This window comes from Gouania willdenowi, unplaced genomic scaffold (genome assembly GCF_900634775.1).
Source record: "Gouania willdenowi unplaced genomic scaffold, fGouWil2.1 scaffold_41_arrow_ctg1, whole genome shotgun sequence".
NCBI classification, from domain to species: Eukaryota; Metazoa; Chordata; class Actinopteri; order Blenniiformes; family Gobiesocidae; genus Gouania; species Gouania willdenowi.
The window spans coordinates 1-62,066 of NW_021145180.1; the positions used below are offsets into that span (position 1 = coordinate 1).

The 62,066-nt window shown below is 38.2% G+C and overlaps 1 protein-coding gene and 1 non-coding gene across 2 annotated transcripts; both read left to right on the forward strand.

The window, feature by feature from the left end:
* Nucleotides 1-123: 123 nt before the first annotated feature.
* On the forward strand, nucleotides 124-29,025 carry LOC114460292 (uncharacterized; the record flags this gene model as incomplete). Its single annotated transcript, XM_028442227.1, has 11 exons — nucleotides 124-2,431; nucleotides 16,006-16,104; nucleotides 17,637-17,838; nucleotides 18,038-19,853; nucleotides 19,931-20,104; nucleotides 20,192-20,344; nucleotides 24,361-24,534; nucleotides 26,940-27,092; nucleotides 28,036-28,082; nucleotides 28,205-28,765; nucleotides 29,010-29,025. Coding segments are annotated over 10 exons (5,656 nt in total), but the record flags the coding sequence as incomplete, so codon positions are not given.
* Nucleotides 29,026-50,521: 21,496 nt separating this feature from the next.
* trnai-aau (transfer RNA isoleucine (anticodon AAU)) lies at nucleotides 50,522-50,595 on the forward strand. Its single transcript has one exon. It is a non-coding gene; the product is annotated as a tRNA-Ile (tRNA).
* Nucleotides 50,596-62,066: the final 11,471 nt, after the last annotated feature.

Sequence of the window (62,066 nt, forward strand, 5' to 3'; positions counted from 1 at the left end):
AAGTCAGGCCACACAACCACCTGTGAGAAAAGGAAAAGGAGGCCAGCTGTCCTCCAGAGCTCCCATTCAGTGGACTTTAGGACACCAAGAAGTTCTTGAACACCTGATAAACATCTTATCCAGCCCACCTGTGCTTGCTTACCCCAACTTTGACCTGCCGTTAGTGTTACACACTGATGCATCAGCTAAAGGCCTCGGTGCAGTCCTATACCAGCGCCAGGACGGGAAGCTGAGGGTTGTTGCCTACGGGTCAAGAACACTGTCTGCTGCAGAGAAAAATTATCACATGCACTCTGGAAAGCTTGAGTTTCTTGCACTAAAGTGGGCAGTGTGTGAGAAATTCCGTGACTACCTCTTCTATGCGCCCCATTTCACTGTCTATACAGACAACAACCCTCTAACCTACGTGATGAGTACAGCAAAGCTGAATGCTGTAGGCCACAGGTGGGTTGGAGAGTTATCTGACTTCCGGTTTGAGATCCGTTATAGGCCAGGAAGAGTAAACATCGATGCAGATACTCTCTCGCGACTGCCACTTGACATGAATGAATATGTAGCTGCCTGTACAGAAGAACTGTCAGAGGAGGCAGTCAAAGCAACATGGGATGGTAGTCGGGTCGCAAAGGAAGAAGATGTGGCTTATGTTGCAACATTGAACTTATCCAAAGAAACAAGACCTCACACACCTGGTTCCCAGTCAACCATCAGTCAGGAAGAGCTCATGAAGGCACAGAGAGAGGATACGACCATCAATGAAGTCATCAAACTGAAGGAAAAGTATAAGAATTTAACAAATCAAGTCAGAAAAGGCTTCAATGGTCCAGTAAAAAGACTCCTCCACGAGTGGGAAAGGCTTCAGCTGGAGAATGGTTTGTTGTGGAGAAGGACACTACAAAGAAAGCAACTGGTGTTGCCCGAAAAGTACAGAACCATTGCCTTAAAACATCTTCACGACGAGATGGGCCACGTGGGAACAGAAAGAGTCGTTAACCTAGCCAGGGACCGATTCTACTGGCCTTACATGAAAAAGGAAATCGAAGCATATGTGACTCGAAAATGCCCATGTATCAAGCAAAAGAAACCTGTGTCACATGTCAGGGCACCGATGGGGTCCATCACCACCACAGCGCCACTGGAGTTAGTGTCCATCGACTACATGCACCTGGAGCGGAGTGTTGGCGGGTTTGAGTACATCTTGGTAGTCGTTGACCACTTTACCCGATTTGCTCAAGCATATGCCACTCGCAACAAGTCAGGAAAGACTGCGGCGGCAAAGCTGTTCGATGACTTCATTCCACGCTTCGGATATCCAAAAAAGCTCCATCACGACCAGGGTCGTGAATTTGAGAACAAATTGTTCAAGACCTTACAACACCTCTCAGGAGTTGGGCACTCCAGAACGACACCCTACCATCCCCAGTGTAACCCGTCTGAGAGGTTTAACAGGACCCTTCTGCAACTACTTCGAACACTGAAAGACAAAGAAAAACACAGATGGTCAGAGCACTTAACACAGATCGTCCATGCCTACAATAGTACGAGGCACGAAGCCACGGGGTTCTCACCTTTTTATCTAATGTACGGTCGCCATCCTTGTCTGCCGGTAGACCTCCTATTTGGACTGGGAACAGAGGAGGAAGTTACATCCCCAAGGGGATACGCAGAAAAGTGGGCAGCAAGAATGAAGGAAGCCTATAAGGTTGCGTCTGAAAACAGTTGCCGGTCAAGTGCCAGAGGAAAACGTTACTACGATCGACATGTAAAAGGAGTGACATTAATGCAAGGTGATCGTGTCTTAGTCCGCAACTTGAGTGAGAGGGGAGGTCCTGGAAAGCTGAGATCGTACTGGGAAGACACTGTGTACACAGTCAAAGAACAACTGAACAGCGGTCCTGTGTACAAAGTGGGCCCAGAAAGGGGAGAGGGAAGAACTCGTATCCTTCACCGCAACTTGTTACACTTAGTAAACGACTTACCTGCTGACTTACCTGCACCAACTGAACCTGCAAAGACAAAAACACTACCTGAACCGGTTCCTTTGTCATCGTCGCTTAATGAGAAACGAAGAAGGGAGAAAGACTTAAATGATCAACATCAGAATGGACTGAGTGGAGACGATGAGTTATCAGACTCAGATGAAGAGGGAGACGCCGGATATTGGCTCAGAATACCTGAAGAAAGGAATCCTGCCTGCGAACCTTCAAGACTTGTGCATGAGCTTGAGACTGACCCAGCCCACTCTCTTCTGCAAAAGACAGTTTACGATGTGACCGAAGACCCAGCGTTCAGCTCACAGCCAGCAGATGAGGGGAGAGAGTTAGATGTGGCAGGGGCACCAGGGCAAGACAGATTCACGTCTACCCACTCACCTAGTAATCAGCCAGGGTTTAGAACAAGTCCAGTAGCCTCTCCAGTTCATCACAGTGCTACAGTTAGAAAATCCACACGCAACAGACAGCCCGCCCTGAGATTGACTTATGAGTCTTTAGGTGAGCCTTCTTACCAGCCACAAGGTAGAGTTGCAGTTGTCAGTGCTAATGAAGTATCACGTATGCCTATGTGGGAAATGCAGCCACAATTCATCCCATATCAGCCTACATACCTCACAATGCCCTACCAATGGTTGCCTTATACATCTTTTGTGCCTTATAATACCACGACAGGAGCATATTGAGGAGTTAAAGGTGCGTAACTCAGTTTAGTTGACGATGCCAGGAGTCATTCTTTTATTTGTTGGGGAGTATGTGACGCCCACTAATGTGTGGTCACATGTAGGGTATTATACATACATTTTTATTTAATTTAATTTAATTTAATTTAATTTATTCATTTATTTTCCCTGTGAAACATTGTTCCAATCTGTAAACAGAAACATGTTGTATGCCTCCCGAACAGTAGGGGCAGTATTAGATGGGCTCAGCTGTTGTACCGCACTTATACAGTGGGGGGCGCCACCTTTCCCCATTGTGTTTGTGACTACCAACTCACTGAAATCCCGTCTCTGTCTCTCTCCTTTTAAACTGTTTAACAGCATTTCAGTGTCGTCTGCGTTCAGAGATGGAAATAAACAGAAAATTATTAACTGTATATATGGTCTCCACTCTGGGACCTGTAACACACATAATCCTCCATCAAACACACATGGTTCCCATGAGAAGAACATCCACTGGATGGATCTAAGAACAGGAAGTGAAGGTTCCTCTGGAAACTGAGTGTTTAGTGAAGCTGAAGGAGTTTAAAAATAGACTTTTAGAGTAACTGCTGCTTTCACATCCAGTCATGATGTCTTTCTAACAAATTCTGATAAAATGAGTCAAACAAGTGCAGAATTCTTTAGTTTGAGATTGTTCCTACATTAATAAGGCTTTTTATTTAAATGTAGTGTTGTATCAACATCTGAGACAGTGAAAGAGTTCCTGTTTTGGTTCTAGAAGGATATGAATTATTCCCAATGAACAGCACTGATTAAAAGGGGGCGGAGTCTCCCTGTATGTGGACTCAGAGTGGAGGTGTGTCCAGGTTAATCACATGTCTAAGTGTGTAAATGAATATAATATAAAGTTGTATATACAGAACACCAGGGTGGTGCATTGACACACTGAAGAACACATTAGCTGACATGTTTCATAACTCTGATGATTCAATAAAATACAAAGTGTTTGGAGTGACTTCATTATTAATATTATGAATCCAAACAGACACATAAAGACTTGTGATGTTATACATCCAATGTACAGCTGTGGCCTGTTCTTAGTCATTCTAAAGCCAAGCAGAGTCACATTAGACACTGACACATCCATCATTAACATTTGGACACATTCAGCTGATTGGAAAGTAGATGGAGGATTATTTAGAAGTGATATCAGTGAACAGCTTCCAGTTACAAACCAGAGCTGGGCTTAGATCTATCAATGTGATCATCCAAACAATGTCTATGATGTCTTTATGTCCACATTAGTGATGCTACATGAGAAAAACTGTCCTTTAAACAAAGAGCAGGAAGCAGAAGCTTTAGAACAAGCCTTGGATTACTGAGGCCTTAGAGACTGTATGCACTAAGATAAATGTCCTGAATAAAAGCTTTATAAACCTAAAGAAGCAGAAGATAAGCATACATGATATAAAAACCAATGAGTAAACATTATGACAACTTTAAAATAATATGATATATATTAGGCAGTGGCTATCCGTACGGTTTGTATCAATATACCGACATTATATCCATACGCAGCGCCCCTCATTGGCTAGTTTAGGTCACGTGACTAAGACTAAACCTAACCCTAAGAATTGTTGTGATATAAGGTTATAACCTAACCCTAAGTACTTCGATAAACGTTCCAGTAGCACCTGGATTTGTCCGTACGGCAACCGTACGAATACAGACTTTCTATATATTAACCTGAAAACTTAAAACAGAATAAGAGTAACATTAAAAAACATGGACTGGTGTAATCATCAAAAAGAACAACAGATTATGTAAATAATTTAATAAAGAGTAATGATGTAGTGAAAGAATAACAGATATTAATCCTAAATATAACAGGTGTTTGGTGAATGTTGGATACGACCTCACTAAGGAGATAGTTGAGCCAAGAAACACAGATTAATTCCAAAAAAAGTCGAGTCAATAAAACTTTATTTTCATTGTTTTTTCATTCTGTAGATTAAAAATAAATAGTTCACATTGTAAAAAAAATACATCATGAAATGTCAACTTATTGTTTTGATATTAACTTTTTATTCATTCAAGATAATATAGAATATATAGTAAAATAAGTCGTGTGTCTTCAATAAATCATTCCAAAGTGGTTTATTTGTAATAAATAACAAACAGTGAAAGTGTTCCATGTATTAGAGTGTTAATAAAAGCAGCTCTAACTACAGACCAGTATCATTGCTTCATCAGCTTTCAAACATTAGAGAAAAAGGCTTTGTTCATAGACTTGATAATCCATCCATTTTCTGACCCACTTCTTCCTTTTTCAGGGTCACGGGGAGACTTGATAAGTTGATTAAAAACACAAGTTGTTGAGCTATCACCAGTTTGGCTTCAGAATGTATCATAGTATGTGATTAAAAAGCTGTAAATGTGTGGTATCAGAGGAACAGCCCTCTTATTAAAAGTGATCAGAATGAGTTTGCTGCGTGGCAGCAGCCTGAACTTGTTGCTAGTTCAGCATGGACATCACAAGCTGAGCTGCAGGAGAAGAAAAGCTACCAAGACCTCCTGAAAACAGCAGTAGGTAGTGATCCAGCATTCTGTCCATCATCCATCAATAAACACACACATTTCATACAATGCAATGCTACAACAAATTTACAAATGTGCATAATTATCTAAAAAAATAAACAGAAAAAACACTTTTACAAATGTTGAAACAGATTTACAAAGGTGATGCATATATTATATAAATGTTATGTAATGTAAATAAAACAATATTTAACAGAAATAAGCTTAATTGTAGTTTTAATCATATTCAATATTTTTTAAACTTGCTTTTATCCCTCCTATGACGTCTATCAAGTATGCAAAATATAAAAGATGGAAGAAATGATAATAATTACTGCTATTGTTCATTGTACTTTTTATTTGAAAAAATAAATGTGAAAAATCACAATAGAAAACAAAACATTTATAAGAATAACTACAGATTGTTAATCACACTTTTTATTTGAAAGATGAAATATTAAAGATCATAAAATATTTGTTCTTTGTGTTTATTTGATTCCTATTAAAGACACTTTGCTAAAAATAACTGTATATTGTAAATATAGGCTTCAAAGTTTCTTCTTGTTGGGTTTTTTCTTTCTTACTATGGACTTTATATTTTGTTAAGCGCACTAACATGACTTTGTTGTTAATGTTTTTATTTACATTTCTAATTAGTGATGAGCCTTGGATTTATTTATTTTTAATAAAAAGATGTAGGTTGGTTAAAAAGATATAAAAACAGTGAAGCTACGCTGTGTAAAAACAATAATAATCTGATATAAAATGTCTCACTGGTACAGACTAACTGCTTGTTACTGCTGTTTTGGCCTTATTGTGTTTATTAATATTTCAGTGACTTGTAGTTCCTAGACTGCTGCTCTATCATCTGCTGACAGTGTAGATGGATTAAACAATACTGTGTGCTAGGGCTGGACGCTCTCCCTACACTACATCTCAGGATTCACTATCTCTACAGCACTTTTTAAAGTTGACTCTTTGTTAATGTTGTTCATTGTCTGTTCTTATTTTTACCTGACCATACATCAAATATGAGTTTATTCTGTTATTGATACTGAGGACAATGTTTGCCTCTAATAGCTCTTTATAATTATTGTGGTGTGTGTCTGGTCCACTTTAAGTGTTGGTCCTGGTCAACTTTTTGATCTTTGAGGCTTTAAAAATTTAGATTTAATGCAATTAAAAAAGGAGTCCAACGCTCCTCAAAGCACATTATTTTTTTTTGTTTTCTGAGAGCAGACATCTTTTCCATGGAAATAAATTCTGTGAGGAGATTTTGCCATTGGTTTATGTTTAAGGATTTTTTGTCTTTCCAATTTAGTAATATTGTTTTTTTGCTATGGCTAGTGCCGCAAGGATTGATTGTGATCGGTTTGCGGGAAGTTGAAGCATTGTCAGGTCTCCTATCAGACAAAGATTTAGAGATAAAGGAATTCTGTAGTCCAAAATGGAGGACAGTTTTTCAGTAATTAGAATCCAAAAGTGTTGCACTGGGGAGCAAAGCCATAAGGCATGTAAATAGGAATCCGCTGTATTCTGGGTGCACTGAGAGCAGATGTCTGTTGGGGAGAAGCCCATTTTATGCATTTTCTGTTGGGTAATGTGGGTTCTGTGGAGGACCTTGTATTGAATTAGCTGAAGATTTGTGTTTTTCGTCATCTTAAAAGTATTACGACAAATTTCTGTCCAGAAATCAATGCTCGGGGTGATTGAGAGTTCGGCCTCCCACTTAGCGATTGGTAAGTAATTACAGTTGGTGATCGAGAGAGCTCTGTATATTTTTGAGAGTTTTTTTGATTTTGTTGAGATTTTTTTCATATATATAGCCAGTTCTGGAGGTTGTAAAGTAGTTAAGTCTAGTGGAGTAGTTTTCTTTATTGTTTCTGTTACTTGTAAGTACTGTAGAAAGTTACATTTATTTATACCGAAAGCTTGGGTTAGATTATTATATGTCCTAAGCTTGTCATTTTCAAAGAGGTCTTGGAGATGAGTGATTCCACTCTCTTCCCATATCTTCAAATAAAGTGGTGTTTTTTTATTTTTAAAGTCGGGGTTGTGCCAGATTGGAGACAGTATACTAGTTTTTAATTGAACATTTGTGATGTCCAGGGATTTCCACCATGCAGTCAGTGTGGAGGCAATTAGTGGGTTTTTAAAGCAGTTGTGATGTTTGAGGGTCGCAGTGATAAAAGGGAGATCAGAGAGTTTAATGTGTTTGCAGTCTAACTGTTCTATTTCTAGCCAGGTGTTGTAGTAATCTTTTGGTTTTAGCCATTCTGTTAAATATAATATTTGGTTTGCTAAGTAATAATGCATGAAATTAGGGGCTTCTAAACCACCCTCGTCTTTGTTTTTTTGAAGGGTTGAAAGGCTTATTTTAGGTTTTTTATTTCTAGCATAGAATTTTGTAGTTGCAGAGTCTAATCTTTGAAACCATTGTTTTGGTGGTTTTAGTGGATCATAGAGAACAGATAGTTTATTTTAGGTAAGATTTTCATTTTAACTGAGGCTATCCTGCCAAGTAGTGAGATGGGGAGATTGTTCCATCTCCGCAGATCTTCTGTGACTTTGTCCAACATCGGATCATGATTTAGTTTAATTAATTCATTTAAGTTTGGTGATATATTTAAGCCTAGATATCTAATTGTATTTGTGGTGGAGGGGTATTGTGGATTTTGGTTTGCAGGATTCCATGAATTTTTTGTCAAAGGGAGGATTGATGATTTTGTCCAGTTAATGGAATAGTCTGATAATTTAGAGAAGCTGTTTATTAGATTAAATACTTCCTCCAAAGAGGATTGTGGTTCTTCCAAATAGAGTAAGATGTCATCCGCGTAAAGATTAATTTTGTGTTCTGAGATGGATGAGTGGATTCCTTTAATAACAGAGTTCTGACGTACAGATGCTGTGAGAGGTTCAACGAATATTGCAAAAAGCAAAGGTGAGAGTGGGCAGCCTTGTCTGGTTCCCCTCTGCAGTGTGAAGCTTTGGGATGTTATTTTGTTTGTGGTTACTGAGGCCTTAGGTTTATTGTACAGGGTGGAGATCCATTGGATGAATGATTCTCCGAAGCCAAATTTGCCAAGGACAGTTAGGAGGAATGACCAGTTTACTCTATCAAATGCTTTTTCTGCATCGAGTGACAAGATTATTTTTTTCTTTTTAGAGTTCTGTGCCATGTTGATCACATTAAACAGTCTTCTCACATTGTCTGTGGAGTGTCTATTTTTAATAAATCCTGTCTGGTCTTGGTGTATAATTGACTGTACTACTTTCTCTAACCTGGATGTGAGTGCTTTGGAAATAATTTTTAAGTCTGTGTTAATAAGTGAGATGGGACGATAGCTTGAGGGTAATATGGGGTTTTTGTCTGGTTTAAGTAATAATTTAATGTTCGCTGTATTCATGTGACCTCCTACATGCCCTTTATTTTTGATCTCTGTTACTACTCTGAAAAATAGTGGAGCCAGCATTGACCAGAAATGTTTAAGGAATTCAGCAGGGAACCCATCTGGACCTGGTGCTTTGCCTGTTGACATGCTGTCTAAAGCATTTTGTAATTCTTGTAAGGTTAATGGTGAGTCTAAGGTGGTTTTCTGATCTATAGTGAGCTGTGGTAGGTTTAGTTTATTAAGAAAGGTTTTAATATCTTCAGGGTCAGGGTTTAAATTTGATGAGTATAAGTTTTGATAATAATCATGAAAGATGTTATTAATGTCCTGAGGTAAGTTTAAAGTTTGACCTGCGTTATCAGAAATTGCTGCTATAAAGGAATTTTCTTTATTATGTTTGAGCTGATTTGCTAAATATTTGCCTGATTTATTATTGTAGTCAAAGTTTTTGTATCGTAATTGTTGCAAAATGAAGTCGGTTTTTTTAGATAAGATGATATTCAGATTAAGTTTTGTATTTTGGAGTTTTTCCCATAAAAGTTCAGAAGGGTTAGCTGCGTATTCTTCCGTAAGTTTTTTGATCTTTTCTTCAAGTGTTTTTTCTGCTATCTGTTCCTGTTTTTTCTTAAAAGAAGAGTATGATATAATCTTCCCTCTAATGACAGCCTTGCCAGTTTCCCAGAGTAAGGACGGTGATATTTCCGGGGAGTCGTTTGTCAATAGAAAGTCCTCCCATTCTTTTCTTATTATTTTTTTAAATTTACTGTCATTAAGTAATGAAGTGTTAAAGCGCCATAGAGAGGATACTTTCTGATTAGAGTCACACTGCAGGGTGAGGGATATTGGGGCATGATCGCTAATAATTATAGGATGTATTTTAGAGGACATCTTATGTACGATGGAATTATTTGAAAGAAAAAAGTCAATTCTGGAGAAGGATTTATGCACGGGGGAGAAGAAGGTATATTCTTTTTTAGTTGGGTTATTCAGTCTCCATACATCTCCTATTCCAAGATCTTCCATGTAATCCATTAATACTTTAGCAGATCGAGATGGTTTTGTATTTGAGCACTTACTAGATCTGTCCAATGATGTGTTGAGCGCCAGATTGAAGTCACCTCCGATGATTAGAGACGAGTCTGCAGAAAGGTCTGAAAGCTCTGAGAAAATTCTATGGAAAAAATCAGGGTCATCATTATTGGGGGCATATAGATTAAGAATTGTGAAACATTTATTATAGATTACTACTTTGATAATAATATATCTACCCTCTGGGTCTATGACGGAGTTGATTATGTTAACGGGTAACCTATTGTTGAGAAGAACCGAGACTCCTCTTTGTCTGGAATTGAAACATGAATTATATATCTTATTAAAATTTGAATGTCAGGGATTTTTCTTCTGATTTAAGTAAGTGAGTTTCTTGAAAGAAGACAATGTCTGCATTTAATCTTGATACATAATCAAATATCTTAATCTTTTTAGCCTGTGAGCGAATGCCACGCACATTCCAAGAAGTTACTGTAAACTGATACATAGAATGAGGTGAGTGTTAGTCCATACAGGTGTGAGCATAAGTGAGAATCTGTGAGCATTTGTGCACTGTGTTGTAAAAAGTTTGGATGCAAGGAAAGAAAGAAGAGGAGACACATTTATCATGCGATAGCACCACGGGGTAAAGGACTGGATTGAATAGATTAGTGAAAAGCACAAATATACAATGACAACAACCAATATCAAAAGAGTAAAAGGAGCAAGGGGTAATTATAGGAGGTATAGGAGGTGGGGGGTGTTGTGGGTGTTGAGTGAGTGTGAAAGAAAAAAAAGAGTGAGGGGTTCGAGACGAGTGAGTTGACATGAGGGTAGAGAGTGTCCTGTGAGAGAGTACGTGCCAAAAAGTGTTTACCAAAATCTAAGCCAATATGTAGCATACATACAAACATACATACACATACGTGTCTATATATACCTATCCATGTTTTTATTTTAGTGTTATTATTATCTTTATGTATTTATTTATTTTAATTATTATTATTGTTATATATATATACATATATTTTTTAAAATTTTTTTTTTTTTTTTATGGAGTTATCATTATTTTATATATATTTTCTCTATTTATATATATATATATATATATATATACATATATATATATACATATATACACATACACATACATATAAACATATATACATAGACATATACATACATATATACATACACATACACACATACATACATATACATGCACATATATACACACATACACATACACACATAAACATATACACATACATATATATATACATATACACACATACACATACATACACACATATCTACATACATATATAAACATATGCATATACACACACACACATACATACACACTTTTTTTTTTTTTTTTTTTTTAAATGTATTTATTGTTTTTATTTGCCCTTTTTTTTTTTAATGTACAGATATATACATACACACACATACAACATATATATTTATTTTAATTTTTTTTTTAAAATAATGCTACCTTAGCTTCACCATAAGTGGAGAATTATCCTTTCAATGTTAACTCACATAACACCTGTGTGTTTTGTTTTTTTTTTTTTTTAAACTTCATTATTATTATTATTTTTTAGATTTGTCTTTTTCAGTAGAGCCAGGGCGTGATGTTTAAGTCCCTAAACAGTTGGCCATCTATGTAAAGCTTGTCTACGACCAGTTTGGAATTTTTGCCTTTCTGTCGGTTTTCTTTAAAGATAGGATACAGGGTTTTTCGACGTTCGTTTATTTCCCGAGGGAATTGATCGTTCATGCCGAATTGCGTACCTTTAAGTTCCCGACCTTTACTTTTAACCTGGATCTTCTGTTGAAAGTGCTCAAATTTGGCAATGATGGGACGTGGACGGTTTCCTCTCCGTGGTCCGAGGCGATGGACACGGTGAAATGTGATGTTTTTCACGGTTTCTGCCGGGATTTTAAGCGCCGACGACATGAAGTCTTTCAGCAGAGCATGTGGGTCATCGTTGGGGGTTTCTGGAATACCTGAGAATATTACGTTGTCTCTCATACTGCGAGATTGGATATCCAGGACTGATTCTTTAAGAAACTTGTTTTCTTTTTTCAGCTCTTTTACCTCGGAGCTCACCGCAGATAAAGCCGAATGGATATCATGATTATCTTTTTGTAAGTCCTGGATTTGTTGATAGGCAAATTCCAGGCTGACTTTCATTTCCTGAACGTCTCGGTGCAGTAAGTCGAGCACATCCAGCCTCTTAATTATGGTCTGTAGGAGTTCCGTGTGGGATTCTACCTCGAGGTCTGATGTATCGGTGGCCGAATCGTTTTTCCGGCGCTTCGCCGACTTACCTGATGTATTGGCTTTTGGTCCGGGCTCCATCACGTACTCAGCGTAATATCTATCTATGAAGTCCTCGAGGTCCTCCACTCTGGCTGGTGAGAGGGCGCGTGGTCGGCTCTCGTTGTTGGCGTTGATTTAACGGTAAAAATCGTTAGTATGTGCACGTAAACAGGATCGGTAAACTAGTCACGGCAGCGAGCCGCCATGTTGAATTTTCTCAGCTTGTCATGTGACTCTCAGAACATCTCGCGTGACTTACCTCTCCCTCTCCGTGACTTCAAAGGCTTTCAAAGGAAGTGTAATTGGCCTTTGGTTTAGGATAGATTAGGAGAGAGGAATGATAAATAGCTGCTACACCACCTCCACGGCCTATGTCTCGTGGCATATGAGTATTTAAATGACTGGGAGGAGTGGCTTCATTTAAACTAACAAATTCATCTTGATACAGCCATGTTTCAGTTAAACAGAATAAATCAAAGTTATTTTCTGAGATAAGGTCATTTACTAGTAGAGATTTGGATCTCAGTGATCTAATATTTAATAGAGCACATCTAATGCTTTTATGTTTTGGTGTTTCTAGATTTGAGATTTTAATTTTTTTCAGATTTTTATAATTGATAGCTCTTTTATTTGATTTTATGTTAAAATCATTGTGAAATATGGGTCGGGGGACAGACACCGTCTCCATAAAATAATATTCATCACCATCACAACAGTTGTCATGGCGATGAACACAGCTATCATAATAGCAATGGGAGGGAAACTGTCCTAAGGCAAGCGCAGAGGGGCGTGGAGGACTCCCCCTCTGTAACATGGTCTCATTCATGAGATGTCATAACAGTGACTGTACCATGTTTTCTGATAGTAGAGATGCTCCCTCCAAAGTAGGATGGATTCCATCTCTTCCTATCAGGTTCGGTTTTCCCCAGAAGGATCTCCAATTATCAATGAAGCCCACCTCGTTTTCTGGACACCACCTCGATTGCCAGCGGTTAAATGATGACATGCGGCTATACATGTCATCACTGGTCAGATTTGGTAAGGGACCAGAGAAAATTACGGAGTCCGACATTGTTTTAGCATAAGGACAAACTGATTCAATGTTCACTTTGGTTGCTTCCGACTGGTGACGTCGGGAGTCATTAGTGCCGACATGGAGGACTATCCTATCAAACTTACGATTACTCTTTGCCAGCAACTTTAGATTTGATTCTATGTCGCCCGCTCTGGCCCCTGGGATGCACCTCACGATGCCCGCTGACTTCGCTAGCTTCACGTTTCTCACTATGGAGTCGCCAATTATCAGAGTTTGTTCCCCGGTGAGTGTGTTGTCCTCACGGAGGGGGGAGAACCTTTTTGAGACGTGAACATGGTGGTGTCCCGAGCGGCTTTTTGACCTTCGACTATGCTTACCACGGACAGTAACCCACTCATTGCTGGCCGGGGGGGAGGCTAAGCTAGAGCTAGCACGGTCCGCACCGGCTAGGTCCTGCTTGCTAGCTTCGGTTTTGGTATCAGGGGTGCGGAACCGTTTCTCCAGATTGTTGATCCTCGCCTCCATATCTAACAGTATGCTACACTTTATGCAACTATCATTGTCCCTAAAGGAGGACGAGGAGTAACTAAACATCTGACACACCAGGCAGGAGAGCGGAGGGGAGGAGAGAGAAGCCATAGGTGCTAAATTTAAGCTAAGCTAAGCTAAGCTAAGGACAAAAGGAAGTTTAAAGGAGATTACACTGCCAATAAGAGGCGAGATTGCTTTTTACTTAACCTTCGTACGTTTAACTGTACGGTAAAAAATTAAAACAAGTGTTTTCAAGGCTAAAATATCAATGACAACAAGTTTGATTAGAGTTAGCAGAACACAGTAGTAGAGCGCTGCAAGCAGCGGTAGAGCGTAAACAGGAAATGATCGATACGTCACCACGTCAGCACAACACTTAATGGCAGTCTCACAGTCCAAACAGGGTAGCATGTTGAGATCATAATTCATATACAACAACTTCCTTACTTACTACTAATAAGTAATAATTCTGAATTTATTGAGGGAAAACTCTTAGTTAATGGCTTACTGGTTGTATATTGAGGCCATGCAGAATAAGGCATTAATAAGTATTTAATAATGACTAATTAAGAGTCAGTATGTTTAGTAACTGTAATGCTAATAAGCAACTATTTAATGGTTAGCAGGTGTTCCCTAAACTAAAGTTTTACCATTTGATTTATTTCAAGATCTTAATTTTATATAAATGACTATAAAATGACAAAACAACAAAAGTGTACAACAATTATTACAACGTTGCTGAAAACTGAACGTAGTGGGCACCATCGCTCCGTAGGGGAGCAAAATTACAACGTTGGGGGCCCCTACGCTCAACAGCACTGGAGAGAACCCTGGAAATGTTATTTTTTTTCCACAAAATATTGTAAACAGAACTTTACAAATACTACTGTAAGGTTTTTTTCTGTCCTTTCTATTCAGATCATTGAATTGAACAGATCTGAGGACAGATTACAACAATAATACTTTTTCTCAGTGTAGTTTATTCTTAGAGTTAGGGTTAGATTAGAGTTAAATTATATGTAATGTATGAGACTTGTGAGTGTTTGATGAATAGTTTGTTGAACTCAGCACTAAACGTTGTCTGTCGCTCCAACATTTACAATCACAGCATTAATCAGTTACTATATTTTGGGGGAGGAGCCACAGATCAGCTCCATCTTTAGACGTTCTCCTGCAGAGAGCACGGCTCTCCAAATCCTCCAATAGTTGACGATAAGACATGTCAGCACATTCCAAGTGTTCTTTTCAGCTTGTCCTGTCAACGCTGTGTTTATAACCTGTTACACCATTTACTCACACCATGTACTATATTATTATATTAATAACTTTTATTAATTAGAGCAAACATAACACATGAGGTTTGACATTGATGAACACTCATAGACTCTGTGTTCTATCTGTAGTTTCACTGTATGAGGCCATTATTGTAACAAAACTATGTGTGTGTGTGTAACACAATCTGTGTGTAGAATTAGGATTTATTAACATAGTTGTCTGTGTGTAATTCATTCTGTGTGTCTGTAATCACATCTGTATGTGTGTGTCATCAAACCAGGACATTCTATTGGCTGTCTCTGTACATGTGACTTTTAGAACACATTTGGAGAATAGCCAACTTTTAACTTGTAACTCCTGTAATACCACTAGAAACCAGCAGTTGTCACTGGTACCAAGTGACTGACCCTCCAATTGGATGCATATATTTATATACCTATGTCATATAACATATAATATCATATAACATATCACTTATTAATAAAATGCGTTTATAACCAAACCACCTCAAACAACGCAGAAGAAGAAGAAGAGGAAACTACCACTAAATAAATCAGAAGAAGAAGAACAGGGGAAATGAACACTGTGTACATGCACCAATACAACTTTATATATCTTGACAAAGAGATCAATAATGCTGATCAGTTACGATGCATCTCTATGGATACTAGATGATGACAGAGATCTTCATTATAACGTCTGTTGTTGACAACATCACGTTCACTTGATAAATCGTTGCCTCGGCTCCTTGCGACAGTGAGACATATAATAATAATAATAATAAAAATATTAATAATATATATTCCATCAAAGACAGAACAGAAAAACACATACAACACCAATTCATGTACTGTTTGTTCTTTGGTTATTTATGTATTTATTTAGTGTAGGAAGAGGACCAGAGATAAACACTGATTTCACACGTCTTTAAAACGTTAAAGAGATGGTTAAACTCACTCATAGTTCACATTGATTCACGTTGTTGTTTGTTCCTACATGTAACACTATTTGAGTAACAGTTGGTGGCAGCGTGGGTAACATTTGGTTCAGTTTGTCTCAGATAGTGTGAACTGTAGCACCTGGAATACAGTGTGTGATGACATTAAATAATCTGGTGTTCCTAGTTATTGAATCACCAATAATGAGTGACTAGGAATGTGTGTGAACCTGTTACACTGACCAGGAGCGTCTGATGGTGAGAGGGTCACTGATGGCTGCTAGGGACCCTCCATCGTCGGAGTCGGCCGGTGTGGAAGCGGTGTTTGTTGATGTCTGTAGGGCTGTACGTGGAACCAGAGTGTTTCTGTACTGCTGCTCTGAGAAGTTTTAGACAGGCTATGGAGGATTTGAACTGATGGGAATTCAGTCCCAGCAGTGGTGGAGACATTTTCCTGGTGGTTGTTTCAGTCGCTCAGTTGGACTGAGTTTGTCTCCATTTTCGTATGAGAGGGCTTCAAAACGATTATGGAGAGTAAGCAGAGGAGGGACAATATAAATGAATAATTTCACAATATTTTCCACCTTTAATGTGACCTATAAACTGTACAATACAATTGAAAAACAAACTGAAACATTTCAGGGAGATGAAGTAAAAATAAAAAAAACCTGAGAGAATGAGGTTGCAAAAGTGTCCACACCCTCTTACACAGACCCTTTTTAAGAAAAATTGAATATCTTGGAAAAGTTGTTTCAAAAAGTTAAACTTTCATAAATTATAGATTCAGGGTTCACAGTTTAAACAATTTCAAGAATTTGTTTATTTTTATTTCCAATGAAGTGCTAAGAGCCCACACATGTCAGCCTAGAGCATCTTGCTAAGCTGCGCAGTGACGCACATGCTGGTTTGGCCATGTCCTTCACCTACCTCCTGACCATCTGACGAAAGCTAATGACCCAAGGGCAGGAGGTTGGAGATGGCCAGGAGGCAAGCCCCGCACACGATGGGTCAACATTATAGTAGGTGATCTCAGACAACACAGACTTGTTGTGGAGGATGTAGATCTGCTGGTACGGGACCGCCAGCTCTGGAAGAGATTGGTTCACATGGACCGCCCTCAGCACATAATATATACAGTATATATATATATATATACAGTATATATATATATATATATATATATATTATGTTTTAAATGTTTGCCCTATTTAGTGTGGTGTGTTAAAAAGCCAGAATGAAAAGTGGCTCATTGAGAGTGGTATGCGCCCCCAATAAAAAAAAAAAATACATTTTGATGGACTATGTTTGTTATTTGAAGTGGTGTTGATGTAAATCTCAGCAAACAGTGGAAGGTGAAAGAGAAAAGGCTTTGTAGGAATGGTCTCCAGTGTGTAGGTGAGTCTTAGACAGTGTGTGATCTTCAGATTTATGAAGGATTGAAGCCAAATAAAGCCTCAGTCCAACAGACTTGTTCTCCTGTTCAGTGGAAACATGCTGAGATGTTCCACACGTGAGCTGAGCTCCAAAGGCTGCTCCACACTCACTGCACTGTGGCTCTGCAGGACATCACCCACTGTTACTGATGTTCACATGATGTTAGCAGAGCTTCCTGTGCTTTCCTCCAGCTGCTCCTCAGCATGTCTGAGTGTCTGTGTCTTCTCCACAGCAGCTTGGAGGGTGTGGATGGTTCCTCTGGAGCTGAGTGTGACTCCATCTTTACGGTGTGTACGTCTACAAAGACACTAAACTTGTGTCAGCTTGTGATCAAACCACTGTACACACACACACACACACACACACACACACACACACACACAGATGATTGGAGCAGACCTTCACTCATCATCACCTTAAATGTGTTTGTGTTCCAGCTGCTGGAGGACAACATCATCAGCTTTGTTAAAGCTGAACTCAAACACATGCAGAAGCTTGTGGATGGAGATGATCCAGAGTGCTCAGAGAGTCAGATGGAGGATGAAGATGAGGAGCAGAGGAGGAGCAGGGAGGCCTTTCTGAACATCACACTGTATTTCCTGAAGAGGATGAAGCAGGAGGAGCTGGCTGAGCGTCTGCAGAGCAGTAAGAGCATGTGAACATCTTCACTGTGAGGAACATCACATGAAGGACACAAAGCTGGCTTTTCTTTTTCAAAGCATGATTCAATCAGTCACATTTAATCTGAGGAACCATCCAGACTGAGAACATCACACACTTTGATCTCCAATGTTCAAACCTGCTCTGACTTCTCCACTCTAACATTAAGTTTGTCTTCATTCAGGAACAAAAGCTCCTCGATACCAACGTGAGCTGAAGTCCAAGCTGAAGAAGAAGTTCCAGTGTGTGTCTGAGGGCGTGGCTAAAGCAGGAAGCCCAACCCTCCTGAAGGATATTTTCACAGAGCTCTACATCACAGAGGGAGGGGGAGCAGAGGTCAACCAGGAACATGAGGTCATACAGATAGAAACAGCATCCAGGAGATCAGACACAGCAGAAAGAGCCATCACACTAGAAGAGCTCTTTAAAGCCCCTCCTGGAAGACCTCAACCAATCAGGACAGTGATGACAAAGGGCGTGGCTGGCATTGGGAAAACACTCTTAACACACAAGTTCACTGTGGACTGGGCTGAAGACAAAGCCCAGCAGGAGGTTCACTTCACATTCCCACTAACCTTCAGAGAGCTGAACGTGCTGAGGGGGAGGAGCTTCAGCTTGGTGGGACTTGTTGATCACTTCTTCTCTGGAAGCAAAGAAGCAGGAATCTGCAGCTTCCAGGACTTCCTGGTTTTGTTTATCTTGGATGGTCTGGATGAGTGTCGGCTCCCTCTGGACTTCCTCAGCACTCAGACCCTGACTGATGTCTCAGAGTCCACCTCAGTGGAGGTTCTGCTGATAAACCTCATCAGAGGAGAACTGCTTCCATCAGCCCGCCTCTGGATAACCACACGGCCTGCAGCAGCCAATCAGATCCCTCCTGAGTGTGTGGACATGGTGACCGAGGTCAGAGGGTTTACTGACTCTCAGAAGGACGAGTACTTCAGGAGGAGGTCCACAGATGAGGAGCAGGTCAGCAGCATCATGTCCCACATCAGGACGTGTCGTAGCCTCCACATCATGTGCCACATCCCACTCTTCTGCCGGATCACTGCTACAGTTCTGGAGGACGTGTTGAAGATCAGAGAGGAGGGAGAGCTGCCCAGGACTCTGACTCAGATCTACAGCCACTATGTGGTCCTTCAGAACAAAGTCAAGACAGTGAAGTTTGATGGAGGAGCTGCCACAGATCCACACTGGAGTCCACAGAGCAGAGAGATGATAGAGTCTCTGGGAAAACTGGCTTTTGAGCAGCTGCAGAAAGGAAAGCTGATCTTCTATGAGAGTGACCTGACAGAGTGTGGCATGGACCTCAGAGCAGCCTCAGTGTTCTCAGGAGTGTTCACACAGGTCTTCAGAGAGGAGAGCAGCCTGTACCAGGAAAAGGTGTTCACCTTCATCCACCTGAGCCTTCAGGAGTTTCTGGCTGCTCTTCATGTCCATCAGACGTTCATCAGCTCTAAAGTCAATCTTCTGGAGAACTCATTGATGTTTAAATTCAAACAAACTCTTAACCTTCTCCGTAGTGGAGGTCAGCCTGACTTAAAACTTCTCCATCAAAGTGCTGTCGACGAGGCCTTACGGAGTCCAAACGGACACTTGGACTTGTTCCTCCGCTTCCTGCTGGGTCTTTCGCTGCCAACCAATCAGAGGCTCCTACAAGGCCTGCTGACACAAACAGGAAGTGACTCACAGACCAATCAGAGAACAGTTGATTACATCAAGGAGAAGCTGAGTGAGGGTTTGTCAACAGAGAGAAGCATCAACCTGTTCCACTGTCTGAATGAAGTGAATGATCACTCTCTGCTGGAGCAGATCCAACAGTCCATGAGATCAGGACGTCTCTCCACAGAGAAACTGTCTCCTGCTCAGTGGTCAGCTCTGGTCTTCATCTTACTGTCATCACAAGAACATCTGGATGTCTTTGACCTGAAGAGATTCTCTCCTTCAGAGGAAGCTTTTCTGAAGCTGCTCCCAGTGGTCAAAGCCTCCAAGAAAGTTAAGTATGTGACTTTCGAAGAACATGTCTTTAATTCTCTCACAGACAAACATCTGTAAGGTTTCTCTGATTCTTCATCAGGTTGAGTTCCTGTGGTCTCTCAGAGAGAAGCTGTGCAGCTCTGTCCTCAGTCCTCAGCTCTCAGTCCTCCAGTGTGAAACATCTGGACCTGAGTAACAATGATCTGCAGGATTCAGGAGTGAAGCTGCTGTGTGAAGGACTGAAGAGTCCTCACTGTAAACTGGACTCTCTCAGGTCAGTGGATCACATGTTCCATCAATATTGTCCTGTTCCTTGTCTCCTCACTTGTTTCCTGAGTTGTGGATGTTTTTCTGAATCCAGTCTGTCAGGTTGTGTCATCACAGAGGTGGGCGGGGCTTCTCTGGCAGCAGCTTTGAGCTCCAACTCCTTCAGTGTGAGAGAGCTGGACCTGAGCTACAACCATCCAGGAGACTCAGCAGTGAAGCTGCTCTCTCAGAGACTGAACACTCTGAGGTGAGACACATCACAGCAGCTCATCACATGTTCACATCAATCCCCATCACATGTGTGACAGAGAGCTGTATCAGAGGAATGTGATGAAGGTGTGAGAGGTGGGACACTAAAGGAGGAGGACTGGGACAGGTTAGAGGGATGAAGGACAGAGTCTGGTGACCAGTGTGAAGCTTAGGTATAATGGTGGTGGCTGTGGACAAAGAGAAGGAGTGAGTGGTAATACAGGTATTTAGAATCAACATGTCTAAAGTTAAGCCGACTATGAGTTTCATCCCACAGTCTAAGACATGCCAGTGCATCGTAGACCGATGTATGTGCAAGAACCACTACTGCAAACCCAAGCGCTGCCCTGGACACGAAAATGCAGCCAGGCTAGCAGAAAGAGTGGGGGCCAGGGAGCCTAGACAACCTTCTCATGGATGAGCAGCCCTCCAGATGCCCCTGAGACCCCAAGCCGAGAGGCAGCAACCTCCCCCCACACACACATCCGAGAAAGCACCAAGGAACCGAAGACCCAACGCACCCCGCCACCGACCCCAACCCCCAACCCCAAGGCCCCCCACCAAGCCAGCCGGCCAAGCTCGCTGGGCCCTCATTTCGAAACGCCAAGCAACCCGCCCCAACCCCGCTACAGATGCCAGCACCCCCCAGTGCGCCCACTCTCCACACCAGCAAGGCAGGCCGCCCAGGGCCAGCACATACCGAGGGCAGCCCCCAAGGCAACCAGGCCACACCCAAAGGGAAGAGGCACCCCCACGCCTTGCCGGGCCGACACTGCTCGAAGAGACCCTCCAAATAGAGCCCCCAGCAACATGCCCCCCAAGACCCACCGCCCCGCCATACCCGATTGCACCATCCTGATGTATTTGTACCCATCCATCAACAGAGGAGCCGGGCCGCCACCCGACAGGCCCAAATATGTGATCCTACCCACCTTCCTGCTATGGTGCCTCTCCATTCCCCAATCGAGAGGAACTTCCCTATCCCCTGTGTGAATGTGTGTGTTTAGTAAATGTATGAGGTGCAATTAAAAGAAAGGGGATGGAGGGGAGCGGTGCTCCCCATCCAACTTTTGTGTATATATGGGTCTGTGGTGCAATAGCTCCGGAGGGTGGAAGTGGTGGTTGCACCCTCTGGGGGGTGGTGTGTTGAGGTGTGATTAACATTGGAGGGATTGGTAGGGCAACTTGAGGTGGGAATGTCGCCCCAGTGCCACTACTCAGTCGCCCAGGCGGCGGCCATCTTTGCAGATCATCTGTGACTTTATCCAGCAGCGGATCTAGGTTCAGTTTAATTAATTCATTTAAGTTTGGTGATATATTTAAGCCTAGATATTTAATTGTGTTTGTGCGGGAGGGGTATTGTGGGTTTTGGCTTAATGGATTACATGAATTTTTTGTTAAAAAGGAGGATTGACGATTTTGACCAGTTAATGGAATAGTCTGATAGTTTAGAGAAGCTGTTTATTAGTTTAAATACTCCTTCTAATGAGGATGGGGTTCTTCCAAATAGAGTAAAATATCATCCGCATAAAGATTAATTTTGTGTTCTGAGATGGATGAGTGGATTCTTTTAATAACAGAGTTCTGCCGAACAGCTGCTGCGAGAGGTTCAACGAATATTGCAAAGAGCAAAGGTGAGAGTGGGCAACCTTGTCTGGTTCCCCTCTGCAGTGTGAAGCTTTGGGATGTTATTTTGTTTGTGGTTACTGAGGCCTTAGGTTTAGAGTATAGGGTGGAGATCCATTGTATGAATGATTCTCCAAAGCCAAATATGCCAAGGACAGCAAGGAGGAATGACCAGTTGACTCTATCGAATGCTTTTTCTGCGTCAAGTGACAAGATTATTGTTTTCTTTTTAGAGTTCTGTGCCATGTTGATCAAATTAAACAGTCTTCTAACATAAATAAAGGTCTGGAGACACATAACATCCTAGCTGATGAGCAGAATGACTTTAGAAAATGTAGGGCCTGCATTGATCATATTTATGTTTTATCATCTGTGCTGAGGGCCAGGCTGCAAGAGGGAAAACCAACATTTGTCTTTTTGTTGATTTCCAGAAGGTTTTTGACTGGATCAACAGGGATCTTTAATGTATAAATTACTGGATTATGGCATTACTGGTACATTCTATGATGATGTCAAATCACTCTATAAAGCCCCAGTTGCATGTGTGCAGATCAATGGTTTAAAAACTGGTTGGTTCTCCACCATGTTTGGTGTAAAACAAGGAGATGTGTTGTCTTTGTTTTCCCTTTATATAAATAATGTGGTAAATGAAATTATGGAAGCTAATCTGGGTATTTGTATAAATAACTGTAATTTAAGTCTTTTATTGTATGCTGATGATATTATTTTTCTGGCAAATTTACATAATATGTTAAATATTTTAAATACATGGTGTAAAAAATGGAGACTGACTCTAAATAAAGATAAAACACAGATCATGTATTTTAGGAAAAATCATGACTTGAGAAGTAATTATAATTATATATATGGCCTGTCTTAGTTTATACAAGTTCATACAAGTTCCTAGGATTGATCTTTAATGACTTTATGAGTTTTCAAGAGGGAACAAAGTTTTTGGCTGAGTCAGCAGGAAGAGCTTTGGGCTGTGTGAGAACAATGACTATAAAATACAGTTGTCATGTTGACAGTTGTTACTGTTTTATTTTGAGGTTTTGGGTCGACTCTCAATACAGTATCTACTGACAGTTCTTTTGGTTTTATGTGATATGTTTTTATTTGGTTTCACTGTTTGTTTTGTGTGTGCGTGCGTGTTTATGTTGCTTTTTATGTAATATTGTAAATATTTGTATTTAATATTGTCATTTATTATTGTAATGAAAATGAAGGAGACCCCAGTCAGAATAGTTCCCTCAAAAAGTCAGGAGCTAATGGAGCTCAATAAAATCAAATGAAATGAAATTAAATAATTTTTATTATTATAATTTTTAACAGAAAATACACATTTTAAAATCCCCATATATTTAATGTTTTTATTTGTAAATTTATCACAGTCTCTCTCACATACCCCCTGCAGTACCGTTGTGTACGCCTAGGGGTACGCGTACCCCCATTTGAGAAAACCTGTAATAAATAAGATTTTAGTTGACTAAATCTGTTACAGATATAATCGACTAAAAAAAAAACCATTAGAGTTTATTTATTTTTGAAATATTCAGTTACTGTTGATCAACCTGATATATGATGGTATTAATGTTTGTAAACACAGACAGATTAGATGTGATCAATACGTTTGATCACATGATCACATGAGTTCTGATTGGATTTCAGCCGAGGTGACCAAATAGTGTAAATATACATATATATATAATAGTGTATAGTTTAGTTTTTATTAGTCAGTGAAGATATTAATATAAGTTGATATAGTTTTTGTTAACATGTATTTTTATTAAATTATTCATTGTTTAGTTATTGTCACTTTAAAAACTTTAATCAACAAAAACTATGATAAAATGTTTAGTCGACTAAATGAACAGTATAAAGTGCAAACCTCCATCAAGCTCTGAACCTCCTCTTCACAGATATTATCAGTTATCAATGATCAATGATCCTGATCATGGTACCATGATCATTAACACTATAAAGGCTTGGAACCACATTTATATCTCATTAATAAACATCCAGTAGGTCACAATGTATGGACACACACTTTAAAAAAAAAAAGAAAATAAATCAATGAAATGCATAATCTGGATCTGATCAGGATGAAGCTCAGTGGGATCATTGATTAACCACCCAATATAACTGAGTCACATTTTATACAGATCCATCAATTACAAACCCAGATATGAATTATTATGATGAGAGATAGACATTTTTTATCTTTGAAACTGATCAGAATCAGTTTATTGATCAGGAGTCCCTCTGGCAGCAGAAATCTTTCCTCCTTGGTGGAGGTAATAAAGCAGATGAAGTGTACGGCAGAGGTTTGAATTCTGTCAATAATGTGATGATTATTATTATTAATAAATGAATGTCTTTCTCCCACAGACTGAGTTTCTGTGGTCTCTCAGAGAGAAGCTGTGCAGCTCTGTCCTCAGTCATCAGCTCTCAGTCCTCCAGTGTGAAACATCTGGACCTGAGTAACAATGATCTGCAGGATTCAGGAGTGAAGCTGCTGTGTGAAGGACTGAAGAGTCCTCACTGTAAACTGGACTTTCTCAGGTCAGTGGATCACATGTTCCATCAACATTGTCCTCACTGCATGAAAACTGAGATTATCCACCCTGTGAATGTCTGATAATTCCTGTAAACGCCCAGGAATATCAGCAGTTCACTGTGAAGTCCCCCCACCCCCACTGTGAATGTTTTTCTATAATTAGCATTTCAATGTCTAGCCTGCCTGACTGAAACTAACCAACCATTGGAAGAAACCACAGACAGTTCAGAAGTAAAATCACCTGTGATTGGACAGAAAGTCCCTCACTCATTGGTCACCGTTGGGATGCATGGTCATATGCCCCTCCCATTTTTATTATAATACAAATAATAATAATTACTATTAATGATACTAATAATTATTATTGCTAATATTATTTAGTGAGAACATCACAATAACAGTTTATTGAGAATAAGAGACACAGGAGGAACATAATGAAAGTAGAGCTTTATTTATTAAAAATATAACAAACTTTACACTGTGTCCCTTTGTCTGGGTCACACACTAAAACTTGAACTCTTGGCAGCTTCAGGGTCATAAAAAGATGGAGCAGGTCTTTTGGGGGGTGGTCCATAATGCAGTCTTTTGTGGTGGGTTGCTTGATATTTGGGCTCATTTTCCAGTTTGTTCTGTAATGTTGAACACAGAGCAGAAAGCTCCAGGCTTCTGAAGGATGGAGACCATAATATATATAATAATAATAATCTGTAACCATGGGTAGCCTTAATGTGTCATTTGTGGCAATGCATGGAGGCTCCTGACTGCTGGTCCATTTATATTCTAGTTTACAAATGACAATTTGCGTACCCCTAGGGGTACCGTACCCCATTTTGGGAACCTAGGTTCTATGTTGTTAACACAACAAAATATTATGTGTGTGTGTGTGTGTGTCAGCCGTTTTGCTTTTCCCTCCAAAATGTCACATAATAAACCACAATGTACAAAAATACAAGGAATAGATGAAGCTTTGCTCTGTGCACATGCTCTGTGTAACATCTGTTCTGTTGTCTTTATAAATCTGACCCTCTTCCTCCTCTGTCTGCTGTGAGCTGAACCTTTAATGGCTTCTGTTTGTGTCCAAAGGTCTGGATGACTAAATGTGAAGTTCTTCCAGACTGTCTCATAGTATGTCTTACATGATACTGGGAAAAAGAAAGGCAACAGGCATAAATAAGTAAAATAATAACACCACAAACAACAAAACAGATTATTTTCCAGATTAAAGTTACTTACATATAAAGACTCCAGTGTCCACTTTACACGTCTGGACTTGTAATGAGAGTTTACATCAAAGTCACAGGTGAATTATGGGACGAGCTCAGTCTGTCACAACAAAAAAATAGTGTCAGATACATTTATTTATACTATTTTATATTAAAATCTTACCCTAGTATGTGTTCATAACACTTTTTGTTTCCCTCTGAGTTGTGTAAAAAAACAATATTTAACTGCAATAAATCATTTTCTCACTCTTTTCTTTCAAGCATCAAATATGTGAGTCTTAAAGTTGTATTGAGCTAATCTAAAGCTAATCAAAGTGTATAAATCAAACTACATAGAACAGTAAAACATATTTTAAACACATTACAGGAAAATACAATAAAAGACAAGAAAAACATAGCAAATACTTCAAAAGCTGTACAAAACTACTACAAAAATGAGCCAAACAACAACAGTATTACACAAAATAACTCACAATAAAAACAACAACAAAAAAACACAAAAAGACAAGAAAAACACAAAAAATGACTGCAAACCCATAGTATTAACAAACAAGCAAAATCACTACAGAAATACACAAAAGTGACTTTAAAAAACACAAATTGGAAAAACAAGTACATATTATAACTCCAAAAAAACATACATTTTACAGTAAAAATACACAAAAGGACAAAATAAATGCACAAAATGTCTTTCCTGTGTTAACGCTCAAATTGGTCATTATTCTAAATTCGGACTGGAAGTCACATTTACCTAATTCAGATTTAAATTTAATTCAGAATAAAATATATTAGGAATTAAGTGTTTACAAGGTCAGTTTGAAGAGGAATGAACTTTTATTCTGCTTTAAAGAGGAATTAAAGCTCCATACAAACATGTTGGCTCTCAGAGACTTGTGTGTCTTTACAGTAGAGACAGTCCTGATTTACATTTATATAGATCACAGTATGGTCATTTACATGTGAAAACCTTACCCAGTCCTAGAAGCTGGGGGGAGACTTTCTCACCTTGTGCTGTGAGTTTACGACAATTCCTGGCAGTTATCTGGAGCTGACTGGAACTTCCTGTTTACTCAGAGTTAACGGCAATTTACAGTGACGGAAACTGACGGAAATCCCACTTTTCATGCAGTACCTGTTCCTCATCTCCTCACTTGTTTCCTGAGTTGTGGATGTTTTTCTGAATCCAGTCTGGCAGGTTGTGTCATCACAGAGGTGGGCGGGGCTTCTCTGGCAGCAGCTTTGAGCTCCAACTCCTCCAGTGTGAGAGAGCTGGACCTGAGCTACAACCATCCAGGAGACTCGGCAGTGAAGCTGCTCTCTCAGAGACTGAACACTCTGAGGTGAGACACATCACAGCAGCTCATCACATGTTCACATCAATCCCCATCACATGTGTGACAGAGAGCTGTATCAGAGGCACTAAAGGAGGAGGACTGGGACAGGTTAGAGGGATGAAGGACAGAGATAAGAAGGTAGTGAGGAGTGAGGAGAGGCTGATGGAGAACTATGAGGAGCTGATGAAGGAATGAGAGAGAAGATCAGAGGAGGTGGAACCAATCAGTGAGGATTGTGTTCATACAAAAATATAAATATATCTTATGAAATTACATTTTAATCTTTTCTCTGACACAAGTTATCAAGTCAAAAAATTAGGGATGAACCGAAATGTGAATTATTGACTGAAAACTAAAATAAATTTCCAGCTCTGAATGTAACTACCCACTAAAATTAAAACTATGCAATTGTATAAATCAAAACTAATGCTTCAAATAATCAATCAATAAAAGGTAGGGGAGGGGATTTTTTCCAGATACACTTTTTAAGTTTTTGGTTGAAATTTTCTTAATGTTCTGACAGAAATGAAGATCTTATGAGCTCTGAAAAAGGAACAAAGAAAATCCATCATGTGTAGCAGCTGTAAACCTGTAAAAACGTTGACCAATGAAAAAAGATGGTTCGTTTTTTTATTAACCAAAACGCATCATTGGTGACGAACTTAAAACAGAGTTTTTAGTCACGTTTTTGAACATACAGTTTATAATGATAAAGTTTAGTGTTTACTGACTGCTGAATGAGACGACGTAGATTCTACACAATACAAACAATGAGCTTAGATCCACTTCTGCAGCAGCAGTGCTAATGCATGTGAGTGAGACAGAGCACAGAGGGGAGGGGGGTAAGCTACATTCAAAATCATGCTAGCTTTAAAAAAAACATCAGGTTTCTGAGCAGCACTTTGGACTCTTTAGGTGTGTAAATCACTGCCTGTGTTTGCTCCTGCAGGGCGGACCATGGAGGAGAGCAGTCAATCAAAGCTGGTGTGAGGAAGTGTAAGTGTGTGTGTGTGTTCATTCAAAGTGTCCTCATGAAGCTCTGAGTGAATGAACATGTCAGTGATACAGAGACAATGAAGCATCACATGATCAACTGTTGTTTCTTTGTGTCTCATCAGATTTCTGTCACATTCACCTCGACACAAACTCCATCAACAGAAACCTCAGACTGTCTGACAACAACAGGATGGTGACATGTTTGTGGGAGGAGGAGCTTTATCCTGATCATCAGGACAGATTTGATCACAATCAGGTTCTGTGTAGTACTGGTCTGACTGGTCACTGTTACTGGGAGGTGGAGTGGAAAGGATATGTTTCTATAGCAGTGAGTTACAGAGGAATCAGAAGAAAAGGAAACAGTTATGATTGTTTGTTTGGATTTAATAATCAGTCCTGGAGTCTGAGATGTTACAGAGGTTTTTACATCTTCAGACACAATAACATAGAAACACCTACCTCCTGTTCCTGTGGTTCCTCTGGTAGAGTAGGAGTGTATGTGGACTGTCCTAATGGACGTCTGTCCTTCTATGAAGTCTCCTCTGACTCTATGACACTCATCCACACCGTCTGTACCTCCTTCACTGACACTCTGTATCCTGGGTTTAGATGTTGGTCCTATGGTTCCTCAGTGTCTCTGAGTCCTCTGTGAGACAGACAGACAGACACACAGACAGACAGACGGACAGACACATAGACTGATAGACACGCAGACAGACAGTCAGACAAACACACACACACACACACATAGACAGACAGACAGACACACCGACAGACAAACAGACACATAGACAGACAGACACATAGACTGACAGACAGACAGACACGCAGACATACAGACAGACAGGCAGACAAACACACACACACACATAGACAGACAGACAGACACAGCTACACAGACAAACAGACATGCAGACAGACCGACAGCAACACAGACAGACACACACAGAATGACAGACACAGACACACAGCTACACAGACACACAGGCAGGCAGGCAGAAACATTGACAGACACATAGACTGACAGACAGACAGACACGCAGACAGACAGACAGACAAACACACACTAACACACATAGACAGACAGACAGACACAAACAGCTACACAGACACACTGACAGACAGACAGACACAGCTACACAGACAGACACGCAGACAAACACACACACACACACCTACAGACGGTCAGACACACAAACAGACAGACACACACTGACAGACGGACTCTTAGACACACAGACAGACAGACACACAGGTAGGCAGACACGCAGACAAACACACACATACACACACACCTACAGACTTTCAGACACACAGACATACACACAGGCAGGCAAAAAGACGGACAGACAGACAAACACAGCTACACAGACAGACAGACACACACACACACACACACACACACACACACACACACACACACACACACACACACACACACACACACACACACACACACACACACACACACACACACCTACAGACAGACAGACAGACATACCTACAGACAGACAGACACACACACAGCTACTCAGACAGACACACAGCTACACAAACAGACAGACAGACACGCAGACAAACACACACACACACACACACACCTACAGACAGTCAAACACACAGACAGACAGACACACAGGCAGGCAGACAGACAGACAGACAGACACGCAGACAGACAGACAGAAGGCAACACAGACAGACACACACAGAAAGACAGACACAGACACACACAGAGACAGGCAGGCAGAAACATAGACAGATAGACAGACACACCAACAGACAGACAGACACAGCTACACCGACAGACACACACACAGCTACACAGACAGACAGACAGACAGACAGACACACACAGCTACACAGACAGACACACCGACAGACACACACAGCTACACAGACAGACAGACAGACAGACACAGACAGACAGATAGACAGACAGACAGACACAGCCACACAGACAGACAAACACACAGACAAACAGACAGACAGACACACACAGCTACACAGACAGATACACACACACACAGACAAACAGACACACAGCTACACAGACACACACACACAGACAGACAGACACACAGACAGACAGACAGACACACTGACAGACAGACACACACAGCTACACAGACAGACAGACAGACAGACAGACAGACACAAAACAGACAGCCACACAGACAGAGAGATAGACAGACAGACAAGATGACTGACTTCCTGTTTGGTTTTGGGCGGGGTTATAATGTATCTTTTTGCTCATCTTGTGGTCAATAATACATGTAAATTTGATGTGAATCCATTGAAAAATAGCAGAGATACATCATTTAGAATGTGACGTCGAAGGATTTTACAGTGACATTATAGGCCCCTCCCACTGATCACAGCCTGTTTTTTCTATCAGGACCTGTTCCCATCTTATAAGATTCATCCAACACTATTTTGAAGTCAACATGACATATCTTCTTTCCGGACGCCTAAAAGTGGCGCCATCTGAGAACACAAAGTATGAGGTCACATCTGTCTCATGTTCTTCTTTTCCACAAAAGTGAAACTGTTCCTAATTCACATGTTTTATTATGAATGATGATAAATGTGTACAGAATAAAGCAGATGATGTTAGTCCATCACCTGAGGATTATAGAGGGGATACATTTTCTATCAGGCACAGTGAGACAGGCTGAAATCCTTTGTATCCTCCTGATAACATGTTCTGGTCCACAGTCCTGTATCACCATGTGTCTGTGTTGAGAATGTCTGAATAAATGCTATGAAGTTATGATGATCAACAGAGGCTGAATAAAAAAATACACCATTATCTAAAGATCAGATCTCCTGTGTAAAGGAAAGTGAGTTACATCAACAACTACTGTTGGCAGTGCTGCAGTAAGTTCATCAGAACATCATTGAGTGAAAAAGGTGGATCTGAGTCTGACAGTGTGTTCAAATGTTCACAGTGGTGTTGATTTTACTGTATCACAAGTTGGACACATTGATCTAAAGACTGAATTACAGCGTGTTTGAGTCTAGAACCCAGAGAGTATTTAGCTAACGTTTAGTTAGCAGGCTGGACACCTAGCAACATTACACTTTCATAGAAAATGGAGAATATAACTTGAGCAATACTTGATCTACAGAATAGCATTATTATTATTATTATTATTATTATTATTATTATTATTATTATTATTATTATTATTATTATTATTATTATTATTATTATTATTATTATTATTATTATTGTTGTTTTTATTATTATTATCAAATTATATATCATTTAGGGGTCTATTGTGTCTGCTTTATAGGTATATATGAGTTGTTTAATGTGTATTAAAGGTAGGGTTGGTAACTATCTCCAGATACACTTTTCAAGTTTTTGGTAGAAATGTTCATTATGTCCGGACAGATGTGAAGATCTTATGTATTCTGAAAAAGAAACGAAGAAAATCTGTCAACTGTAGCGTCTGTAAATCTGCAATAACTGCGACCAATGGGATTTTCACGGTTCGTTTTTTTTCAACCAATCACGTCTCCTGGTCTTTCTGCTTGTTCACGGCCCCGTGCGTGCACGAGCGTACATTAAAAAGAGCATCACCGTTGTTAGCGGAAGCCCGGAAGTAGACAACAGAATGGCGGAGAAAGTACCTATTCCACGTTTACTGGTAACGTCTTGCCCTGCTAAGAAGGGCAAGAAAAGAAAGACATTTTTAGAAAAAGCTGCAAAAAAGAGGTCTTTGGATTTAGCGAGAGGAAAGACAAAAATCTGCATCGGAACATCTTTTGAACGATGGCGACAATTGAAGGAGGACCTGAAAACTGATGCTATGGTTGCTGAATTACTTTTGCACAGGTAAGGTTGTTTTGTTGCCTGGGTGATTGTGTTATCTTTTAAAATAGTGGAAGCAATTCAAGCTATTTGTCATATTAGATCTGTACGTAAGGCAAGGGGGGGGAGGGGGGATCTTATGTTGTACTCTGTGTCATCCAGATGAGAGAGCCCTTGATTGTCTTCCAGGCTCTCCTTTGAACTCGTTTTATTTCCTGCAGGCATTCTGCTGCATTAAAAAATAATGCATTTCAAATCAAGTTTAACATATGCTGATTACTTTCTGTAATTCTGTCATTTTCACAGAGATGATCTTTTCTCCTTTGCTGGAGTCCAGGAGTTAGACATTAGTGGTCCCGAAGAGACAGCTCTTCAGCAATTGGATTCAAGGTATGGTAATTATAATTATAATTTTTTTCCATTTATTTAAAAAAAATGCACGCTGCTTTACTTGCATCACAGTAACATGTCATAATATCCCTCAATTATTGTTCTTTGCCTGTGTATTCAGTATGCCGTCCCAGGACCTAAACGTTGAGGTTGGAGCTGATGAATTTAATGACATTCAGAACTCCATGTAAGTTTCTTTGTTGTGAGATGATTTTACTTCTCTGTTTATAGAAAATTATGTATTGTTTGAATAATCTATGAATGTATATTTTCTACCAAAGTATTGACTGGGATGATAGCACTTGGTACCCTGATAAAGAGTCAGAGTCTTTGTCATCATCAGAAGAAGATGTAACCAGGGAGGTCGACTCTGACGATGACAGTGAAGAATCAACCTACAAGCCTCGTATTTGTGTGAGGTATGAACAACTACATCTTTCTGTACTTGTTCTCACAATAATGTGTTTTTTGGGAGGTGTAATTTTCATAGCTACTTTTATTACAAGAGGACTGGTGGTGCTCTCAACAGTAAAATTTGCTTGGATGCTCTTCCTACAATCAGCATGGAAGACACTGTGCATGATGTTTCAGCCAATATCCCAGATCCTACCGACACAGACCTTCACACATTTCCAGAGTCATGTAAAGTTATGGTGGAGGATGATATTATTGGTCATCCTGCTTCTATCACATATCATGACAGCCTGAAGCAGCTTGCTGAGTATCTCTACCTGTAAACATGTGTCCTGGTAAAGACTCAAAGACCAAGCAAAAGTGAATGGAAACTGGCCCATTTGAAATCAATATAAAGTCCAGGGGAACAGCTGCTGTAATTGAATGGGTAAGTCATTTTTTGGGTTTTTTAAACGTATATGTTTTTCATATTCATATTTGTTGTTTTGTAATGTGCGCCCCTTCCCCCTCCACAGAAATGTCCTTTTGGTCATACAGTGTGGAAATGGTGTTCCCAGCCCACTTTGAAATATGGGATGCTAGTTGGAGACTTCATGCTGTCTACTAATATACTACTATCAGGCAACAACTATGCCAAGATATCCCTGTTATTCAAGTTCATGAAACTGGGGATGGTGGAAAGATCAACATTCTTCAGGGCTCAGGAGTCCTACTGTGTGGACACTATAAAGGAGTTCTGGAGTGAGAAGAGGGCCGCAATCATCACCCAGCTTCAGGCAAAAGTGCCTGTTGTCGCCTTGGGTGAGTTTGACACACACACACACACACACTGAAAAATGCTTTACACCTGTGGTTCTCAATGGCTGGGTTTAAACCAAACATAGGTTGTGGAGCCATTTTGATTGAGTCATGAAAGAGTGCCTGCAAATAAATCTATGTGGCCAAACATTATTTATACTGATTACTGACATTTCCCCTTGCAATGCCACCAACTTGTCATTTTTGTTGATCATTATACTGTTTGAAATGTTGAAGAAATACGGATCCACGATTGTTATTAAGAACATAGAATGGGTCCAGATTCTTGACCATTTGAAGACCACTGATATATTCTATATAATATAACTGTTTTTCCAAGACATTGTATAAGACTGGCAGATGCATTGTGATTAAAATAAATAAATAAAAATGTAGACATAAAAGTGAAGGAGTGAGTTATAAATCAAAATGGATTAATAAAATGTAGACAAAAATTCAGTTTTTAGTTTACTGGTGTTTGGCTCCTTTCTGATTCAACTGATTTTTTTACTCTCTTTTTGTTATTTCCCCCAAAAGGTGATGCTCGCATGGACAGTCCAGGTTTCTGTGCACAATATTGCACATATTCTGTCATGGACAATGATTCCAAACAGATCATGTCTATTATCAACATTGATAAGCGAGAGACACTGCAAAATTCCATAATCATGGAAAAGGAAGGCTTCATACGAGCATTTGAGACACTGCGTAAAGACCTCCAAATCGTAGAAGTCTGCACGGATGCTCATACGCAAATATCAGCCCTCTTCAGTAATTGTTTATTTCTTTTATTTTTTTGCAACATCACTTGCATTGTTATGCTTTTAAATTGATTTGATTTTTAAACTGGATATATATTCTTTGAATTTTTTTCCTACAGGAAAATATATACAAATATAAAGACATTGGCATGGGTCAAAGTGCTTGAGCAAAAAAATTAATACGGTAATTTCATAATCCTTCTGGGTGGTATTATTGCTGAATCGCTACACAATGTTTCCTCTCATATATACATTTGTTATCCCATTTTTATTTTTTTTGCTCTTGTTCAAGGCTGGGCAGCAAAAGGAGTGCACCATTCTGCAGACCTGGAACATGGATATTTGTAACCACTTTTGGTATTGTTGCAAGACTGCAGATAACCCTGATCAATTTTTTTGTAAGTATAATAGAAGTGCAATTGCATCGACCTAGAAACCTGATTGTATTGAGAATTTTTGTGAATATGACCTCATGCCTCTTAAATTTGTAACTGGTTTTACTCAGGACATGTGGACTGGACTCCTCCACCATGTGACAGGAAAACATTCCTGGGCCTTGGGTGCCTGTCATCATGGCCTCTTGATTGAAAACAGTGAGAAGGAGTTGATCAAGAGCCATTCAGTTGCACACCAGAAACTGTCATTAATTGTTTTGGATGGACGCTGGCTGAAAAAAGTCCACAAATATTTAAACTTCAGGTATATCAGCACGTCTATGTTCAACTTACGGATTAGTCCTCCAATTACTTTTTGTAATATAAATATAATACTTATTATATTATGTGTCTTGAATTTTATATTACAAAAAAGTAAAGCAAATGTATATGGTTTAAATGTGTTCTCAGGTCAACTGCAGAGCTGGAGTCCTTTCATAATCACATACTCATGTATGCAAGCAAGCGCTTCAGCTTCTCCCCACCAGTTTACGCAGCTCGAGCAATGCTGGCTGGCCTGGACTACAACTACCACATCCACAGACTACCAAAGAAGAACAATGATGGCTCCATTCAGTAAGTCGTATTAGAGTTACACTCATATTTGAATAAAAACACTCAAAGGCCATAAGTGGAGACAGATCTAATAAATAAATGCACCAAAGTTGTTTACATTTTTGAGGTGTGGTTATGTAATGACAAAATACATGGTCAAGGTGAAGGTTGTTAATAACATAATTGAAAACTCATCCTATTGTTCACGGTTAGGTTATTTAGATGTATTCCTAAGATTGTTATACTTTCTGTTTTTCCAGATATTGCAGGTTGTTTAATAAAAAATCCAAGAAGTGGAGCCTCTACACAGTAAAAGAAGACAAAGACTATGGCTACATCCCAGACCTCCAGAGTGCAATCCTTAGGAAAAGGTTGTCTGCTGTGGGAGGGTTGCCACGGACCATAACAAGGAGGCCTGACGATCCCCGTCAATATGGGGTTCCGTCAGGTGTCCCTACTCCAGCCACCCAGGACCTGTTGCAGATGCAACTGAGCAGAGGGCGAGGTGAGTTGACTTATTTTGTAAGTTGATTATAAAGTACTAATATGCTTATGTGCGAAAGCTAATTAAAAATATACTTCACATAATATTAAAATATTTATACCAGGTCTACTTGTACATATTTTACAGCTCTAATAAACTAAAGAATTTGTATAAACAAAGCTGATGAACAACTGAAACTGTAATGACTTTTTGTTATCGAGTGAAATACAATAGAAATGGTGTGGTTTGTCTATCAAATGCAGTACCTATCAGATATGTAATTCTGATGTTCTTTCTAAAGGTGAATCACTGCCAAAACAATAAGTTCCCACAGTGGACGACGCTGCCACATACAGAGCCTCACCTGCCGACCAACACTTCATGTGTATTGCCTTTGTTAATTCCATTGTTTTTGCAGGATGAAAGTTGTATGAAGTGTATGTGACGTTTCTTTTTTATAATAAAAATTGTCCAAGTGTACACATTTGTTATCATTACTAGTAAGGAGATTCAAAATGTTATAGCTTGATTGTAGATGCTTTTTGTTCAAGCAAATGCCAAAATGCTATATAAAAATGTGTAAATACAGCTACTTCTTCTGTAATGATAATAGATAAAACAAAAAAAAACAACACCTTGCTCAGTGCAGGGCTGTCATATTTACACATTTATTTACACTTGTCATAATGGAAACATTATTGCACTCTTCCAGGGATGTAACCCGTATAATGTCCCAGTAGATCTGGAAAGCAATCTCTGATTCTCCACACAACGCAACTAGGAATAACAACTCTATTGCCTCGTCCCAGTGCCCCATATTGCCACATAACATATTGACGGTAGGCTGCATGGCGTAATTGTTTGCTGCTCTCCCCTCGGTTGGGCAGATCATCCAAGCCCCGGACATCATTCCAAATTCGGCTGGCAAGTCGCAGGTGGCCCTCCTGTAGTATGTAGGCTGCCATGTGAGGCAATATGGAAATACAAGCTTCTGGCTGTTGCCCACAGCACTTGCATTCTACATCTGTGGACATATCCCTGCAGTTGTTGCACACACACCAGCTCAGCTGATTTGACACTTGAGGTGCTGGTGCATTTGCTGATGTGATGTGTAGCAGGTCAAACATCATGCTTGGTTCACGTGACAAGCAGCGCTGCAGCAGTTGACGACATTCCTCTAAGTTTAGTGTTTGAATTCTGGCCTGTAAAGCATAACATATTCAAGATATTTAGGAATGTTTCATTGAATATAGCTTTACTGTTCTCTAAGAGGAATCTAGTGTCCACACTAAGTAGCGTGCCAGTTTATTACATGTGATGTTGATTGCAGAACCTATATTTGCTATACCTGCTCATCTGCAATTCATAGACCCTGCAGAATCTGAGCACGACTTGCATTATCTTGATCGAGGATTATTGTTCCCCGTCCTCTGGTTCCCCGTCCTCTGCCTCTGAGACGTTGGCCTCTATTTGTGGCAATCCTCCTTTGACTTTGGCCACGTCTCCTCTGACTCCACGATGTACTTGGCTCCGGACTGTAATCAGGCTCAGAGGCATAAAACCTCTCACCTTCTGAACTCTAAAAGAGAAATAAGAAATTATATCAAACATTTAGGCTTTTCGTCAATGATTATAACTGAACAAAAAAATTTATCTGTAATTGCTGTAGACATGACATTATTTTTCTCAGCTCTATTACATCTATTGAATTAAAAAAAAAACAATATTAGATTAGATATACTTTATTTTATTTCGGGCAGGGAAATTACAATTCCAGTTGTATTATAGAAAGAAAAGAAAAGCAGCACTCGGGTGAAATAATATATAAATACAGAATATTAAATATAAAAAAGAAACCAGAATGTACAGAAATAAATAATAATAAAAAAGGTTTCTACAGACTACAGCTATACTCCTCTTTCTGTCTGTTATATTATCCCTGACTGGTAATTAGGCAAAAAGTGGCACTAAAAAGAAACAATAAGAAATGAAAACAACACTAAAAATAATCATTATAGACACGCAGAAAAGTCAGATGTTGTAAGGGAAACTGAATAACAAGGTGAAAATGAATAAGGTGCCAAATAAATGAAAATAATGATTATAATAAAATAAATGAGGTAAAAGATGTATTACTTATGTTCTAGGACAGTGGCAGACCAGCTGATCGATACTCTGAGTAGTGGTAAAGAAAAACTCATTATAATAAACCTTTGTTTTCAGGAGGACGACAACTTGGGGACGAATGTCGCCCTCCTTCTAAACGCTTTACTACCGGGTAACCTAATGCTAACATGCTAGCTTGGCCGCCACCGTTGTTAGTAAATTAGTCACTTTTTTAACATATAAAATGATAAAGTATATCTTACCGCTGAATGCGACATCATACGCTTGGCTGAGGTCTGCTTCTGCGTGCGCGTTCATGTGAGTGAGGGGGGGTGGCTTCAGAGGAAGCACAGGGGGGAGGGGGAGTCGGAAGGCGGAGCTGTCGGAGCATGCTACATCAAAATCAAGCTATGTTTAGAAAGTTACCGACCCTACCTTTAACGCTGTGCAGTAACATCTAATTAAAAGCTGTTTTCTAGTATATACATTGGTTAAGATGGTGTTTTTTTTAATGAACAGTTTCAATGGACAAGAGTAAGTCTGAGGGATGAATATAGTTTATATATATATTAGATTTATATATATATAAATACATATATTAGATTTATATATATATATATATAAATCTAACATATATATGTATATATATATGTTAGATTTATATATATATAAATTTTATATATATATATGTATTTATATATATATATAAATCTAATATATATATGTATTTTGTCTGTGTCTGTGTGTGCGTGTCTGGCGATCTCTGGTTAATTATGTTTGTATGATAGTTTTGCATTAACGTACAGTCTGCTGATGGCTTCGTGATGTCCAGTTATGAATGCAGACTTATTTTAGTTTTATTTATTTACAGTGATGTACAGGTGATAAACAAGCAGGATCGAACCCGGTATCTACGGTATTGTTTATATATACATATATATATATATATATATATATACAGTATATATTAGTGATACCTCCCCCCCAAAAAAAGCCACTCCTTAAATTGTAGCAAAAATATGTCACAAACAAAATATTCAATATACCAATAAAATATAGTAGAACAGATTTATAAAATACAAACAATGGATATGGAGTCATTAGCTTATTGCAGTTTTTTAACCTTGGGGTCAGGACCCCATGTGGGTTCAGCCTGGAATTAAAAAGGGGTGCAAATGTCTTTTAATTAGTTAAAAAAAAAAAGAAGAAAAAAAAGGTAAAAACGGATTAAAATAATATTTTATATTTTTTTAATTATTATTTTTCAAATACACGTCACACACAATAAATATTATATATCTGTATCCTATACTTAAACTTTCACAAATATAATTCTAGTTAAAATAAATATGGCACACTTATCACTGTGTGCACTAATCCTGGCTACTCTGTATTTGTAACATACTTTATTAAACATGATCAGAAACTAATTATATATATATATATATATATATATATGGAAATGTCTCTGGGGTCACTGGACATTAGTGGCTGTGGTTGTTGTGGTTGATGTTGAAGCAGGGCTGGTTAGGAGAGGAGCTGTCTGTCAGTGTGCCAGCTGACAGTGCACTTATCATTTCAGTTTTGGCTCTAATTATTGATTTATAATCTTATTATTTTTTATTATTTTAATTTTATTTGTTGAAATAGAGGTTCCTGACAAAGTCAAAAAGCCTTGATCAATAAACACATGAATGTGACTCTTTTATGTATTTAAAAACTAAAAACTAGTCGGTGCTGACACTAACACAAGACAAAGGTTAAAGTGTTCTCTGGTGGTCGACTGCCTTTATGGTTAAACACATTGATGTTAAAAACAGCCAAATGAAACTGCACTGGCAGTGTTTTCAAATGTTCATTCACTTTCTTTGCATAGGTGCACTTGTGGAAACTGTGTAACCATGGCAACAGAGCCAGAAAACATCTTTTCCAGGGAGATACCACAGCTAATGTCAATCATTAGTTAATGAAATAGTAATGATTATTATCTGCTAGCCTGGCTCACTAATCTTTTCATTTTATATATGTTACAAGAAGAATACATCAGCTTCTAAAGACACCTGCTTGTATGGTGGATCATCCAGGTCTGGTAGTAGTGTGTCTGAATGTGTTCTACCTGCAGAATGCATTCATTATATATACAGTATATAGAGCACACTATGGACCTCTACAGCTATGGAGATAATATGTTTGAAATGAAAGACTGAAATCACACAAATCAATGTATAAACATGAAACTTTTATTGTTGATGACACACACAAGTCATCCAAAACACATTTTTACACAATATGTTGTGTTTTCAGTGGTTCTAGGTACTTGGCATATAGAAGCTTTGTGAGCTGGTGTTGGGGCTTTTTGGGTTCCTCTCCCTGCTTGTGTTGTCCTATGAATAAGAACTGAGTTCCCAGACGACCAAGGACATTATGTGGGGTTCAGACCTGCCCTTGACTGAACCTGGACACATATCTGCCAACCACCTGCCGCTTCTCAGGTCTGTCAAACTGAGCAGACAGATCTACAGGGACGGGGATTGACATCAGCTGGGGCGGAGTCCTCCAAGACCTTTTCAAATAGGAGGTCTAGGAGCTGATCTACGTAATCTGTGATACAGAAAAGCACTTTATTATCTTTACTGTTTAAAACCTATGTTGTTGTGTTTTGATATCTAATGATGGTCCTAACTAATTTTTTGAAAAAATATGCCTCGCTATAGTCTTTTGATTTTGGGTGATTTTTGGTTTTTGTCATTTTTTGTGCCTTACTGCTTTCTAAGTCCTGTTTAAGTATGTGCATTATATTTTCAGTAGTTTTTATGGTGTAAAGATGGTCCTAACTCAATTTCTTTTTTTTAATTTTGAAAAAAAATGCCTTGCTATAGCCTTACTTTTGATTTCGGGTGATTTTTGATTTTTGTCATTTTTTGTGCCTTACGGCTTTCTTACCCTAGTTTAAGTATGTGCATTATATTTGCAGTAGTTTTTATGGTCTAATGGTGGTCCTAACTCAATTTATTTATTTTTTTAAATTTTTGAAAAAATATGCCTTGCTATAGCCTTACTTTTGATTTTGGGTGATTTTTGATTTTTGTCATTTTTTGTTTTACTGCTTTCTTAGCACAGTTTAAGTATGTGCATTATATTTGCAGTCGTTATTTGGGTCTAATGATGGTTCTAACTAAATTGTTTTTTTTGAAATTTAAAAAAAAAGTATGTGCTTTATATTTGCAGTAGTTTTTAGGCTCTAATGATTTTTTTTTTTTTTAAATTTTGAAAAAAAAATGCCTTGCTTTAGCCTTACTTTTGATTTTGGGTGATTTTTGTTTTTCGCAATTTTTTGGGCCTTACTGCTTTCTTAGCCCTGTTTACGTGTGTGCATTATATTTGCCATAGTTTTTAGGGTCTAATGATGGTTCTAACTCGATTTTTTTTTTTTTTTTTTTTAATTTTCAAAAAAAAATGCCTTGCTTTAGCCTTACTTTTGATTTTGGGTGATTTTTGGTTTTTGTCATTTTTATAATACTGAGTTCATGATACTGAGTTCATGATACTGAGTTCATGATACTGAGTTCACGATACGATTCTCTCACGATTTATTTTACAAAATGGGACTGTAGACAAACGATGACTAAAAAATATTTCTTTATTCATAGAAAATACTGTACTATTTTCCTTTTATTTTTGATTGTTAAAGGAATCCATTGATAAACTATTCAAAACAATGCAATTGAACTAAAAATAAATCTTGAATGAAATAAATAAAGGAATAATACAAATGAAGAAGAAGCCTATTAATTTAAATTCTGGTTCTCTAGTAAACAATGCAAAACTACATAATAGTTCTTTTTCTTTTTAAAAGTGCAACTGAAAATGTATTTTGTGCCTTAACAATTGGACTTAAAAAAAAAAAAAAAACACTCTGCACTGTCTCTTACGTCAGATTTGTTTGGACCAGCAGAGGGCGCTGGTAACCCAGTGGTCGGTTGGCATGCAGCTAATTTACCGGTGAAGAAGAGATGCTATGCTAGCAGACAGAGCTAATAGAAAAACGTGACCTTTAAAGATATTCACGTAATATTACAGATATTCTTTTGGTGCTAAAGGGGTAAGGAATCATTTATGAACATGTTTAAGAGTAGAAGGCAGCCAGAAAGAAAGTAGTAGCAGATTCTGCCCGCCGCAAACACCTCTGGAAGGATAAATAGATAGCGGCCTCTGCTGTTTAAAACAAGTACTGCGATTAATTTTTCAGAGTATCGATGTGAACTGTGATACCTATGAATCAATTTTTAACTGCCTTACGATTAATCGTTACATCCCTAGTGATCATGAATTAAAATGATGGTATAATTGTAATTTAAAAAATATGTTGCTGTTGTAATTGTAATTACATTCGAAATGAGTTCAGATAATTTACATTGTAATAGTAATTGCCATGAAAAATCTATAAAAATTATAATTTAGTGCTAAACTGGGGAACCATGTTACAGTTCTATGTACAGTTCTATATATACTGTATGTATTTTGAGTGATACTTTTGGGTGTGACCAATACTAGACTGAGTATTATGTGGCCCACGTCTGGTCCAAACCTAAAGCTAATAAATGATTGCTAATCAGGATGCAGCAAGTTAAATTTACTAAACAAGAAATATTGAAAAAATATGTTAAATCTTAAAATAAGAAGGTCCTGATAAATATTCTAAAGCATTAAAATAAGCAGAAATGAGTGAAATAAGTGAAATATACTGACTATAAACAAATTTTTTTATTTTTTTATTTTATTTATTTATTTATTTTTTAATTTTGCAAATGAAAGCTTTGGAACAAGAAGAAAACAACTAATCTAAGTAAAAACTGACTCAGTAATAGTGAAAAATGATTAAGCTGTTTCTTGATACAAGTTGACTCATTTTGAAATAAACTTAAATCTATATTAAAAACAAGTTTTTGTTCCTAGAATAAACATCTCAACAGAATCACAACCAGTTATACACTCCACAGTCCAGAGAAGCCCTCAGTGAGAATTGAACTCACAACCCCTGGTTTACTAGACCAGTGCTCTAACCTCTAGACTGGATTATTGTAATTCTCTTTTAGCAGGCTGCCCGAGCAAGTCGCTTAAGACACTTCAGCTGGTTCAAAATGCTGCAGCACGTGTACTGACTAAAACTAGGAGAAGAGATCACATTACTCCTGTATTAGCCTCTCTGCATTGGCTTCCCATAAAATATAGAATAGAATTCAAGATTCTTCTTCTCACTTATAAAGCCCTAAATGGACAGGCACCAGTCTATCTCAAGGAGCTTGTAGTGCCATACAATCCCCCCAGAACACTACGCTCTCAAAATGCTGGACTACTCGTTGTTCCATTCGTCTCTAAAAGTAGTATAGGAGGAAGAGCTTTCAGTTATCAGGCCCCACTTCTCTGGAACCATCTACCAACGACGGTTCGGGGGGCAGACACCCTCTCTACCTTTAAGGTTAGGCTCAAAACATTCCTCTTTGATAAAGCTTTTAGTTAGGAACCAGCTCATAGCTCATAATTAAGATGCAATAGGCATAGACTGCCGGGGGGGGGGGGGGTCTGGCATGCTCGGTTGGAGAGAGGTTGGAGAGGGCGTTAAGAGAGAGGTCATTTAGGTTAGAGAGGGACCGGAGAGGGTCCCATTCCTCTCTCAAACACTCCCTCTATGTCTGCTTCTTCCCTTGTGTGTTTGCTCCTGTACTCCTTCTGGCTTTTGTCTTGCAGGTCCGTGGGATCCTCAGTGTGGAGTTACAGAGTCTCAACAACTCTGTCTCCACCCTCTCCTCTGCACACACCCAACACAGCATAACGTGGATGGCTGTTCATCATAGGAATGGGATCCACACAAGGTTCCTGCTGCTTAACAGAAGGTTTTCCTTGCCGCCATGATGAATTCATGTTGGGTGTGGGATACATATGTATGTGCATATACGTATATATGCATATGTGTGTATCCATAAAATGAAGAGTCCGTCCTTAAGACTGCTCTACTGTAAAGTGCCTTGAGATACCATTGGTTATGATTTGGCGCTATACAAATAAAGATTGATTGATTGAATGATTGTGTGTGACAGCATAGACGATCTTTCACATGACAGATATACACCACACCACTTACATGTACAACTGGGCATCACTTTTTTTTAAGTTTTGGGGGCGGGGCTCTAAAAATCCATCTCATGGTGTAACTTTTTTCTCTTACAGTTCCATCTTAATGTCAACAGTTATGATAGTGTGTGGTCTTATTTTGGTCCTCAGTTATGAGGGAATTCCAACTTCGTCATCAAATCTTTATTTATTTTTTTTTACCAATTTGAAAGGCTACCAATCAATAGCCTTTGTTCAATCAGCTCTCAACAAACACCCATGTATCTTAACCACATGCCAGTTGTGCTACAGTTGTTATATCATGCTTTAATTGTCTACTCACCACTTTCTAGGTGTTTAGAACCGTAAGCGCTTTAACTCGTAACCAGTGCTGTGTGAGTTACTGAAATAAGTAATGCGTTACTGCAAAAAGTAACTTTTGAGTTACTTAGAATGAAAGAATGTATTATTTATTTTGGGTCATTTGTGTCCATACAGCTTCATATTAGTGCTGTAATAATATAATAATCCACTGTTGATCAACTGTGCTCCTGTATTAACATTGTTTTGTATAAAAGCCTCTGATAAATGAAATGTTACTGTATCCAACCCGACAGTTTATAATCATTTACATTAAGGCAAGGCAAGGCAAGGCAAATTTATTTATATAGCGCATTTCATACTCAAGGCAACTCAATGTGCTTTACATGATAAAACATTCAATTGTTTAAAATCAATAAGAACATTTAAATCAATAAGAACAATTAAAATCATCTATTAAAATCATCATTACATCAACAACATGACAAAAAATCTCTCTCTCAATCATATGCAGTAGAGAAAAAAAGTGCCTTTAACTTTGATTTAAAAATGTTCACATTGGATGCTGACTTCAGCTCCGCTGGCAGTTTGTTCCACTTCTTTGCAGCATAACAACTAAAAGCAGCATCACCATGTTTACTGTGAACTCTGGGCTCCACTATCTGATCTGTGTCCATAGATCTGAGAGACCTGCTGGGTTCATACCTGACTAACATGTCACTGATGTATTCTGGACCAAACCCATTCACAGATTTATACACCAGCAGCAGAACTTTAAAGTCTATTCTGAGGCTGACTGGGAGCCAGTGTAAAGACTTTAAAACTGGAGTAATGTGCTCTGACCTCTTTGTTCTGGTTAAGACCCGAGCTGCAGCGTTCTGAACCAGCTGTAGCTGTTTGATGCTCTTTTGGGGGATTCCTGTCAGAAGACCATTACAATAGTCCAGTCTGCTGGAGATAAAAGCATGGACCAGTTTCTCCTGATCTTTCTGAGCCATTAAACCTTTCACTCTGGAGATGTTCTTTAGGTGGTAGAAGGCTGTTTTTGTGATAGATTTGATCTGACTGCTGAATGTAAGATCTGAGTCAATCAGAACACCAAGGTTTTTGACTTGGTCTTTAGCTTTTAAAGATCGAGACTCAAGATAATTGCTGACAGCTGTCCTCTTTTCCTTGTTACCAAAGACAATCACCTCCGTCTTGTCATGGTTTAGTTGAAGGAAGTTTTCACTCATCCAGCAGTTTACTTTTTCTAAACAGTCACACAACACCTCAATGGGACCATGGTCATCTGGGTTCAGTGATAGATATAGTTGTGTGTCATCTGCATAGCTCTGATAATCAACCTTACAGTTCTGTAAAATTTGTCCTAAAGGAAGCATGTAAAGGTTAAACAGAAGGGGTCCAAGAACAGATCCCTGAGGAACCCCACAGGACATTGGTAATCTGTCAGATTCAAAGTTTCCAATGCTTACAAAATAGCTTCGCTCCTCCAAGTATGACTTAAACCATTGCATTACTTTTCCATTTAGTCCAACCCATGTTTGCAATCTGTGCAACAAAATTGTATGATCTACAGTGTCAAATGCAGCACTTAGATCCAACAGAATGAGAACAGAGACTTTTCCTGAATCAGTGTTCAACCTTATGTCATTGATCACTTTGATAAGAGCAGTTTCAGTGCTGTGATGAGAACAAAAACCTGACTGAAATTTATCAAATATTTTGTTGAATGTTAAGAATTGACTCAGTTGGTTGAAGACCACCTTCTCAATGATCTTGGCCATGAATGGAAGGTTGCTGATTGGTCTATAGTTAGCCAGTATAGAGGCATCCAGTGTTCTCTTTTTTAACAGCGGTTTCACAGCAGCTACTTTCAGGGATTTTGGTACGGTGCCTGATTGGAATGAGCAGTTAATTATCTGACACAAATCAGTGACAATTGACTTTACAACAGTTTTAAAGAAGTTTGAGGGTATTGTGTCAAGGCAACACGTTGATGGATTCAGCTGCTGAACAGTCTCCTCTATTGTTTTTGGGTTCACTGTAATAAACTCTGACATTGTAGTTGACTCATCCCTCAGTGGTTGAAGCTGTTCAAGCTTTTTGTGATTTTGCTGGTTTGTTCTGATGTTTGACCTTATTGATTGTATTTTTTCATTGAAATATACAGCAAATTCATTGCATTTTCCAGCTGACAGTAATTCAGGGGCTATCTGATCTGGGGGGGTTGTGAGCTTTTCAATTACAGAAAACAACGTGCGAGAGTTGTTGACATTTTTGGCAATAATTTCAGAAAAGTATTGCTGCCTTGCTTTGAACAAGCCATCGTTGAATTTTCGCAGACTTATTTTGTACAGTTCTAGATGAATTTGGAGTTTTGTTGATCTCCATTTACGCTCAGCTCTTCTACAGTCAGATTTCAAATTCTGCATTATCTCAGTCCTCCTCCAAGGTGTTTTCTGTGTGTTTGGTTTTCTCTTAGTTTTGATTGGAGCCACCACATCTATGACATTACAGACGTTTCTATTATACTCATCCAGAAGATCATCAACTGTCTCAGCACTCAATGTTGGTGTCATTGCTATGGCTTCCATAAACTGTGCACTTGTGTTCTCATTTATGTACCTTTTCTTTAAACACACATAACTAGGGGGAACAGATGTTACAGTCTCTAGGTCAAAAAAGACACAGAAATGATCAGATAGAGCTAAGTCTCTTACATCAACAGCAGAGATATCAACACCTTTAGAGATAACCAGATCCAAAGTGTGACCTTGAGTGTGTGTCGGACCAGTCACATGTTGTGTAAGACCAAAAGTATCCATTAAAGCATACAGTTCTTTGGCAGTATTGTCCATGTTATTGTCTACATGAATATTTAAGTCACCTGTTATTATTAAAAAGTTGTATTCAGTGCATACAACTGACAGCAGTTCAGCAAACTCATCCATGAATTCTCCAGAATATTTTGGGGGTCTATAAACGACTAAAAACAGAACTCTTGAATCACCCTTCAGTAAGAATGACATATATTCAAAGGAGATAAAATCCCCAAATATTATTTCTTTGCACTGAAATATTGATTTAAAAATGGCAGCAACTCCACCACCTTTCCTGCAAGTACGACACTTATTTAAATAAATAAAGTCTTGTGGTGCACTTTCATTGAGAATAGTATTACTGATACCATCATTCAACCATGTTTCATTAAGAAATAAAAAGTCCAAGTGATGTGTCAAAATAAAATCATTAATTATTAGTGACTTGTTAACAAGAGATCTAACATTAAGAAGAGCTAATTTTAAAGACTTTACTGGAGACACTGGTGGACTTTTTGGATGACATGTTATAGGAGTCAAATTTTTATCTCTATAAAGCTTTTTGCTTTTCTTTAATTTCACAATTTTACCTGTGTTACCTGTCACCACAGGAATTAAAGAAGCTGCATTAACTCCATAGGGCCCTGACTTTTTCTGGTTGTTCCTAAAAATAGAGCTATTGCAGTCCGGACCCAGCACACATCAGACCTGTGTCGCTCTAAGATGAACACAGCTGGCCTGAGGAGAAGAGTGATCCTGAGCCTGGTATCGTCGAGGAGGGATGGGTGGTGCAGATTGACCATGGTGGGGTAAAGGGTGGGGTGTCAGTCTTGTGCCAGCCAGAACCAGCTCGTTCATCTGGGCAGTTAAATCCAAGAAGGCAGGGGTAGGAGAGAAGCTGGATGAGGTGGAAGTAGGTGAATTTTGGGGTGAAGCAGGTGGGTCCTGAGATGTGGGGGTTGGGTTGACCTCTTCATTTTGGCGATTTTTATTTCTTGCTGGAAGCTCATCGACTCCATGTTCTTTCCTTGTTGTTTTGTTCTCCGATGGTACATGTTGTCCTCTGTCTTTATCAGAACTGATAGCAGTGTGACTGGTGAAGTAAAACAAGTTGGATGTGAAGAGTTTTACTCCAGCCTTGTTTAGACACAGTCCATCTGCTCTAAAAAGATGACGACGTTCCCAAAAAATAGGAAAATTTTCTATAAAATTTAGTGAAAGGGCAGCACAAGCCGAAGACAGAAATTTATTCAAAGAGTAAATCCTTGAGAATTTCAGATCTCCTTTGCGGACTGGAGGTATCGGGCCACTGATGAACACTTTAGGCAGTAAACAGCTCACAGTTTTTAGCAGATGAGTGAAATCCTGCTTTAACACCTCAGACTCCTCCTTGGCTAAATCATTTAACCCAAAATGAATCACAACATTTTTCAAATGTGGGTAATCTGCAACGATATGCAAGATTTTGTCAGCCAGGTCTGATACTGTGTCATTAGGTAAGCAGATCACTTTCACGTTGCTGCTAAACATCTTCTGAGCATCTTTAACAGAAACGTCTCCCACTATCAGTGTGTGAGGTTGTTGCTTTGGCCTACCATGTCGCTTTTGTTTTCCTGAAGCACTTTCAGTCTTTGCAGTTCCAGAAGGTTGTGTGTTGACCTCATTAGAGCCAGATCCTTGGTCATTCAGTAGTGGGGCGAATCGATTACCCAGTTCTACATGAAACTGGGTTTGTGACTTGGTGATACTCCTGCCTTTAGCAGATGTCCACTTTTGTGCCTGGGCAGACAAGGGAGTCGATGTTGAGGCTGCAGTCTGCGAAGCCAGTGCAGGCCAGTCCGTCTCATTATTGATATCAGGGCGCTTTGCTCGGCCCGTTAGCCTTTGAAGTGGATATGATTTTTTCTTAGGCTTAGCTCCCAGGGTATTCCAAAGAGGACTCGCACCTGTTGGCTTATCAACGGGAACAGGATCCTCCCTAGGCCTGATAGCTTTGTTAGCACGGGCTGGTAGCGAGTTAGCTTTATCCACTCCGCTGTTTTGAAACAGCGGCACAGTCGTATCATTATCATATCCGCAGTGTCCATTAACCTCAATGTTTACTTGTATTCCTCGCACTGTAGTCTCCAGTTCAGTAATCTTTTGGAGAAGACTGCTGTATTCTGTTGTGGAAAGAGCCATTCTTCTGCTAGTTAGCTTGCTACTTGTAGCTAGCTAGCTTGCTACTTAGCTTTCCAGTTGAGCCAGCAAATAAAAAAGCAGTAGATGATTACCTCAGAGCCAGAGTCAGATGGTAAATGATAGAGTTTGATGTTGAGGTATCGTATCATTTCTCAGAAGAAAAAGTTCATGTTTAGTAAATAAATTCCTCTGTGAGCTCCGCTCTGCTCTGCTCTTTTGCTGCTGTCAGCTCAGCTGCCGGAACTAAAACTAAACTGTTTAGTTAACAGAACTAAACTCTGCTCAGTATTAATCTTTACAAACACCAATCTGACTGAAACACTAAGTATTCTTTCAATACCAGTTTATTTATCTGAGACCAGCAGAAACTGTAAATATTACAAGGAATTGTGAAATAAATAACACACAAAACAACCTGAATATTATGAAAAATTAAAGTGGCTTCAGCATCATAAAACAGTTGTGTTTAGCCTTAGAATGTACAGGTTAAGTACAAAAACTAGCAATAATGTTCAACATAAACACAAAAAAATAAACTTCTAAAATAAAATAAATAAATGAAAGCAATCTGAATTAACATTAGGAATACATTTTGACCAACTCTGCTTTACAAAAACTGTCATAAAACAACCATAAATGATGTGCATATAAAGCACAAAACAGCTGCTCCAAAATTAAAACAGTATTTTTTTAGCCTTAGCACAGTAATGTAAAGTAAGCTGTGCATATTCCAGGTGCACATTCTGCTGTTGAAAATGCTTATAAAAATAAATGTGGAAAAACAAATTCACAGCATTTTTCTCAACAGTCAAAGTTCATTAAAATCTATACGCTCTTGTTTCGGTGCAGATGCTTCCATCACATCCACCAATGTAGCGTTAGCTTAGCGCTTCACCGATGCATCGTTTGGAGACAAATGAGTAAAATAATACACGTATTTCTACTCTGAGAAGCTCGTCCTGCTCTCGCATTGACTCGCTATGATTGGTGCACGTGATGTAAACAGAAACATGCTGACAATGCTTCTTCTTCTTCTTCTTCTGTTTTACCGTGGTTGGCACGGCGTCCCGCAAAAATATGTAGAGCCACTGTAAACAGGAAGTACACCGCAGCTAGCAAAGTAACGGACAAACGCAGCATAATGTAACAGTAACGGCGTTATTTCTTTAAAAAAATATTGCGTTACAGTACAAGTTACTGTAAAAAGTAACGCACTGCTCGTAACCATATTTGTACAGCTTCATAGGCCAGTTAGCTCAGCTGGTCAGAGCGTGGTGCTAATAACGCCAAGGTCATGGGTTCAAGCCCCATACTGGCCAGATCTTAGCAGTTTGTAAATGAAAATGTTATTATGTATTATGTTATTGTTAACCATCTAACCATTAGAAACACAGCTTATTGGGTCTTATTTCATCTGATCAACCAAATTCAAGGATTCACAGCCAGCAGAGACACTCTATGAGGTGTGTGTATTGTTCTTTAACATAAAGTTCTATATTTGGTCCTGTTTACTTTCTCACATGATTAAAAACCACATCATGCTTCACTTGAGTTGAACCTAGACCCACATTTTATAGAGGACCAGAGTCACTTGTTTGCTCCATACCAGAGTTTTAGTGAGCTTTCACATATCACAAACAGACCAGAACTATCAGAGGAAATGAAGCATGGTGCTGATCACAGAGGAATGTGTGAATGTTCAGCACAAGCAGCAGACACTAACTTATTCAGAGAATACATTCTAGAGAAGTTCATGTCTCCTTTGAGAACTGGAGGTAAGGAACCACTGATATACACTTTTTTCTGCAAAATACTCACAATTTCCAACAAGAATAAACAGAATTCTTCTTCAACACCTCAGACTGCTCCTTCCTGATATCATTTATTCTAAAATCAATCACAACATTCTTCACGTGTGGAAACTCTTCCTTCCAGGTCTGATACCATGTCATCAGGTAAACAAAGAACCTTTTACATTTTTGTTGATAATCATCTGAACATTTTTCACAGATTCATCTCCAATGATCAGCGTATGAGGATCCCTCTTTTTCTGATGTAGCTTCTGTTTTCCTGAAGCTCTCTCAGTCTTCACCATGCTGTTAGCTTGTGTTGTTCTCATTAGAACAGAACTCTTATTCATTCCCATTCACCAGTGAGGAAAATCTATTGTCCACCTTTACATGGATCTGGGCTTGTGGTTCAGTGTGTCTTCTTCCTTTCACCAACCTCCATTTCTGTGTCTGAACCCTGTGGAGTTGACGGACGTGTTGCCGCATCCTGATCACATGACCAATTTAAGGCAGCAGAATGACTAGATGCATCCTCACAGTGTCCATTTAAACTGTTAAAACTATAAACTAGTTTTTAAATGATCTTGATAGAACAAGTAGAACAATAGTTATGATAGATTAAAAACGCTGCACTTTTCCTGGTCATTTTTGTTGCGTTCAGTGTGTAAACGAAGAGTAAAAACGGGACGTTCTACCTTCTCTCACAAAGCAAAAGTGTTTGAAAGCAAAAAATACACCTCTTCCCTATTGGTGAAAAACACACAACATCAACCAATCAAAATGTGATGACAACTCATGACGTGTGGTTGCTGAGGAAGCAGTAAAGTGTGTGTGACGCGCTGCAGCGCTTCAGACAGAGCAAACAGAAACGATGAGGGATATGATGAGTGTCTTAGGAGGACGACTAAGTCGGTGAACCATCTTGTTTATAGAGGAAAATAAATGTTCTACTCTTATAAACAGCGCTACATAGAGGAGAGGACATGGAACATGTAACAGACTGATCTCAGCTGCTCAGGCAGCAGAGGCTCCGCCCCCTGAGCTGAGCCCTGCAGACAGAGGAGGCTGTGACTCTGAGGAAGGAGAACAGCAGGAGTCCAGATAAAGACACTGTCCTCCCATAGTGCAAAGGACCTGTGTCTAATGTTATGATACTGTTCATCATCACCCACTGGTTCAGAGACACAGATGATGGTCAAAAAGCCCCCAAAGGCAGACTGAAGTGCAGGCTCCGCCCCCAGGTGGACACTAGGTGATGGGACACACCAGGTATTGATGGAAAGACAATGAAGCCTATGAATGAAAACAAACTTTCTTGTAACAATGCTTATACACTGTCTTGTTGGTGTAAATCTACATGTCTAATAAACTTAAACCTACACCATCCTCCCAGTCCTGTTATTCTATACAGTACTTAACAGAAACCTAAAAGCTGCTTGGTCTAGTTAACCTCCTGAACAATGTACAACATATAATGGGATCCTGAAATTAGGACAGAGAGGAATAGAAGTGAGACATGATCATTGATGAATATTAAAATTCATAAATGACAGATTTAAGTGATATTTTCATAGACTATTTATTCACCACATCAACACAGAATATTTCCTCATACATGGCAACCTTTAAAAAGTGAGAGAAGACAAAGAAAGAAATGTGAGAAAGAATAACACTTGATGGACATATGATCACAGTACTGGTATCTAGAAAAATGTGGGAAAATAGTTGCGTCATCAACTCTATACAGTATTTACTTAGAGGAACCTCCTGAACAAACAATGAACAACATATGATGGGATCCTGAAAACAGGACACAGAGGAACATGAGATGAGATGAATAATAAAATGTATAAATTACAGATTGTGATTAAGTGATATTTTCACAGACTATGTACTCACCACATCAATAAACAGTCACCTTAGACCTCCACAGCAGTAACACAGACATGGCAACCTTTAAAAAGTGTAAGGAGACAAACAGAGAAAGGTGAGAAATAAACACCTGATGGACTTGATCAGATGATCACAGTATTGATATGTTCACTCTAGAAAAATAGCTGAATCATGTATTCTATACAGTACTTACTGAGAGGAAACAACGACAGGCTCCCAAAAATGAGTGACATCATCATATAAGAGACAGTGAGAGGTTAAGGCTGGAAGAAAACAGCTGTTTGTATAAACAATACCTCATTCTTATATTTATTCCACCAAGTGTCTTATATATTAAGACTTATTAAGATGCACTAATTCTTATTCTTTACTTGTTTTTCTCTCAAGTTAGATGCAAAACGTTTTCTCTGGACTGTACTTTGTGCAATGACAGTAAAGTTTAATCTAATGTTATCTGATACATTATAATGAGTTTTTGATCATTATATTTTACCTCATCAGGCTACAAAATAACTTTCTCAACAGTTCACTCTTCTCAGCGACCCTGTAAATAAAACAATAAACATGCCTGTGGCACACATATAGCTACTCAAAGAGTAAACAAATGTAAACAAAAAGGGGGCGGGCTCACATCACGCTATGGTAACCCACAAGGACAAAATGTGAAAAAAGTCCGAAAAAACTGTGGTGGGAAAAATTACAAAAAAAATACATCTTTTTTTTTTTTAACTCAAATTTGCAAATTACATTTTTTTAAATTTATTTTTATTTATAATTTCAATAAATCTTTTATTTTATTTTTTTTGCCCAGCATGCACAGCTAGCTAAATTATAAAATGGCCTACTTCTAACGACTGATTGTGTTAAAGTTAGCAAGCACAACAAAAATAAATGACACCCAATCTTGATTGATATCTGACCCAGGTAGACGACAGTTCATCACTTCTTAGCTGTAGTTCAGATTCCCTCCACTCTCACCTGTGGAGGCCGCGGGTCTCTCCTCCTCCTGTTTCCCCTTCCCCTCATCCACCTGACGACCACCTCCACCATCATCACCTGTGGGCTGTGGCCGCTTCAGATGCTGCTGAAGATGAAGCTCCACCATAGCCATCAGCAAACATCTGTTATTTTCACACATTTGGCAACATCTGCCTGAAGAGCTTGTAGCTTTTTATGTCAAATTTAGAAATACAAAAATACACATAACTACGTAAAACAAAAAACTAAACAATATTTACACAAAAAGTACACAAAATGATAACAGAAATGCACAAAAATATACAAAATGACTCCAAAAAACATACATTACAGAAAAATACACCAAATGACAACAAAAATATGAAAATGACTCAAAATACACAAAAGTAAATATTTATACAAAAATACACAAAATGACTCCAGAATCACACTACAAAGGCAATAATAACAATAATAATAATCATACAAAAAATGCACAAAAACACAACAGAAAGATACAAAAATACACAGAAAAAAACATACATTACAGAAAAATACACCAAACAAAAAAATATATAAAAATGAGTAAAGAAAAAAAAACAACAAACACATTTATCATGTTCATGTCCCATAGAATTAAACCAGGGAAATCGCACATGCTATTTTAATTTGCACCTGCAAATAAACCCATTTATAACACTAGAGAGTGCAGAGTATGTACAGTACACCTCTTTGTACATCCAACCTTCAAACACATACTCATTTGGACATAAATGATGACTCTACTAAAGCTCCAACTATATGAATACATACTTCCGATAGTCACTGTACTAGTTTATTTACTCATGCCAAATAAAATGTGACAAAGACAACTATATTACTCATGAAATATGTATTAACAAAATATATCAACAAAAAAAGTTAAGACATCATAGACATTGTTTGGATGATCACATTGATAGATCTAAGCCCAGCTCTGGTTTGTAACTGGAAGCTGTTCACTGATATCACTTCTAAATAATCCTCCATCTACTTTCCAATCAGCTGAATGTGTCCAAATGTTAATGATGGATGTGTCAGTGTCTAATGTGACTCTGCTTGGCTTTAGAATGACTAAGAACAGGCCACAGCTGTACATTGGATGTATAACATCACAAGTCTTTATGTGTCTGTTTGGATTCATAATATTAATAATGAAGTCACTCCAAACACTTTGTATTTTATTGAATCATCAGAGTTATGAAACATGTCAGCTAATGTGTTCTTCAGTGTGTCAATGCACCACCCTGGTGTTCTGTATATACAACTTTATATTATATTCATTTACACACTTAGACATGTGATTAACCTGGACACACCTCCACTCTGAGTCCACATACAGGGAGACTCCGCCCCCTTTTAATCAGTGCTGTTCATTGGGAATAATTCATATCCTTCTAGAACCAAAACAGGAACTCTTTCACTGTCTCAGATGTTGATACAACACTACATTTAAATAAAAAGCCTTATTAATGTAGAAACAATCTCAAACTAAAGAATTCTGCACTTGTTTGACTCATTTTATCAGAATTTGTCAGAAAGACATCATGACTGGATGTGAAAGCAGCGGTTACTCTAAAAGTCTATTTTTAAACTCCTTCAGCTTCACTAAACACTCAGTTTCCAGAGGAACCTTCACTTCCTGTTCTTAGATCCATCCAGTGGATGTTCTTCTCATGGGAACCATGTGTGTTTGATGGAGGATTATGTGCTATCCAATGAAAAGCTCTCCCTCTCTCTGACATGTTTCTCTGTTCAAAGAAATCCAGCACAGACAATAACACGTCTTTATTTAAAGGAACAAAGCTTCACTGGACATTTGATATCATTACATTTACATTGATTCAAACTTTATGTCAGAAGGAAGATTTAAGAAGAACTTTAGGATTTATCATGGTTACATAGAACATTGTAAGTTCTAAAGAAAGGCTGGACAGGCTAAAGAACAGATTAAAGAACATTTCAGAGTTAGAATAAATCTATGAGCTGTAATCACAGAGTTGATAGAAATGTAAATATGGTGATAAAATGGGAGTGTTTGGACACTTTGGGCTCCCCTTCCCCTGATATTCATTCAGCACACTGCATGATCCATTCACAGGCTTTAGGCAGGGTTTCCCTGTCAGGAACCATTTCATCACATTCACTTCAACTGTAGAAAAACATACTTTATATAAAACACATCACATCTAAAATCAAGAAAATACTATTATGTGATGTATTAGATACTCATTTAAAACTCATTACAAATATGAATCCTTTATAAACACAGAGAAAAGAAACAGATTCAAAGGTACATGATGAAGATGGTCTGTATTAACACAGCATGTATATTCATCTACAAGTTAGGATCTGATTATTACATCTATTGGAATGTTAGTCACATTCTCTACATTCTATAAAAACTACTAATGATTATTATGTACAGTATACAAACACATGATGAACATCTCAGACTGTCTTTCATATAGAATGTGTGTCCAACTCAAGGCCTGGGGGCCAAATCCGGCCCTTTAGAGCATCTAATTCAGCCTGCAGGAGAAAGTAAAAATGACAAAAAACATAAATTATTGAGTAAATTAAAAATTATTTCAGTTGTAGATATCACAACTCCTCTAAAAACACAAAATTTTGAGTAAACTCCACAATATTTGTAGAGCTCACTGTTTTCCCATGCTGATATGATGGGAGTTATTTTTAAACTCAAATTGTTGCAGGAACTCTCAATTTTTGAAAGTTATACAATTTTTCCTAAATTATTCTACAACATTTTGGAAAATTAAAGGAAAGTCACTCATAAACTAAGGCTGGTTTTCCTATAATCTGCAGCCCTTTGGACCTCAAACTGGTCCATATTTGAACCCTCAACTAAAATGTGTTTGACAGCCCTGATATAGAATCTGTCATTAGTGTATAATAATAATAATGTGAATGATTCTTCATATACATCATGTATGAATACAGAAGCTATAGAATGTATATCCTGTATAGAAAGTGAACAAAGGGAAACTTCTTCCTGCTTCCTTTCCAACTGATCATTGTATTGATCTTTTCTTTCAGACCACACCTTCAAAGATCAACAACTTCCTGAACTGTTGGTGTCCATTTTCCAGCTGACAGCAGGTTTATGTTGGAATCCTGTGCAGCCTGATCTCTGGGTTCTTCAGTCCAACACTGGAACCAGAAGGTGTCGTCACCATCCGTGTGTCGCTGGGATCTGAAGATGATTCCTGCTCCATGTCTCCATCCACACAGAGATGTGAGTGGAGAACAGATGAAGTGCTGAAGGTCTTCCCACACTCATCACATCTGAAAACATTCTTCTCATGAACTCGTTGGTGGAGATTAAGGTGAGATTTCCACTTGTAAGATTTTCCACATGTGTCACATTTATGAGGTCTTTCTGATGAGTGGCTGATTTGGTGATATTTTAACTGTTGATATGTTGTAAAAACTTTGTCACACTGGTCACAGGGACACACTTCATGTCCAGTGTGAGATCTCAGGTGTTCAGTGAGGGTTTGTTTGTGTTTATATATTTTCCCACAGTGGTCACAGTGATACAACTCTGTTCTGGAGTGAGTCTGCATGTGCAGCGTTAAAGATGATCTTTGTGTAAAAGTCTTTCCACACTGTTCACATCTGTGAGCTTTGATTCCACGGTGAATGAGGACATGTCGACTGAGGTTTCCAGATAGACTAAAAGTCTTTCCACATTCATCACATTCAAACTTTTTAACTCCAGTATGAACGACTTTGTGTCTTATTAAGTTAGAACTCTGGTTAAAAGCTTTTCCACACTGGTCACAGTTAAATGGCTTTTATCCAGAATGGATTCTTTGATGTCTAGTGAGGGCTGATTTAAAGCTAAAGGCCTTCCCACACTGGTCACATGTATGTTTAGCTTTAACTCCAGCTTGGCTCTGCTGTTGAACTCTTTGCTCTGAAGTTTTTCTCTTAGATTTGTTTCTTTGTTGTGGCTGAGCTTCATGGTCCTGAGAGCGTTGAGGTGTCACTTTGTTCTGGCTTCCAGAGTCCTGTAGAACAGTTAGAGATTAAACACAGAGAAGGAACCAAACAAACATTTGTGAATCAGTTGTTAAACCTCCAGCCCTAAACCAGCTCAATGTGGAAAAATGGATATTGGCGCGTTAGCGCCCCCTACAGAGTGAAGAGAATTTAATATGAGACAAATGTCCTATTGTAACACACTTTTCATAGGGTGTTTCACTGACAGGGTTCAAAGTTGCTGCAGATCATCTAGAGAAGTGGGACACCAAAAGAGATCCATGGATTTTTGTTAACTTTTACAGTGTTTGTAGGGCAGAGCCGTGAATCTTGGCATAATTTTTTTCCTTTTTTTTCTGAATACACATAATGGCTCCAAAAAACATACATTACAGAAAAATACACCAAACAAAATAAAATAGATTTGTGAAAAAAAAAAAAAAAACACATTTATCATGCACATGTCTCATAAAATTAAACAAGGGAAATCACACACGCTTTTTATAAATGATCTTTTTATGAATGTAGAAAGTGAGAAACTTCCTTTACTTCTTTTATCAATTAATTAATCTAAATCTAATTTTAAATCATATTTAATTTGCAGAATACCATACCAGATACTTGTTAAGCTTATTTTCTACAATGCTTGTCCAGCTTGAAAGAACATGGATGGAGCACAAGTAAGACGTGAGATCACCTCAGCTTTTAAAAGTTTATTCAGTTTTGTTGTAGGTTTTGTAGCAGGTTGAAAACCTTAAAGAAAAGGATGAAAAAGAGAGAAAGGAAGAATGAGTTCTAATCAAATGTTTTTAAAAGAATGAACCACCTGAGCTTTTCCTATTTTAAACATTTTATTTATTAAATAAATTAATTTTCTGCTATTTAATATTTAATGTTTTTAAATCAACCTACAATGTTTAACTATTTCTATTTGTAAAATTAAATCATGTGCTTTGCTGTACAAATTTTATCCATTTTAATTAAAGTCTAACTTTTTAACAATGTATTTTACCCATAAACTTATTTATTAATTTTAGTATTTATGTAAACTTATTTATCTGAAACTCTTAACCAATATTTATTATTCTTAACATATCTGTGATTTTATTCTTCATTGTTTTAACCTAAATTACACTATGAAATCACTATATATATATTATATCAATTGGATTAAATAGTACCTTAATGTATTTTGACTAAGATGTCACTAAACAAACAAACTGGTAAAGCCAAACACTTTGGCTGTAGAGTTAACTTACATTTGGGTCAAAATACATATAAACATGGAATCAGCCTGTGTACTTTAACATGACCTATATTCTAACTTAAATACGTGCTTTTAGGAGCTTAAAATAAACCATAATAATTCAATAAATCTGAAGACACTCACTAACAACATCTCTGAGCTCCTCCACTACATTATCTGAGAGTCCAAACACACAGGTGTGATAGATTTTCAGTCAAAGTAGTAGAAGGAGGAGCTTAGACCTAATACTTATGTTGGGGCTCCATCTAGTGTCTAATTGTAGAACTACATCTACACCTGACCTCAGGTGAACACAACGGAAATTCACAGAATTGGGTTTAAACACCGTCACTGTGAGGGAAAGAACATTTTTTATGCAGAAATGTCCTTCCAACTCTCTTTGTAGTCGTTTCAAACACCACCTAAACACCGTCTAACCTGGTAAAAAACTACACAAATCATCACTGACTCCTACATCAGAGACACCAGTGTCTGTTTAACTTTAACATGTCTGTGAAGCTCTGTCTGTTTCTCATAGCGCTGCTGTGCTCCGTGAAAACATGACTCAGCTTTAATCAGCTTCACTTGATCAGAGCTACAGAACATCTGGATAAAGTTGTTCTGTTGTAGACCATCAATACCAGAGATTGTAGAGTATGAAACATCATAGATTATTGATAACTTCTGATACTGTAAAATATTCTAGCCTCTAGTGGTGAAAAAACACTTCTTACACGTGATGTTTGCACATTTATTTTTGTTTAATCATTACGTTCTGGAATGATGTCATCAGGATCATTTAAATGAGGTTAATTTAAATTAAGTTGATCAAAACTTAATCAATAAACCTGATCAGATTCAGTAAATCATTGATCCCTGAGGGTAAATATAGTGACATTAATGCTGTTCTCATACATCTTTATATGACATGAATAATTAAAAAGGAGCAGTCAGAATAATCCATGTCACTACAACTTATATCTACCTTTTAATTGTATTTTACTCATTATTTTAAATTACATTTTTATTTTTGACATACATTTTTGTTCAATTATAGTTTCCTTTTTATTAGTTTTTATTTTGTTTTCTCACAGTACAACTTATATCTTCTTTTTAATTGTATCTACTTTATTTTTCATTCATTCATTCATTCATTCATTTGAGCAGCATATTACAAACTTATTTTACATAACAAAACTAAAATAATTGTGCTCAAAAGGAATTAAGGTTTTTTTTATTCATTAGTATTTTGTTTCCTTACAGGAGTTAAAAACTAATATATTCTGAAATAATTCATTAATATTTCTAAAAAAATGGAATTTTAAAAAATTGATGTGGAAAACAGAATTTGGAAAAAAAAAATGCTTTTAAATGTATGAAATCTTTTTAAAAATTGTAAATCAAATCGAAATATCTGTCAGAAAAATCGCAATTAGGTTTTTTGTGAAAATGGTGCAGCCCTAATTAAAACACAAAATGCATTGAAGCTGTGATTACACCGTTTAATTCTATCAGAGTAATGATGTTTATAACGTGGACCAAGTACAGTTGTGATGTATTAAAGGTCTGTGTTAATGGAGGGCTACATGTAACTACAGTGTCTAAGTGACACACACACATAAAACACACTTACTGCTCCATCAACTCTGTAGTGCTCACATGTATTAAATACAGACGCTCCACGAGTCCACAGACAAGTTGGTCTGTTTCTAGACAAGCGTGCACTGACTGCGTCGTTTACTCACGTCTTTATAACATCATGTTTGGTCAGATTTTTAGTGCATCACTAATTAATAATGTAATTATTACCAATAAATTATTCAAAGGTCACTCTATTAACCTGAAAACCATAAACTACCTTTATCAGGTCTGTCTCTAGTTACATTAAATTCTAGGATAGATCTGCATAATGATAATAATCATCTTACTAGCACAAGCTAAAAATCTTTTCATAAATGATCTTTTTATGATTATAGAAAATGAGATGTTTCCTTTACTTGTTTTATAAATTAATTAATATAAATCAAATGTTTAATCATATTTAATTTGCAGAATACCATACGATATACTGGGTTCAAAACATCAACACGATCATTTTTAAATGAAAAAAAGTTATATTTTTAGTTGATTATGATCATATTTTAGTGTTTTTCTATATATATATTTGGTGTAGTAGAGGTGTGTGTAGATGTGACCTAATAAAGACTGTCAGTTATTTTCATGCTACGAGAGTAATTTTTTTTAAAAAAAAGTTCTTGCTGATTAATGACAGTATTTAAGGTTATTTAATCAATAAAAACCATTAGAAAATCAGAGTGTTTTATTATTAATATCTTTGCTGTAGTGGATAGGGAGAGATATAATACAGACTGTTGGTTGTTTTCAGCCTATTACAGTAACTGTTAAAGAAGTCATTTTTAAGTTATTCTATTTTTTATGATCATTTACAAATAAAAATGATTTAAAAACCATTAAACAGTATTTTATTACCATCTCATCTGTAGTAGTTAGAGAGGGACTTAATACTGATGATCTGCTGTTTTCATGTAGTTGAATGATATTTGAATAAGTTAATGATAAATAATAATAATTATGTCAATAATGACAATTCTTCAAAACACAGAAAAATATGTTTTGTTAATATATTTGGTGTAGTAGATGGAGACCTACTACAGACTGTCAGTTGTTTAGAGCAGTAATTCTCAACTGGTGGGTCAGGGTTTCCTCCAGTGCTCTATAGACCTGGGGGCTTTTCTTGCACCCCCCTCCCCTCACTTGTGTATTCATTTTAAATGTGTTTTCTTCATGGTTCAATCATTTTTTTCATACTGTGGATGGAGCTGAACATGTTCTTTCA